The 72,089-nt window shown below is 39.8% G+C and overlaps 2 protein-coding genes across 4 annotated transcripts; both read left to right on the forward strand.

Annotated features, from left to right (window-relative positions):
- Nucleotides 1-24,074: 24,074 nt before the first annotated feature.
- Nucleotides 24,075-29,944, forward strand: LOC126381480 (uncharacterized). Of its 3 annotated transcripts, none has more exons than XM_050030965.1 (3): nucleotides 24,075-24,735; nucleotides 25,198-25,338; nucleotides 25,971-29,944. In XM_050030965.1, exon 3 carries the CDS (start codon nucleotides 26,235-26,237, stop codon nucleotides 29,523-29,525), a length of 3,291 nt encoding a protein of 1,096 aa, XP_049886922.1. In that variant the 5' UTR covers nucleotides 24,075-24,735; nucleotides 25,198-25,338; nucleotides 25,971-26,234; the 3' UTR covers nucleotides 29,526-29,944. The 3 variants fall into 3 exon arrangements, with proteins under 3 accessions (XP_049886922.1, XP_049886924.1, XP_049886923.1); XM_050030967.1 differs by having other exon boundaries at nucleotides 25,971-28,705; XM_050030966.1 differs by having other exon boundaries at nucleotides 24,075-25,338; nucleotides 25,971-28,705.
- Nucleotides 29,945-44,282: 14,338 nt separating this feature from the next.
- Nucleotides 44,283-45,996, forward strand: LOC126381495 (uncharacterized). Its single transcript, XM_050030975.1, has 3 exons — nucleotides 44,283-44,721; nucleotides 45,088-45,669; nucleotides 45,971-45,996. The coding sequence occupies exons 1-3, from the start codon at nucleotides 44,283-44,285 to the stop codon at nucleotides 45,994-45,996; spliced, it is 1,047 nt and encodes a 348-aa protein (XP_049886932.1).
- Nucleotides 45,997-72,089: the final 26,093 nt, after the last annotated feature.

Genomic DNA, 72,089 nt, shown 5'->3' on the forward strand with positions numbered 1-72,089 from the left:
GGCTGATAAATGAAACCAACGTCAGGTGGGCAATCAACAGCTTCCTCCCGTACAAATCAGCAGGTCTGGACGGAATATTCCCAGGCCTGATGTTATGGTGCGACAAATCACTTACAGACCACTTGGTGGTAATTTTCAGGGGATGCATAGCCTTTAGATATGTGCCCAAGAAATGGAGAGAAGTGAAAGTGGTCTTTATACCAAAACCCGGCAAAAGTGACTACACGCAGGCCAAGTCCTTCAGACCCATCAGTCTCACATCTTTCCTACTAAAGACCTTGGAGAGGCTGTGTGATAGGGAGATAAGGACAAATGCCCTCACACGTAGACCATTACACCATCAACAACATGCATACAGTAAAGGCAAATCTACCGAATCCGCACTACACACGGTAGTGTCACGCATCGAAAATACACTGTCAACAAAAGGCTCAACCCTTGGTTGTTTCATCGACATTGAGGGGGCATTTGATAAAACAACCTTTACCAGCATTAGCCGAGCTCTTGAAAAACATAACGTCGACTCCACGGTTGCCGGGTGGATAGACAACATGCTTAGACACAGAGCCATACAATTCACTGTGAACAACACCACTAGAGGCATAGTAGCGAAAGGATGCCCACAGGGCGGAGTCCTATCGCCTCTCTTATGGAACATAGTGGTTAACGAATTGATAGATTCGTTAAATAAACACAAATTCTTCACAGTGGGCTATGCTGACGATTTATCTATTCTCATCAGTGGGAGATTTGAAAACACACTATGCGATCTCATGGGATCCGCTTTGAGGATAGTCGAAGACTGGTGCACTAGGCACAACCTATCGGTAAATCCGTCCAAGACGGAACTTATACTTTTCACAAATAAACGGAAATTGGATAACTTAAAATTACCCAAACTTTTCGGCACAAATCTCAAATTAAGTAGCGAAGTCAAATACCTGGGCGTTATTCTACACAATAAGCTGCTATGGAACAAACACCTAGAAAATAAACTGGAGAGAGCCTGCATAGCGTTCTGGCAATGCAAACGGCTCATGGGGAAAACATGGGGACTCTCACCTAAGATCACGCTTTGGCTATACAATACCGTGATAAAACCATTACTAACATATGGAGCAGTCGTTTGGTGGCCCAGGACCGAGCTCAGCACAACCATTACAAAGCTACAGCAGTTCCAGAGATTGGCCTGCTCTGCTATTACCGGCTGCATGAGAACTGCACCTACTGCAGCACTAGAAGTAATTCTGAGCTTGCCACCCCTGGACCTGATCGTTAAACAGGAAGCCACGATGGCAGCGATGAGACTTCGCAACACCGGGATATGGGATACAAATGGCATAGGCCCACATACCAAAATTCTAGACAGGGCAATACAACATCAGAAACTTTTACTCGCCCCATGCGACAGAATCCCACAAACACAGATTACAGAAAGAAATTATGTGATAAGTCTGCAGGAAACAGAGCGAGATCAATCCGGCATCAGGGAACTCCGCATCTACACAGATGGTTCCAAAATGTCCTCAGGGACGGGTGCCGGAGTCTTCTCTCTCGACTTAAACATTCAAAAATCAGTGGCTTTAGGAAAATACAGCTCCATTTTTCAATGCGAATGTGTAGCCATAATACACTTATGATACCTCTTGATTTGTAAAGACGATGTACTTAGTTTTACTTAATTACTGTAGCCTAGTTAAATAATAATGTAAATCTAGTTAGAGAAGAGCGGAGTTTCCTATCACAAGCAAATCGTTGCTTAAATGGAGCCTCCGTGCACCTGATAATGTAAAATAACTATGATAAAGAAATAAACATTTTTTTTTTTTTTTTATTTTTTTTTATTTAATTCAGGCCGCCAGCACAGTGAGGAAGAGAAATGTCAAGGGTTATGACATCAGAATCCTCTCAGACAGCGCAACTGTCTTACAAGCCCTAAATAGTGACAACATAACCTCGGGGCTAATATACGAGTGCCACAGAGAACTGCAGAAGATGGCCTTAACTAACAAGGTTACCCTGCAGTGGATTAAAGGGCACAGTGGATCGCTGGGTAATGATGCCGCCGACGAACTGGCAAGGAGAGGATCAGACACAAGGATATATGGACCCGAACCAATCCTACCGATACCTTTCAGTCAGTTACGCTCGTGGGTACGGGACCATACCCTGCAACTACACAACGACAGATGGGCACAGCTGCCCACATGCAGACAGTCGAAGGATATCATGCCTATGATATCCAAGAGCTTCACTCGTCGACTGCTTCGCTTAAACCGCAATGACCTTCGAATAGTAGTGGGCAGTATTACGGGTCACTGCCCACTCAACAAGCACCTATTTAACTTAGGGATAACGGACAGCCCACTTTGCAGAGGCTGCCTAGACGCAGAAGAAACTGCCCCCCATGTAATCCTGGAATGCACGGGAGTGTCAGCACAACGGGTAAAAATCCTCAAAGAAATGGGGTCGCTCCGCGAAGCCTGTGAAAACCCCAGGAGGCTTCTGAGCTTCTGGAAGGAGATAGGTTGGCTTACGTAGTCAACAATCACACGCATAATGGGCCATCTTAGAGTCTAAATGCGGAAAACAGAGCCCACTAACATAACATAACATAACATCGACAGCCACCTGACATTCCGCGCTCATTATGATCACATAGTCACTAGGGCTAGTCAACTATTGGGCTTTATTTACAGAACAACTAAGGATTTCAAAAGGCCAAATAGTATTATTACCTTATATAACAGTCTGGTGCGCAGTATTTTAGAATATGGAGCCCCCATCTGGACTCCATTTTATAAGGTGCATATCGATAACATTGAGAGTATACAACGGAGATTTCTCAGGCTATTGGCATATCGATGTCACTTGCATAGGACACTATCCTCATACGAAGAGCGCATGGGGAAATTCAGGGTTGTTTCATTGCAAACTCGCAGAAAACATATTGATTTAATGTATCTTTTTAAAATTATGCACGCACGAATTGACTCTGGCAAACTCTTATCGTTACTTAATTGTTAGTACGAGGGGAGCGGGGAGTGAGAATGAAACGACGCGTATTACTCACAAGATGGTCTATTAGTGACTCCCGTAACCGGTCGTGTAGGGCGCAGCGTACACGCAAATCTTAATGTACCTTACATTACTAACATTAATATCAATACTTTTCATCGCACTCGGGCACATAGGGTGTTTGCTTTAAATGTTTTTAAAAACAATACGTCTTATTATAACCCACTTGTCCGAATGTGTCGGGATTATAATGAGCTGGTGGCAGCACATCACAACTTAGACATATTTTCTGATAATTTTAATACCTATTCGAACTCAATTAAGGATATCCTATTCGCTTATAATATTAACATTAGACAGTAGTATTGTGTTTGTTTCTCTTTATTATTATTATTGTTATTATTGCTTTGTCTTTAAGAATCCTATGTTTTGAAATATACCTCATGTTCATATGTTTTATTGATGCATTGTTTGTGTAATGCAACAGGTAATGCACCTGGTACATTTACGTTTTATGTATTTTGTAAAACTAGATGCCGCAACAAACATTCCGTACAAGCTTCGTAACATTTGGCTACGCTGAGCACACATGTCTTGGGCTGGGATCTAGTTCAAAACATTCTTTTTTTGTACCTATTTTTAGTGTTGTAATCCCAACCTGTTTTGTGAGCCAAATAAATTAATAAATAAACCTACCACCTATATCTGAGACAATCACCAAACGAACTATTTTGGCAGACATACAGCGACTGTTCGATCCTCTCGGATGGTTGGCGCCTGCAATATTGCCAGCAAAACTCTTAGTTCAGAAACTATGGTTACAAGGCGTTACATGGGATGAAGAAGTTGACCAAGTAACACAGAACGAATGGATTGAGCTAAGAAATAATCTACACAACATAGATGGTATTGAGATAAAGAGATGGTTACAAACTACCGAACAAGACATGGATAACATTACAGTCCACGGATTCTGTGACGCATCAATCAAAGGATATGCAGCAGTTGCCTACATGAGAACTGTTAAGGCAGATGGTATTGTAATGACGAATATAATAGCAGCCAAAACAAGAGTCGCGCCGATTAAACCGGTGTCACTGCCTCGACTGGACCTGTGCGGCGCTGTTCTGCTTTCCAGGCTCCTGAAACAGATTAAGAAAGCTACAAAACTAAATCGAAATTCGAGTTGTCGAAATCCTTGACAATGTTGATAAAAATTGGTATCACGTACAAACCCATGACAATCCTGCGGATCGAGCCTCGCGTGGAAGCTCCGTTAAAGATCTGAAAGAAAATGAATTATGGTGGAAAGGGCCACAATGGCTGTCATTGGAGGATATTAACTACACAAAACCTAATAATCTAACTACTGACGAAGAGAAGAAGAAGAAAGCCATGCAAGTTAACCTGAAAACAAAAGAAGCTAATCTAAGTACACAATTTGAAGATTTCGATAATCTAACAGAATTACTACGAGTGATTACTTACTGTAAAAGATTTTTAAAGGGAAAGAAATTAGAAGACAAACATACAATAATAACTACAAAAGAACTAGATGAGTCTCTAAAAGCATGCATAAAAATAATACAAAACCAAAAATTTGAAGAAGAGATATCTAATCTACGAGAAACGAAGAACGTTAAAAGAGAAAGTAAATTAAAAACATTACAACCTTACCTGGACCACGACGATATACTCAGGGTGGGCGGAAGACTGAGACATTCCGACTTAAAAGACTACAGCAAGCACCCTATAATACTTGACAGCGACAACATTATCACTGCTCTCATAGTAGCTGAAGCCCACACGAAGACCTTACACGGCGGAGTACAGTTGATGCTTGGATACTTACGAAGTAAATTTTGGATATTGAAGGCTAAGAAATTAGTGAAGGCTAAAATTAGTAAATGCTAGAAATGTGCTAAGCTGAGAGCTACAGCTCAAACACAATTGATGGGAGATTTACCACGAGTGCGAGTAACACCAGCCAGACCCTTTTTAAATAGTGGTGTTGACTTTGCAGGCCCTTATCAGGTACTGATGTCAAGGGGAAGGGGGGTAAAAACCAATAAAGCCTATGTTGCAGTATTCGTATGCATGAGTATCAAGGCTATATACTTGGAATTGGTTGGAGACCTTTCAACAGAGTCATTTATTGGGGCGTTTCGCAGATTTGTGGCCAGACGTGATAAATGTGCACATCTGTGGAGTGACCAGGGCAGAAACTTCGTTGGTGCTAACAAAGAACTTGCCGCTGCTATGACGGAGGCCAAATTACAATTTGAAGGGAAAATAGCTGAGACTCTTGCATTAGATGGCACGCAATGGCACTTTATACCGGCTTACAGTCCCCACATGGGTGGTCTATGGGAAGCGGGCGTCAAGTCTATGAAGTACCATATGAAAAGGATATTGACCTCACATCTTCCATATGAAGAAATGGCTACCATCTTATGCCAAATTGAGGCGTGCCTCAATTCACGACCACTGAGCCCCATAGACGATTCAGACCCCGATAACGTAGTAGCCCTGACTCCAGGACATTTTTTAATTGGAGAATCCCCGATCACCATTCCAAGCCCTGACTTTACTGATCTTCCCACCAGTCATCTGTCGCGCTGGCAACATATACAAAAATTACTTTTCGATTTTTGGAAAAGATGGCAACAAGAGTATTTGTCTAGACTTCAGCAGAGACCTAAGTGGCTAAAGCAAAAACTGGATATAGAAATTGGGCACATAGTGCTTATCAAGCAAGATAACATGCCACCAGGGAAATGGGCCTTAGGGCGTGTAGTAGAAAAACATCCAGGCACAGACGGAATAACCAGAGTTTATAGTGTCAAAAGTGGTAATAATATTGTTCAGAGGTCAGTTAATAAACTGTGTGTCTTGCCTATATACAGGGTGTCCCGTAAAGAGCACGACAGACTGAAATGTAAGGAAGATTGAGGTGTGCCCTACTCGATAAAAAAAAAATGACCTCAGTAAAAGTGTCACCGTTTTCGAGATATTCCCGACTTTTTATTTTTTTCGACAAATTCCGCTTTTGGTCAGTTTTTTTGTTGCTGTGTGTACAAGAAAGCAGATAACTCTGTAATTTATTTTTGTAAATATTCTAGAATAGTAGATCTACCATATTTAAATACTATTTTGCTAAATATCATTAAGTATCTTTGAAAAAAAAATATTATTCTTATTATTTTTTTGTACAAAAATTATTTACCTCAACTTTGGCATTCGGTGGTGAAAAAAAAATGTACTGGACTGTCACTGCACATTTTACAGATAAATTACTTATTTAATAAGGATTTCAGAAAGGTATAATACTGGTCATATTTTTGTAGAAAAAGAAAAGAAATTGCCAGTATTGTGCAAAAGGGGCTAATTCATATTAAATTTGAATAATAAATAAAATACACATGTTTGAGTAAAAAAATCATTTTTTAATATTTAGTCAATGAATACATCTAGTATGTGCTCGAATTGCCGGCCTTCTTGTGCGATACACGCGCGGCACCTCTTAATGAAAGCCCTTTTTAACCGTCTTAAGCTTAATTCTGATATTTCTTGGGCTGCTGTATTAATTTGTTCTCGCAGGTGTTCTTCACTCTGAATAGCTTCTTTATACATCTTGTCCTTCATGCAGCCCCAATAAAAGAAATCCAATGGATTTAGATCGGGGGATCGAGCAGGCCAATTGATTGTGCCTCCTCGTCCGATCCATCGACGAGGGAATGTAGAGTTTAAATGGTCTTTTAATTATCTTAGGAGGTGGAATAATTTGTAACAAATTTTCATACATCACGTCTGACACATCAGTCTCTACCAATTTAAACAATTTCCCAGTATCATCAACAGATTTATAAAACATCACTCGAACATCACCATCTTCATCCACTCCACTTTTTGCTACTCCTAAGTGTACTCAATTTTTCTTTCACTTAGTACTTTGACTAAAAGATGTGTTCCATTTTTTATTAATAATGGATGGATCTTATCCACTAGTAGATCGTGTGATGTACCTGGTTTTGTATCTACAGATTTTCTCAAATTAAGAAGAGGCTGGTCATCTTCGTCTTCTGAAGTAGAGGTATACACAGTCTTATAAAATCCCTTAGTAGAGCCAATTAAAGACGTTGTGGTCTTCAAGTATACTTTTAATATAGCGTTTTATTTTGTGGTCTTTTGTGTGCTTGTAATGTTTCTTAATTGTATTTGATAAGATAGTATATTTTCTGTATTCTTCTTTGCCATGTTCATTTTCTCTTTTACTATGAATTGTTGTAGTAAGCACTTTATTTTGTTTCTTTTTCTGTCGCTGAAGTCTTTTCTTGTATTTCTGTACTTTTCTTAGTAATTCTTGTGTTTGGTTTTGAAGTTGAATATTTTGTCAATAAAGGCGTGATCTATCTCGTCGCATTTGTTTTCTTCCCCTGCTTGTGGCAACAGACGAGCCTGGAGTCAGTGAACGAGATCTGGGACTTAATGGAAGTAGTCTGGGACTTGAAGAAGGCGGTGTAGAAGCCGGGGTGTTAATGATAAATCAATGAGTAATATGTAATAATATTACCCTTGGTATATCGGTGTTTTTGCCTATTGACAATGTTTATCTTTTTGTAATTGACTTGTAACGACATGTTATTAATAAAGTTCTGTATTCTGTATTCTAATCAAAATGTTCTGCAAAGTTTTCTGTCTTTCTCTTCTCTTTTTATTTCTAATCTGCCATTGTCTTTTTATTTATTTTTTTATGTTCTTTTGGTGTCATATCCTTAACTAACTTTTTGCGAGCATGATATCTTTGTAAATCTTTACGTTTTACTTCTGCAACAAGTTCAGGCTTAAGCTTTCTTTTTTCACGACAACGTCGCTGCCTTTCAGCTGCAGATAATGCCATTTTTTCATTTACTTGATGGTAATACCTTAAATTAACAAAATAGATGACGATAGAATAACCAACATAAAAAAACTAGCAATCATCTATTATGGATATAAACTAAGGCTCTAAGTTCCATACAAAAATGACCACTCCGTCACGAGTTATACCACTCCGTCACACATTTCGTGACAGAGGTGCTACGTGACAGAGGTGTAAAATAGTAGTGTTCAAGATATTCAGCATTTTCCTAATTATAATTTACGCATAAAACTGGGTATATATGAAATATTTACCATAAACTAATCAAATAATATTAAAACACCGAATTTAGAATAACATTTGGAAGTCGTAACTTACGTGACAGAGTGATCGCTAAATTTACACACGCACCTCATTTTACTGTTTGCGAGCGACTGACTGGTATTGCCGGGGCGTGGGGACCTATAGCGCGATTGCGGGGTGGAGGAGGACTATTCTCCAACGTAATGACCAAGGTCAAAGTTTCTAACGCACACTATTTTGTACCATAAAATGAGTGACAGAAGATAGCAACTAAAATCATATACATCGGGAGACAACCAATAAAATATTATTTTATTTAATAACTAGCTTTTGCCCGCGACTTCGTCCGCGTGGCGTGTTATATAAGAGAGAGATCTTTGTGTGTGTGGGAGTGCATACTTATGCAGTTTAGATTTTTTCATAAGTACATTTTTTTTCCCAATAACTCCCATTTTTCAAAATACAGCCAAAAATAAACTTTATATTTGCATACGCATGCGTGCTAGATTGAATCAATTGATTGAATTGTTTTTTTTTTAATTGATTGTTCATTGAGTTTTAATTTTAATACACACTTCCTCTCTTCCCTTCAACGTTGCTGTGCCCTATAGGGTCCATGTTTTAGTTCCTATGCCTATGTAACACCCTATTGTACTACATGGAATGCAATAAATAATTTAATTGAATTGAATTGAAAATATCTATCTTACGCGGTTTCGATTTTTTCATACAAATGTTTTTTTCCCACTAACTCCCGTTTCCGTGGGAATTTTGCAATATCCTGTTGCAACTAAGCTTTAAGTTAACTAAGGTACCTGCATGCCAAATTTCAAGCGTCTAACTTAAGCGGTTTAGATTTTTCATACAAAAAGATTTTCCCGCTAATTTCCGTTGCCGTGGGAATTCCGGGAATTCCTTTCTTAGTGCACCTCTACGGTACCTAAGCTATGTCCCTTCCAAATTTCAAATGCCTACGTTTAGCCGTTCAGGCTATGCGTTGATATATGTCAGTCACTGAGTCAGTCAGTTTCTCTTTTTTATTTAGATTTGATTTTTTCATACAAATGTTTTTTCCCGCTAACTACCGTTCCCGTGGGAATTTTGTAATATCCTGTTGCAACTAAGCTTTAAGTTTACTAAAGTACCTGCATGCCAAATTTCAAACGTCTAACTTGAGTGGTTTAGATTTTTCATACAAAAGGATTTTCCCGTTAATTCGCGTTCCCGTGGGAATTTGGGAATTCCTTTCTTAGTGCACCTCCACGGTACCTAAGGTACCTGCATGACAAATTTCAAAGGTCTAACTTGAGTGGTTTAGATTTTTCATACAAAAGGATTTTCCCGCTAATTCCCGTTCTCGTGGAAATTTCGGGAATTCCTTTCTTAGTGCACCACTACGGTACTTAAGGTATCTGCATGCCAAATTTCAAACGTCTAACTTGAGTGGTTTAGATTTTTCATACAAAAGGATTTTCCCGCTAATTCCCGTTCCCGTGAGAATTTTGGGAATTCCTTTCTTAGTGCACCTCTACGGTACCTAAGCTATGTCCCTTCCAAATTTCAAATGCCTACGTTTAGCCGTTCAGGCTATGCGTTGATATATGTCAGTCACTGAGTCAGTCAGTTTCTCCTTTTATTTAGATTTGATTTTTTCATACAAATGTTTTTTCCCGCTAACTACCGTTCCCGTGGGAATTTTGTAATATCCAGTTGCAACTAAGCTTTAAGTTTACTAAAGTACCTGCATGCCAAATTTCAAACGTCTAACTTGAGTGGTTTAGATTTTTCATACAAAAGGATTTTCCCGCTAATTCCCGTTCTCGTGGGAATTTCGGGAATTCCTTTCTTAGTGCACCACTACGGTACTTAAGGTATCTGCATGCCAAATTTCAAACGTCTAACTTGAGTGGTTTAGATTTTTCATACAAAAGGATTTTCCCGCTAATTCCCGTTCCCGTGAGAATTTTGGGAATTCCTTTCTTAGTGCACCTCTACGGTACTTAAGGTACTTGCATGCCAAATTTCAATTGTCTAACTTGAGTGGTTTAGATTTTTCATACAAAAGGATTTTCCCGCTAACTACCGTTCCCGTGGGAATTTTGTAATATCCTGTTGCAACTAAGCTTTAAATTCACTAAAGTACCTGCAAGCCAAATTTCAAACGTCTAACTTGAGTGGTTTAGATTTTTCATACAAAAGGATTTTCCCGTTAATTCGCGTTCCCGTGGGAATTTCGGGAATTCCTTTCTTAGTGCACCTCCACGGTACCTAAGGTACCTGCATGACAAATTTCAAAGGTCTAACTTGAGTGGTTTAGATTTTTCATACAAAAGGATTTTCCCGCTAATTCCCGTTCTCGTGGGAATTTCGGAAATTCCTTTCTTAGTGCACCTCTACGGTACTTAAGGTATCTGCATGCCAAATTTCAAACGTCTAACTTGAGTGGTTTAGATTTTTCATACAAAAGGATTTTCCCGCTAATTCCCGTTCCCGTGAGAATTTTGGGAATTCATTTCTTATTGCACCTCTACGGTACTTAAGGTACCTGCATGTGTAATAAGACCACGGTAACGTGATCATTAACTAACATACGGATACCTGGATATACATAAAGCTGCCTCAGGTACATGCTCTATAAATAAAACAACCATTGAAATAATAAATAATAAGTATATTGGTTACTTACTCTAAATTTCCAAAACGCACGCGTGCTCAAACACAAGTGTACACGTGTTCAAAATGGTACGTCTGCCTTCGATGCGTGCTCGAATCAAAAGAACCCCAATGAAAGACAAACACGCCTTTTTATACCCTTTCTCCTAGTGTTGCCATATGAAGGCAACACAAATTCGCACAAAATTACAGAAAACCTAACATTCGACCATCCTGACGTCGTGCATGTCCTCATGCACGTAGACAAAACGTCTAATGTTCAAACCTAACATTCGGCGGGCCAAGTGATTCCACACTCATCGAGAACAGTTACAAAGCTTCACTTAAAATCTAAAAGTACAACGACATATAATCACATTTACGGGGTGAAACATCAGCTCTTCTTTCTAATCATAATATAAAGCTATTCAAGTTGTCAATAGTTCGCAAACCCTTCCTTCTCACGAACTATTGCAAAGCAATTGAGTGTGAACCTTCTTTCTCACACTTGTAATTATCGTATACAAACCTTCCTTCTTATATACGATAATTAAAATAATCATAATATAAAGCTACTCAAGTTGTCAATAGTTCGCAAACCCTTCCTTCTCACGAACCATTGCAAAGCAATTGAGTGTGAACCTTCTTTCTCACACTTGTAACTATCGTATACAAACCTTTCCTTCTTATATACGATAATTAAAATAATCATAATATTACAAAGCTATTCAAGTTGGCAATAGTTCGCAAACCTTTCTTTCTCACGAACTATTGCAAAGCAATTGAGTGTGAACCTTCTTTCTCACACTTGTAACTATCGTATACAAACCCTTCCTTCTTATATACGATAATTAAAATAATCATAATATTATAAAGCTATTCAAGTTGGCAATAGTTCGCAAACCCTTCTTTCTCACGAACTATTGCAAAGCAATTGAGTGTGAACCTTCTTTCTCACACTTGTAACTATCGTATACAAACCCTTCCTTCTTATATACGATAATTAAAATAGTCATAACATTATAAAGCTATTCAAGTTGGCAATAGTTCGCAAACCCTTCTTTCTCACGAACTATTGCAAAGCAATTGAGTGTGAACCTTCTTTCTCACACTTGTAACTATCGTATACAAACCCTTCCTTCTTATATACGATAATTAAAATAATTTTGAACCCTCCTCACAAAATTGAAAGTCACCTTAACTAAATAGCTATGAGCCCTCCTTCTCAAGCTATTACTAAATACACATCTTACAGTTTCATCCAACAAACAGTACCTCTACTTACTTTCTTTTGATTGTATATAATAATGACACAATCAGTCATCTTCATCACTACTTTCTTTATCATCATTAACGTGAATCCAGGGTGACATTCGATTTGTTAAATGAAGTAGTCATCAATCCCAACAAATTCAAACTCAAAAATATGTTTATTCAGTAGGTAACATTGTTACACTTTGAATCGTCAATTTTTACATCTTTAAGGGATTCCCGAACTGACAATAAAGTATAATTTTGCGTTTCGCATACTATTTCGTTCAACATAGGATTAATTTCCGCATCCATCTGAAGTCCAAACATTACCTCAGTCCGTCCCGTTGTCTTCCGACGGGTGTTGTTCATGCCCCATTGGACTCTACCTATCTTGTCATCCCAGACGTTCTTGTCAAAATTAAGATTTTGCGCAGTTAACGACCCTAACATCGTGCGATTACACTGCTCTACTTGTCCATTGGACCTAGGACTTGCAACTGCGTTCAACACGTGTCTAATACCTTTATCCGAGCAAAACGTTTGAACACGTACGATGTGAAGAAAGTACCGCGGTCGCTAATAATTCGATCTGGGTTTCTGAACGTATAGAAAATATCTTCTAATTCTCGCGTTGTTGTAACTGTTTTTGGTATTTCTGACTGGCCTGATAAATTTAAATTTCGTAAAGGCATCTACGACTACCAATAGGTAAGAGTTTTCCTCTCTTTGATCGCACAAAAAGGTCCAAGGTGATTGATGTACAGGGTGTGAAAAGGCACCTCGACTTTTCGTTTACGTGGAATAGGCCCTCATTTGAATTAGTTTTCTGTTATGTACTTTAACCCATCTGCATCAATATCAGTGGTAAGAAATTCCCGAATGCGACCCAGTTCACTATCACCTAATTGAAGAGTCTACAACCTGTCCCCCTCATTGATTGACATAACCGTCGGGTAAAGACCAGCGTCAATTTCCATTGAACTAAGATCCTCAATTGGGTTCCGAAATAGAAGGTCCACGTGCGTCATTTTCGTGCCAGCACGATATTCAAAAAGCAAAAACAGCCACCAGCGGGCAATACATCTAACCAAATCGCGTATGGAAAGCAAGGAGCGCAACGCAATACAATCGGTCATGATTTTGAAATTCTGACCCAGAAGATACACCCGAAACTTTTGAGCGAACTTACTATAGCAAGAGTCTCAAGTTTATAAACCTTTTCTCTTCTGGAGATGTCTGGCGACTATAGTACGCTACGGGATGGTAGGTGTCGTTTCCATTACGTCGCTGCATCAATATTCCACTGACGCCCACTTCACTGGCGTCAGTGTGCAACTGTGTTTCGGCGGTCGGGTCGTAAATGGCTAAGATTGGCCTATCTATCAGACTACTCTTGAGATCAACAAATGCGGCTTCTTGTTCCTCAGTCCAACACCATTCCACATCCTTCTTGAGCAACTTATTCAACGGATGTGATAAAGACGCGTAATTCCTTATAAATTTTCCGAAAATATCCTACTAGTCCCAGAAATTGGCGGACGGAATGTGGACTGGTGGGACGAGGAACATCAAACACCGACTGTGTCTTTTTGTCAGCCGGCCGCACCCCAGCAGCGCTAATATCATAACCCAAATAGTTAATAATTCTGCTGTAAGAAATTACATTTTGCCAAATTCAGAGTTAGGCTTGCCTTTTCTATCAACTGTAAAGCCCTTTCTTACCTATCCAAACACTCTTCTACATCCTTTTCGTAAGTTAATACGTCATCGATGTAAGCAGTAGCTTCTGAGAACCTAGCGGAAACCAATACCTTATTCATCAGCCTTTGAAATACAGCTGGTTCGTTAGCCAACCCAAACGGCATACGATTAAATTCATATTGGTCGTCTGGGGTGATAAAGGGAGTTAAGGGTTTCGATTCTTCTGCAATAGGCACCTGGTAGTATCCAGATGCCAGATCCAAAGTTATAAAGTAGGCCTGCCCCACTAATCGAGCAATCTCGTCTTCAATCACTGCCATCAGGTACCTTATCTTAACTGTCATTGAATTCAGAAACCTATAATCAACACAGAGCCTTTGTTTACCGTCCTTCTTACGAACCAACATAATTGGACTCGCATATTCCGATACAATTTCTCGTACAATCCCCGCATTCATTATCTCACCAACCATTTCTCTTACTTGTTGTCGTTCTTTGTGCGACAATATGTAAGGCCGGTAAACCACAGGACGCTCAATATTCAATTCAATTTTCATTTCAGTCATATTTGTACATCCCAACTCCTCTAATGATTGCGCGAAGCAATGCTTGTATTCGTTCAAAATGTTAAAATAGACGTCGTTTATGTGGCTCTTCAAGCGTTTTTGCTAAAGTTAACATCTTTAGGCTCTATACCTAAATGCTCGCCAACGAGGTCTGTGGGTGATGTACAAATATGATTGACAATCTGAACTCTATTTCATCCACCCATAATATCACCTTCATCAATATAACAAAAGCTGACAATGGGGTAATATGAACAAAGAGCTGACCTTCCTCTACTTTGTATAACCCGCCGGCTATCGTGAATTCTCGGTTTGGCTTCCCCACGACTCTTCCGCTAAGCCTAACATATCAATTAATCACAACATCAGTACGAGCTCTGATAATCGCCTCTCCACTCAATCTTGCGCATGAAGCGGAGACGACCTTTACACTCGCAGTATCACCACTACCACTGTTAGCAAAAGGGAATTCATCATCATAATAAAACCTCAATTCGTTGGCATTCTTGAATACCAGCACCTGATTCTGTTCGGTGAAGGACTGTCCTACTAATATCGGACAATTGAGCAGATTACTGTCAACCACGTGACACAAAACATCCGCACTAACACCGTCGATGCATAAATTAACCTGTGTCCTGCCCATGGACAAAATAAAATCACTACCAAAACTTTTAGTGGAGTCGGGGATTGATCACAAGTCTACCCCAAAATCAGTGTCGTTGTTTGTTTTATGAGCGAAACTTCGCTACCGAAATCTATAAACGATATCATAGAGGTGTCATTTACCCTAACTGTATTGAAATATTTTGAGCCCGACTTAGAGGTAAGTATGCGCATGATTTTAGGAATGTTACCTAGATTATCACGGTTTTCAAAAAAAAAAGGGACTCTGCAAGTTTCCATTTTATGACCGAACCTACGACATCCTGTACATTGGACCAGAGGTTTGGGACATTTAAGATACGGGTAACCTTTTTCCCTACAGTTAAAACAAAATAATTTGTAACTTGAATTTTTTTTGAAGTCTTAACTGATTTATCCCTATTGTCATTATTACTTCCCGCTGTGGATTCAGTCGACTACTTTGTTTTATTAAAATGAAAGCGATCGGGCGGCGGTTGGTTCTCCTTATTACTCATCAGAAAATGGAGTTGATCAGGCTGCGTACATCGTAACGCTTATCGCTGGATCTAATTGTCTTGTCACTTAATCCGTGGATAATGCAGTCCACGGCTCGTTTCCCTTCGATGTCACACCGGTTCACGATGGCTAATTCTTCATAATAATAAACCTCTAGCGGTTCACCAAACCTACTCTTTCGCCTAAGCGTATCCTCCAGGGATTGGCCATAAGCATGTTCAAAAGGAAATGCGTCTAACCACTTTTGCTGCCATTCTGCCTAGCTGTACAAAATAGAATTGAAGCTTTCATACCAAACTCTGGCCAACTCCTGCAGTTTCTGCATTGCGAAGTGGATAACGGTTGTTCTCATCCCATCCGTAAACAGTGGCACACTCATTAACTTTCTTTAACCAAGTATCAATATTTTGACTTTTCGATGAGGGTCCAAATTCGGGTAACATGGTTCATAATACTACTGGAAGGATGTGATGTGGCGACTGCTGTCGGATTAGGTTAAGATCTTAAGTTAACTAATGATTCAACAATATTAAGAACATCTTTAGATGAAAATGTAGGGCTATCTGACCTTTCTATTCCCTTAGCTGCCGACGAACGTCGCACCTCCTGCCCTTCGCCGCGACGTCGTTGGCTGTGTCGCTCGTTGTGCCGACGCGTGAAGCGACGTCTCTCTCCGGCTGCACTCCCGGCTCTCTCTCCGGCTGCGCTCCCGGCTTGTATCAGCTCGGCTCGGCTGCGCTCCCGGCTTGTATCGGCTCGGCTCGGCTGCGCTCCCGGCTTGTATCGGCTCGGCTCAGCTCGGCTCGGCTCGTCTCGGCTCGTTTCGGCTCGTCTCGGCTCGTCTCGGCTCGGCTCGGCTCGTCTCGGCTCGTCTCGGCTCATCTCGGCTCGTCTCGGCTCGTCTCGGCTCGGCTCGGCTCGTCTCGGCTCGTCTCGGCTCGTCTCGGCTCGTCTCGGCTCGGCTCGGCTCGGCTCGGCTGCGCTCCCGGCTTGTATCGGCTCGGCTCGGCTCGGCTCGGCTCGGCTCGTCTCGGCTCGTTTCGGCTCGTCTCGGCTCGTCTCGGCTCGGCTCGGCTCGTCTCGGCTCGTCTCGGCTCGTCTCGGCTCGGCTCGGCTCGTCTCGGCTCGTCTCGGCTCGTCTCGGCTCGTCTCGGCTCGGCTCGGCTCGGCTCGGCTCGGCTCGGCTCGTCTGTCGTCTTCGTGGAACGGTCTCGTCTTCAAGAGGCATAATCTGGAACTCGAAAACATTGGAACATGTAAATATTCTTCAGATAACCCTATAATATTTTGGAATGTGATGAATATATATATATGTATATATTTATACAGATATATTTCCAAAGTAAAATATCTCAAAAACGGTGTATCCTGATTAACACATATGGATACGATCCCACTTCTGAAATGTAATAAGACCACGGTAACGTGATCATTAACTAACATACGGATACCTGGATATACATAAAGCTGCCTCAGGTACATGCTCTATAAATAAAACAACCATTGAAATAATAAATAATAAGTATATTGGTTACTTACTCTAAATTTCCAAAACGCACGCGTGCTCAAGCACAAGTGTACACGTGTTCAAAATGGTACGTCTGCCTTCGATGCGTGCTCGAATCAAAAGAACCCCAATGCGTGTGGTTTCTTCTCGTCGCGGGCGAAGCCCGCGACGGGGAGACATTCACGGGGCGTAGCCCCTCTAATGTAGCAGCAGTCGCCGCCCGCAGAAACGGGCGTGGCACGGGGTTGGGTCACGGCGGGCGAGAACGCCCCTCCGTGAGCCCGATGATGTTTCGTCCGTGGTGCCGCCAGCGAGGTCGAGCCCACCGGGTGGTTCCCCATTGGGGGAGGCCCAGTGAGCGCCCGTCAGCCGGCGGTGGTGTCAGTCCGGTGAAGCTGCTCCGTCGCCGGGGCAGCTGGTGTCGAGTCGGCTGGAGGGGGGGAGAGGACTGCTTCCACTGCCACTGGAAGCGTCAACTCATCCCCCGGGGGGTGGCCACAATCCTGACTACTCGACGGGGAGTAGTGGATGTGGGCAGCCCCGGTCCAGTCCGATGTCCGAGGGGTCAGTGCCCACCAGTGAGTTGGCCCAGCAGTGATGCCAGGCCTCCCACGATGATGGGCACAGGGTCAATCCGTGAGCGGATGGCAGCGAGGACGTTGTGCAGCAGTTGGATCGTCTGCTCCAGCACTTCCAGTTTCTCACTGGATGGGGCCGATGGTTCCTCCACTTGGGGCTTCGCCTTCTTCCCCCCCCTGGGAGGGGCGGCGACCGCTTGGTTCGGCGTCGGTGTCGGCTGCGGCTCGACAGTGATGGAGGCTGCAGGGGCAGGCTTTGCCCTCGCGCGGATGCGCTTCGGCCTGCGCGGCTTGGGCCCGTCTGGGCCGTTCGCCGCGGCCATAAGCGAGCTCCGCGCGGTCGGCTCGCTGTTGGGGTCCACTGTTGAGGGTGGAGGTGGCAGTGGGGCTCTTCTTGCTGTGGTCATAGGCGCGGTTCCCGCCTTCGTGTTCCGCAGCTCGCGCAACTTGACCGGGCAAGAAGGGCTGTTGGCCGGGTGTCCCCCCCCGCAGTTACAGCAGGTGGCTGGAACCTCCCGGGGCCGCTGACAGTCCTTGGCCGCGTGACTTTCTCCACAGCGGACACAGGCCATTGGCCGGTGACAGTTGTGGCTGCAGAACCCCAATGAAAGACAAACACGCCTTTTTATACCCTTTCTCCTAGTGTTGCCATATGAAGGCAACACAAATTCGCACAAAATTACAGAAAACCTAACACATGCCAAATTTCAATTGTCTAACTTGAGTGGTTTAGATTTTTCATACAAAAGGATTTTCCCGCTAATTCCCGTTCCCGTGGGAATTTCGGGAATTCCTTTCTTAGTACACCTCTACGGTATCTAAGGTACCTGCATGCCAAATTTCAAACGTCTAACTTGAGTGGTTTAGATTTTTCATACAAAAGGATTTTCCCGCTAATTCCCGTTCCCGTAGGATTTTCGGGAATTCCTTTCTTAGTACACCTCTACGGTATCTAAGGTACCTGCATGCCAAATTTCAAACGTCTAACTTGAGTGGTTTAGATTTTTCATACAAAAGAATTTCCCTTCACTACTCTGCTCCTATTGATTGTAGCGTGATGAAAAGTATACTATAACCTGTCCAGGAGTGTGAAGAATAATTGTACCAAGTTTCATTAAAATCCGTCCAGTAGGTTTTGTTTCTATAAGGAACATACAGACAGACAGACAGACAGACAGACAGACAAAAATTTTACTGATTGCATTTTTGGCATCAGTATCGACCACTTATCACCCCCTGATAGTTATTTTGAAAAAATATTTAATGTACAGAATTGACCTCTCTACAGATTTATTATAAGTATAGATATAAACATTAAAAATTATTTCTTCTTATCTATACTTATAATAAATCTGTAGAGAGGTCAATTCTGTACATTAAATATTTTTTCAAAATAACTATCAGGGGGTGATAAGTGGTCGATACTGATGCCAAAAATGCAATCAGTAAAATTTTTGTCTGTCTGTCTGTCTGTATGTTCCTTATAGAAACAAAAACTACTGGACGGATTTTTATGAAACTTGGTACAATTATTCTTCACACTCCTGGACAGGTTATAGTATACTTTTCATCACGCTACAATCAATAATAATCCTTCCTGACCGTATTCGGCCACAGCGACTCGACAACTAATGAGAGCGTCGTTCGTGTGCTCTCATGTGACTGACATATCCGATCTTAGCATTAAATGTACGACCGCATTCAATGCACGTCAGCACTCCTCCTAAATAATTATAATTTATGGCAGCAGGTGGTCGCGCCTTGAGCTCGTCTCGTTTCGTATCGAGCTTCTGAAGTCTCTCCTTCTCGAAGTCAAACACCTTGGTGTTCACTGTACGCCTCCATAACAACCGTTCAGCTGCCTCCGCCTCCCATTGCAACGGGTCTACGTCACATTGTTTCATGTGACGCTTAAGCACATCTTTGTACCGCAGAATTTGGCCGCCTTGTTTCCGCTTGCCACTCTGAAGTTCCGAATAGAAGATGCACTTCGTCACTCTGTCATCAGACATCCGGGAGACATGGCCGCACCACCGCAACTGCCGCCGCATTAGATAGGCCTCTATTCCACCGACATTAGCTCTTCGCAGAACTTCCGTGTTTCGCACACGCTGCGACCAATGGATGCTCATAATGTCGCGTAGGCATTTCAGATGATATTTGTCTAATGTGCGGATATGTTTACGGTAAAGGACCCACGTTTCAGAGGCGTACAGGAGATTTGGCAGAACGATCGCCATGTACACAGCTACTTTTGTAGAGAGCTTTATGTCATGAGAGCGGAACACCTTGGGACGAAGTCTGCCATAGGCTGCAGCAGCTGCTCCAATTCTGCTGTTAATTTCATCGTCAAGGAGACACTTGGATGTTAAAGTGCTGCCCAGATATTTAAATTTGTCTACCAGCTTCAGAGAGTCTTCACTAAGTTTGATGTCGATCGGGGCACTGTTAAGCGTATCAGAAGCCATGACTTCGGTCTTCTTAACACTTATCTTGAGGCCAAATAAGCGACACGACTCATCAAGACTCGACATAAGCCTTTGTAGACCATCTGGGGATTCCGCCACAAAACATAAATCGTCTGCGTACATCATCTCAGTTATAGTCGCGTGAGACACTTTTGTGTGAGCCTTCAGTCTAGCCAGGTTGAAGAGTCCACCACCATCAGTACGGAAACGAATACGAATGCCTTCAGACACAGTTTGCAGGGCCTCCCGAACTACAACTGCAAAGTACAAGGCAAAAAGAGTTGGTGCGAGCACGCAGCCTTGTTTCACGCCGCAGGTCACAGAAAAGAACTCTGAATCATCGCCTTGTACATTGACACAACATTTCATGTCATCATGCAGGAGTCGGACCAACCTAACAAATTTATCCGTGCATCCCAGTTTCGTCAATACAACCCACAGAGCTTCTCGAGGCACGCTATCGAAAGCTTTTTCAAGGTCAACAAAACATAGGTACAGTGGTTGACACTGCTCTCTGCTTTTCTCTTGGAGTTGTCGAATAGAGAAAATAGCTTCACACGTGCCTCGATTTGGACGGAAGCCAAACTGGGTTTCAGGCAGTATATCTTCAGACAAGGGCATCAAGCGGTTGAGTAATATTCGAGAGAAGATCTTTCCGGGAGTAGTCAGCAGAGATATACCTCTATAAGAGTCGCAATTGGCTTTGTCACCTTTGTTTTTATACAAAGAGCAAATGCGCGAGATTTTAAAATCATCAGGTACCCGCTCCTCATCCCACATACGGACGAACAGCTCCCAGATGGCCTGATGCAACTCTGAACCTCCGTACTTCAAGAGTTCCCCCGGAATATTATCGACGCCGACCGCCTTTATATTCTGTTGTTGATGAATAGCAACAACAACCTCACGCAGAGACAATGAATCGTCCAGCTTATTAAAAATGGGTAAAGATGGCAAAGAGCGTATGTATGGAAGGTCCGCAGCTCTGTCGACATTGAGCAAATTATCGAAGTGTTCTCTCCATCGGTCGAGAACTCCTTGCTTGTTAGTGTGCAATTTAGTGCCATCCAGGGACCTCAGGGGCACTCTAGTACGAATTGCACAGCCAACAAGTTTGCGAACCTCATCATAAAACGCACCCAGCTGGTTGGTATCTGCGAGCCTCTGCATACGTTCGGCCTTGTCCTTCCACCACTTGTCTTTAATTTCCCGTACATATCGACGTAGCTCAGCACCACTTTGCCTGACATGTTCCGCTTGTTGGTCATCACGATGCCGACGCAAAAGATGTCGATGCTTTTGAATTGCTCTGGTCAAGATTTCGTCGTTGTCATCAAACCAATCCTCGTTCCTGCTGGCCCTAGCACCGAGCGTCTCCGAGGCGGCGATAACCAAATTAGACGAGAGAGTTTGCCAGTGCGCAATAGCATCACCACTCTTAAACTCCATCGCCCGAACCGAACAATCAACTGCCTGTGTGTAGGCCTCACGCGTCTCTAGATCCTGTAATCTGCCTATGCTTAGACGCTTAGGCTTGTCTCCTTGAGATCTGCGAGGAGGGTGCAGGCGAAGATGTAATTTTGTGACGACAAGCCTGTGGTCAGTTGAGCAAACGGCGTTAGCATCGCGCATAACGCGAGTGATATGCACTTGGGAAATATCTCGCTGCCGGACAATCACATAATCTATCAAGTGCCAATGTTTCGACCTCGGATGCATCCATGTGGTTTTATATTTTGCCGGGAGTCTGAACATGGTATTGGTAATTGCCAGTTGGAATTCGGCGCATAATGACAAAAGAAGTTGTCCATTAGCATTCATGTTGCCTATACCATGTCTACCCAAGACCTTAGGCCAAGCTTCAAAGTCACGCCCGACTCTTGCATTAAAGTCGCCCATCAAAAGAACCTTTTCTCTAGGGGAAATTCTAGAGAGAGTTTGCGAGACTTCTTCATAAAACTTGGCCTTGATGTCATCATCCTTGTCCAGCGTTGGCGCATATACACTGATGACGTTTAGGTGATTGCCATTGTCCAGGTGTAAACGCAGGGTAGTGACGCGGTCCGAGATGTGAATAGGACATTCCTCCAATTTAAATGCGATACGATTTTTGACCGCGAAACCAACACCAGACCTCCTAGGCTCTGAAGACGGAGTACCCTTCCAAAAGAAAGTGTACCCGCCCAGGCGTTCCACCCTCTCCCCCTCATCAGCTAAATGGGTCTCACTGAGAGCAGCAATATCCACATTGTAGCGACGAAGTTCTCGGGAAACAAGGGCAGTTTTACGAGGAAGAGCCAAGTTGGCATCGCGATCAAGGAGGGTGCGTACATTCCACGCTGCAAAGGTCATATTCCGGAATTTAACTGCAGTATTTCTATTCTTTTGTTTCTTTCGACCACGTGAGAGTTGATGCAGAGACAGCCGTGGTTACTATCTCCGAATATGCTGGGCTAAGCCTTTTTTAGGACACCTTTTCTAGTCCCCTCCCCGGATTGGGGAGAGCAGGGCCCCCCTGAAAAGCGCTGCTCTGTCATCTAGAGTGCTGCCGAATCGCACTGTTAGCCCATTGCAGCGCTGAAGCGACCACTCTCTCTGAACCGCCCGCGTGCAGACATCAGACAAAGCCTGGTTGCATCAAACCAGACCTCTCTACCTCTGTCCATCGCCGCGGAACTTTTAATAATCGGAGTCCATTATCAGAAGCCGAGCCATTTGCGCAGGAAATATTATAGTGCACGGAACAAAGGTTTGACAGTGTGCGCGCGAACACAGGTGCACTCTTGCCCCTACCGCCCTATATCCAATGGAACGGGGAGCCGCTACGATCGGAGAGCGGTAGGAACGGCATCAGCATTAGCAAGGCCTCTAACGCTGCGGACCGAAAGCTAGCAAGCTAGGTTTTGTGACCGATCGGGATCATCGGTCGATCTTAACGGGAGACATCCGTAATAGGAGTGGTGAGGAAGGGGGAAAAGGATACTACTGCCACAGGAGGAAGAGGGAGGTGACAGTAGTAGCTAGAGCAGTTCGGGGTCGCATACCCGTAGCGATTCTCTATCGACCAGTACCGGACAGATATCTGGCAGAACCTACAATCAATAGGAGCAGAGTAGTGAAGGGAAATTCTTTTGTATGAAAAATCTAAACCACTCAAGTTAGACGTTTGAAATTTGGCATGCAGGTACCTTAGATACCGTAGAGGTGCACTAAGAAAGGAATTCCCGAAAATCCTACGGGAACGGGAATTAGCGGGAAAATCCTTTTGTATGAAAAATCTAAACCACTCAAGTTAGACGTTTGAAATTTGGCATGCAGATACCTTAAGTACCGTAGAGGTGCATGTTGGCATCCCCAACATTTTAGTTTTAATTATTATTTTAGTATGGCAATACTGTACTCTCTCCTTTTTCTAATGGTGAACATTACACGCGATTCTCTAAACTTCGGGCTTTTGTCTTTTTTACCAGCACCCTATCGAAAGTTAAACATGGTCCTTCGCAACACAAGGGCCCGCGAGTGAATTTGTGCCGAGCAGACATTTGTTGTTCAGAAAGAACTGTGATTTCGTGAGGTTTGAACTTTCTCGCCCGCGAACTACTTCGTCGTCAGCAATATCGCCGGACACAACAACAGGTTTCGTCGTGATCTACACTTCGCCATCATACACATAGAAGAAGCATTCGAGAGGAGATTGCCCAAAATCAAGTATCGTATTTATTTAGGCATCCCACATCAAAAGTGCTAGTCATTCCATACCTAGCATACGTGTTTCCGGTTTCGATGGTGCGTTTCGGCGTGACGTCATTACAAGGCAAGATTCAGCTACTCGCCACTAGCCACAGCGGCGCTGATTGCTGCTACGTCACAGCTACGTCACACCAACGCGTCGCTTTCGCGCCTTCCCATTGGCGCGCTCCACGACACGTGACAACAGGGCGGTAACCAACGAGGTCTCGCTACTCACCACTGTGGCGCTGATGTACTACGTCTGTCACTTGCAGTCGCTCCTATTGACCGATTTGAAAATCGGCGGGCAACTGTGTCTGTGATACAGATCGATTTATTGGTTCGTTTGAAGACTCGCGCGTATAATACTGTTACTCGCGATCGTCACCAGGGGACTCTGCAGAGCTTCAAATATTTCCGGAAACGCCCATTTTTTCGTCGACGACGCCATATTTTTTTTTCTCGATAACACGTATAGCGTAACTAGCCTGTTACAAATATTTTATTTTGTAATTGTAGCGTATTTAGCAAGTGTACTTAGTTTCTAAGTCATCATAAAGTGTTTGTTTTATCATTATGTCTGATTCGGATTGTGATAACAGCCCTAAGGCTCTAGAAGGTCTTTTACGCAAACGTGCCTCTCAGAAGGGCGTTTTGACGAAACATTTTAATTATTTTCGTGACACTGATGGTGCGGAACTCGATCGCCAGTGCCTTTCCATAAAGGAGGAGAGGTTGAGGGCTACGTTTGACAGATTTGAAAAACTTAACTTAGAGATATGCGCGCTTAATCCAGACGCGGACGACTGTGACGCTGTTGAAACAAAATACTTGGAAACGCTAACTCTGATAAAACGCTTAATGCAAAAGTTAGATGATAACCAGGTGGTTAGCCCTCCCCCACTGCAGACCATGGCAACGAAGCTGCCTGAAATAAATGTTCCGATCTTTGTAGGTAAGTACTCCGAGTACAAACCCTTCATAGAATTATTTAACGCATTAGTAGATCGAAATTCCAGCCTACAAGACGTACAAAAACTATTTTATTTACGCAGTTTTTTGAAGGATGAGCCTTTTGATCTTATCAAAAATTTACCTTTACAATCTGAAAGTTATACAGAGGCCAAAACGTTGCTAAAGGATCGTTACGACAATGAGTACAAAATAACAAACGAACACATAAACATATTGCTAGATTTGAATCCAATTACTAAATCAACAGCAGGTAACATTAGGGTGTTTGTCTCGTGTGTCAAGCAACAACTTGCTTCACTAAAAAACTTAAAGCACGACATAAAGTCCTGGGATTCTATACTCCTATGCATTCTCACTAGGAAACTAGATGCTTATTGTAATAGGGAATTTCAGCTCATTAAGGATAATAAACCCTCAGTAAGCACATTGATTGATTTTCTAGAACGTCGAGCCCTTGCACTTGAAAATGCTGAGAGAACTCAGGTGCAATTCCCCGTTTCAAAGGCTGCTCACACAGTGACAGTGAAGGACGTTGCAGGAGCCACTGTTAAGTCAGCACCGCCGCCACTTGCCTGCACACTATGTAAGTTGCCACACAAATTGTTTATTTGTCCAAAGTTTAAATTGATGTCAGCTGAACAGAGATTACAATTCGTCACTGACAATAATTTATGTCAAATATGCTTGCGAAATCATAATAAGAAGTGTAGGTACTTCTTTAAGTGTGAAGTATGCAAACAAAAGCACAACACATTGCTTCACAAAGATGCAGTTCAGTCGCCAGTAACGTTATTTATGAAATCCTGTGCGACCCAAGTTCTATTGCCTACAGCTAGAGTGAAACTCATGGCGAGCAATGGAACAGAAGTTCATGTGAAGGCGCTACTTGATAGCGGGTCTCAAGCATCCTTCATTACAAGTGAATTGGTTGATTTATTACAATTACAACCCAAAACTTTAAATACTCCAGTGGTGGGTATAGGCAACAAAATAAACAATGTAAATAAGTATGTCAATATACAATTACATTCAATTACAAAGAAATTTGAAATAGATGTCACATGTCATGTCCTTGAGAACATAACCTCAAAGCTACCACAGGTCAAGATACCATTGGAAAACTTGGTGTTACCTCCCAATGTAACATTGGCTGATAATGACTTCAATGAGCCAAGTGTGATACATATTTTATTGGGTGCTGATATATTTTTCCAGGTGCTGTTGCCGTCTGAGCATTCCACAACTGTAAGCAGCCTGTCAGAGAATGGAGCCAGCCAGCAACTGCCGGTTCTACACACACAATTTGGATATGTGATTGCAGGGTCCATCCCAACTAATCAGCATTCAAGCCAAGTAACATCATTATTTTGCAATACATGTGACACGTCGCTTAATGACACGCTCTCCTCGTTCTGGGAGTCTGAAAGGGTTCCTGAATTTTTTCCAGAAAAACTCCCGGAGCATGAGACCTGTGAGCAAATGTTTTGTAATTCTGTGAATCTAGATACACAAAATAACAAGTTTGAAGTTGCATTACCTCTTAAATTACCACTAGAGTCAATAAATGAAACACTTGGCCAAACTTTCAACTTAGCTCTCAAAAGGTATCTAAATTTAGAAACTAGATTTCAAAGGGATCCAGAGCTACATAAGCTGTACTCTGAATTTATTCACGAGTATGTACAACAAGGCCATGGTACATTCATAGATATCAGTCAATATAATCTTGATTCTGATCCAGTTTATTTTCTATCACATCACGCAATTCTTAGACCAGACAAAAAAACAACTAAGTGTCGTGTAGTTTTTGATGCTTCAATGAAAAGCAACAAAAAAGTATCACTTAATGATTTATTGTTAAATGGCCCTGTGGTGCAGAAAGATTTTATAGACATTTTATTGTTGTTTAGAACTGGGGAATTTATTTTTGTAACTGATATTAAAGCAATGTTTAGAAATATATCACTCGCCCAAAAATATAGATCATTGCAAAACATCCTTTGGAGGGATACCCCCAAGGAAAATATTCAATGTATACAGCTAAATACAGTCACTTATGGACTCAAGTCTTCCTCTTACTTAGCTACACGGTGCTTGAAGGAGTTGGCTGTCCGACATAGGGAACAGTTTCCACTGGCTGCTCATATTATTGAACACTCTACATATGTAGATGATGCCTTAGTGTCACATGATTCATCGGAACTGTTAATTGAATCAAAAAGGCAGCTATGCACTTTACTAGGAATTGGAGGCTTTCATTTGCACAAATGGTACTCAAATTGCGCTTCATTGTTAGATGACATACCAAAATCGCAACAACATTTTGATGATATAGAGTTAGGGAAAGATAATGATGCTTCTCTAAAAACTTTGGGTATAAGTTATAACATTAACACCGACTCTTTCATGCTTTCGTCACCCAGCACTAACGAAAACATGCCTACAACCAAGCGTGACATTTTAAGCTTTATTGGGAAGTTTTATGACCCCTTGGGTTATGCAGGGCCGATCCTGGTAACCTCGAAAGCAATCATGCAACAGCTTTGGCTAGCAAAAGTAGGTTGGGATGAAAGGCCGCCTGACGAGTTGCTAAAGGTATGGTGTGAATTTTTTGACAGCTTACAAGTCATGTCACCTATAACCATCGCACGGCATGTCGGTGTATGCAACGCACGCTCTGTTCAGATAATAGGTTTTGCAGACGCCTCGAGCACCACAGCCTACGGGTGCTGTATATACCTACGTGTCACCGACCAAACAGGTAAAGTAAAAATATCATTGTTATGTTCAAGGTCGCGTGTGAACCCGATAAGGCAAAGTCTAACTGTACCCAGACTTGAGCTCAATGCTGCAGTAATGCTTGCAAAACTGGTCGTCAGAGTGTATGACACGTTGCATCATAAATTAAACATAGGTGATGTTCACTTGTACTCGGATTCACAAATAGTCCTAGCATGGATTAAAACCAATATAACATCGCTTAATACATATGTGGGAAATCGAGTGAAGGTCATCACACAGCTTACTCACCAGTACCGCTGGTCTTACATCCGCTCAGAGGATAACCCCGCTGACTGTTTAAGCAGAGGAGTCCTACCCAGCGAGCTGCACAATCATCCTCTGTGGTGGGAAGGCCCAGAGTTTTTGCATAAAGGTGAGTATACATTAATGGATATGCCTCAATTACCGGTTCCCGGCGAACTACCTGAAATTAAGGCTTGTGCAGTATTTTCGGGCTCTTTGGTTTGTATGGTCTCTAGTACAAATGAACAACTTTTACAGCTAGATTTTCTAGACAAGTACTCTGATATAAACAAAATGCAACGCATTTTGGCTTACATACTACGTTTTATTCAAAATGTGAGGTCAAATAGCGCAAAAAATAATTTAAATTATATATCCAGTAAAGAATTAAATGACTCATTGTTGTTGATAATTAAATATGAACAGCAAAAATACTTGAAAGAAGACATTCATAATTTAAAGTGTAAGCAAAGTATTTTAAAGGGTAATTTAAAACCACTGTGTCCATTCCTTGATAACAAAGGTCTAGTTAGGGTAGGAGGTCGTTTGGAAAACTCATCGATGCCCTATTCACAAAAACATCCTGTTGTTTTGCCACGTGATTCCCGCGTGACACATTTAATTATCCACGCCGAGCATATTAAAAATCTACATGCTGGCCCTAGGATTGTTTTGTCAACTATTAATCAAAGGTTTTGGATAGTTCATGGAATGAGAGAGATTAAAAAAGTCTTACACAAATGTATAACTTGTTTCAAACTGAAAGCTAATTCAGCGAAACAATTAATGGGCACGCTTCCACATGATAGAGTCAACGCTTGTAGGCCATTCCAAAAGGTAGGTCTAGATTTTGCAGGTCCAATAATTATTAAACAATCTAGGATCAGAAGGTCGTTAGAAACAAAAGCGTATGTTTGTGTGTTCGTTTGTTTTGTAACTAAGGCTATTCATTTAGAGCTAGCTTCTGATTTAAAAACTGAAACCTTTTTGGCTTGTCTAAAACGATTTATTTCGCGTAGAGGTGTTCCTACTGACATCTATAGCGACAATGCGTCAACTTTTAGGAGCGCAAGCAGTCAATTAAATAATTTATATAAATTGCAAAGCTCAAATGAACATCAGGCGAAACTTCATGCTTTTTCATCTCAACGAGGTATAACTTTTCATTTTGTCCCTTGTTATTCTCCAACATTCGCAGGGTTAGCTGAAGCAGGTGTCAAAAGTATGAAGTTCCACTTGAAAAGGGTTGTACAAACGGCAATACTTACCTATGAAGAATTAAACACAGTTCTTTGTCAAATAGAATCTATTTTAAATAGCAGACCTCTAATGCCACTTTCAAGTGATATAAATGATTATTCTTGTCTCACACCTGGTCACTTCCTTATAGGTACAGCGTTAAACGCATACCCTGAATCTGGTGAGCCTGTTGTCATTGTTAATAGATTGAAGTTCTGGAAGCAGTGTAGTAATATCACTAACTCTTTTTGGAAAGTGTGGAGCAAACAATATCTTAACATTTTGCAGACGCGTTCCAAATGGAGAGATATCCAACCTAACGTTCAAGTAGGTACACTTGTGTTGCTTAAGGAGGACAGCACTGCCCCTATGCAGTGGCCACTTGCTAGAGTCATTCAAACGTTTCCCGGTAATGACAACAGAGTTAGAGTAGTAGAGGTAAAAACTGCTAATGGTAGAACTCATAAACGGTCAGTTGTAAAAATATGCCCACTTCCAATAGAATAACCAAGTAATTGTATTAGTTATAAGATGGCATAATATAGTTATAAGCTGTTTATATGTGTGTATTAAAAATATAATTTACTTAGTATTAAGTTACTATTTGCTACATAGTAAATTTAAAGAGTAAAATTACCTTAAGCTTACCTTTGTGTGTGGTTTTTATTCTATGATAAGAAAATATTATTTTAAATTAAGGCTAAATGTTCCTATTGTTGATTATTCTTGTGTTATAGGCTAACATGCAGCTTTTTGTTTTTCCCTTTAGGTGGGATATTGCTGTTCTCAGCAGCAAATAAGTAATCACAATAATATTGTGTCATCTCATTGCTTATCTGTAAGCTAACATTGCATTGTATAGATAGACACTAGGTTTGTAAAATTAAAACTCATAACGTTATCATTTCTTTTCATGATTTATTGCTATTATACATAGGTATAAAATAAACAGGTTTGGTAAAATAATACTATTTCAAAAGTTGTTTTATATTCATTTAAATTCATCTTTTGGTTTAATGTTGTATTAAAATTTTGCTTTCCTTGACTAAATATACCTACCTAGTATTTTTCAAAAATAGATTTACATTCAAAAGTTCAGATTACCTATAGTATTGTGTTCAAATATTTTCCTTTTTTTTGACATTATATTCTTAGGTTTTCATTGCTGCGGCTGGCAGTATGTTGGCATCCCCAACATTTTAGTTTTAATTATTATTTTAGTATGGCAATACTGTACTCTCTCCTTTTTCTAATGGTGAACATTACACGCGATTCTCTAAACTTCGGGCTTTTGTCTTTTTTACCAGCACCCTATCGAAAGTTAAACAGTGCACTAAGAAAGGAATTCCCGAAATTCCTACGAGAACGGGAATTAGCAAGAAAATCCTTTTGTATGAAAAATCTAAACCACTCAAGTTAGATGTTTGAAATTTGTCATGCAGGTACCTTAGATACCGTAGAGGTGTACTAAGAAAGGAATTCCCGAAATTCCCACGAGAACGTGAATTAGCGGGAAAATCCTTTTGTATGAAAAATCTAAACCATTCAAGTTAGATGTTTGAAATTTGTCATGCAGGTACCTTAGATACCGTAGAGGTGTACTAAGAAAGGAATTCCCGAAAATCCTACGGGAACGAGAATTAGCGGGAAAATCCTTTTGTATGAAAAATCTAAACCACTCAAGTTAGACGTTTGAAATTTGGCATGCAGGTACCTTAGATACCGTAGAGGTGTACTAAGAAAGGAATTTCCGAAATTCCTACGGGAACGGGAATTAACGGGAAAATCCTTTTGTATGAAAAATCTAAACCACTCAAGTTAGACGTTTGAAATTTGGCATGCAGATACCTTAAGTACCGTAGAGGTGCACTAAGAAAGGAATTCCCGAAATTCCTACGAGAACGGGAATTAGCAAGAAAATCCTTTTGTATGAAAAATCTAAACCACTCAAGTTAGACGTTTGAAATTTGTCATGCAGGTACCTTAGGTACCGTAGAGGTGCATTAAGAAAGGAATTCCCGAAATTCCCACGAGAACGGGAATTAGCGGGAAAATCCTTTTGTATGAAAAATCTAAACCATTCAAGTTAGATGTTTGAAATTTGTCATGCAGGTACCTTAGATACCGTAGAGGTGTACTAAGAAAGGAATTCCCGAAATTCCCACGGGAACGGGAATTAGCGGGAAAATCCTTTTGTATGAAAAATCTAAACCACTCAAGTTAGACGTTTGAAATTTGGCATGCAGGTACCTTAGATACCGTAGAAGTGTACTAAGAAAGGAATTTCCGAAATTCTTACGGGAACGGGAATTAGCGGGAAAATCCTTTTGTATGAAAAATCTAAACCACTCAAGTTAGACGTTTGAAATTTGGCATGCAGATACCTTAAGTACCGTAGAGGTGCACTAAGAAAGGAATTCCCGAAATTCCTACGAGAACGGGAATTAGCAAGAAAATCCTTTTGTATGAAAAATCTAAACCACTCAAGTTAGACGTTTGAAATTTGGCATGCAGGTACCATAGGTACCGTAGAGGTGCACTAAGAAAGGAATTCCCAAAATTCTCACGGGAACGGGAATTAGCGGGAAAATCCTTTTGTATGAAAAATCTAAACCATTCAAGTTAGATGTTTGAAATTTGTCATGCAGGTACCTTAGATACCGTAGAGGTGTACTAAGAAAGGAATTCCCGAAATTCCCACGGGAACGGGAATTAGCGGGAAAATCCTTTTGTATGAAAAATCTAAACCACTCAAGTTAGACAATTGAAATTTGGCATGCAGGTACCTTAGATACCGTAGAGGTGCACTAAGAAAGGAATTCCCGAAAATCCTTTTGTATGAAAAATCTAAACCACTCAAGTTAGACGTTTGAAATTTGGCATGCAGGTACTTTAGTAAACTTAAAGCTTAGTTGCAACAGGATATTACAAAATTCCCACGGGAACGGTAGTTAGCGGGAAAAAACATTTGTATGAAAAAATCAAATCTAAATAAAAGGAGAAACTGACTGACTCAGTGACTGACATATCAACGCATAGCCTGAACGGCTAAACGTAGGCATTTGAAATTTGGAAGGGACATAGCTTAGGTACCGTAGAGGTGCACTAAGAAAGGAATTCCCGGAATTCCCACGGGAACGGAAATTAGCGGGAAAATTTTTTTGTATGAAAAATCTTAACCGCTTAAGTTAGACGCTTGAAATTTGGCATGCATGTACCTTAGTTAACTTAAAGCTTAGTTGCAACAGGATATTGCAAAATTCCCACGGAAACGGGAGTTAGTGGAAAAAAACATTTGTATGAAAAAATCGAAACCGCGTAAGATAGATATTTTCAATTCAATTCAATTAAATTATTTATTGCATTCTGTGATATCCAAAAAACAGGGAGTAACAATTAAAACACCCGTTCGGTACTTGGCAATTTATTTACTGACTCTGTCTGACAAAACTTACAACTACCTACATAACACTGTAGGTAGATATACAACATTCCTCCACAATAACTTAAAAATAAGCATAAACCAAAAGAACTTGTAAACGATTAGAAGTTAAAAAAACAATCTGTGGCTTGATGTAACAATCTAGCACACTTACTACGTACTATATTTCCCTCCACAATAATGATAATAACAAGGAAAAAAAAAAAAAACTTAAATATAATAAAAAAAAAAATATAAATGGTTAATACTCAAAAAAACTAATTGGGTTTCCATTAATGTCTAACAAAAAAAAGATATTATAATGCATTATCTACTTATGAATAATATTTAGGAGGTATTACTGCCCGACCCGAGCGAGTGCGAATGAATGGGTTAACCGGAGACCTATCGTCGTCTGATGGAGTCAAAGAACGCGAGTCATTTGTTGGCGTACCAAACTCATCACCCGTGGTCGGGACATACGCCGAGCTGTCGTCGTCGCTCTGCAGCGGCGGTGACGAGGCGTGCGCCCGCGCCGCCGGTGGTGGGGTCGGTGGAGTCGCTCTCGCGGCCGACGGACCGGGCGCCGGCATACTATTGTCGTCGTCGTAATACCAACCGCCACTATGCAATGAATTATCAACAGAACTGCGATACCTATTCGCAGACAACAATTGGTTCGTGTGTCTCCTCCAAACGATGTCTGTATCCTTTACTCTTACTTCATAAAGTACTTTACCGACACGGCCGACGATTGATCCCAGGACCCAAGACGGTTTCTTTGGATTACCACGGTAATCTCTTATCCAAACTTTGTCTAATAGCGTAAATTGTCTAGTAGTACCACCATAATTTTCTTTTTGTCGTTTTTGTTTCATTAGCACTCGCTCTTGCACCCGTGAGTGTTGAGGGACTGTGACTCGTGACTGCCCGCTAATAAGGTCCAGTTTACAACGCAAATCGCGACCAAACATCAGTCGAGCAGGCGGTACCCCTGTCGTGCAGTGTGGCGTATTTCTATAGCTAAACAGATATTCGTTTAGTTTTGTTACGTAACTAGTTTTGTTTGTATCTTTTAACGCATTGATTAGAAAACGTTTAGTCGTTCCAACAGCGTTCTCTGCAAGCCCATTGCTCTGTGGCGAGTACACGGGTGTATGGACGAGTTGGATACCATTATCTGAGCAGTACTTTACTAACTCTGATGACGTATACGTTTTATAGTTATCAGTCACCAGAGTGCCCGGTAATCCAAAACGTGTAAAAATGGATTGTAGTTGAACAATAAGTTGTTCAACGGTTAAACTACTCATGGGCAAACACTCTAGCCATTTGCTATGCGCGTCGACTAAAACTAAAAACATTTTCCCGTGGAAAGGTCCCAGGAAATCTAAATGTACCCTTTCGAAAACTGAACCCGGCCATACCCACGTTTCGATCGGTGTTCTAGGCGGGGCGGGCCGCAACATAACACATCTTTCGCAGTTAGCCGCTAGATCTTCGATATCCTTGTCGATACTAGGGTACCAGAAGCGCTCACGGGCCATAGATTTCATCTTCACTACTCCTAGATGGGCCGCGTGCAACTCTTGCAAGGCCGCCGCGACAAACGTTCGTGGCAGCACAACCCTGTGACCCCGCATCAAAACTCCATTATCAACATATAATTCATGTTGGCAGCGTCTGTATGGCAGCAACACTGGTTGTACTCGGTCTGGCCAGCCTTTAGCTAGGTAGTGTACGACCCGGCGCAGCACGGGGTCGGCGGCGGCGGCGGCGGCCAGGTCGCGCAGTGAGCCCGGCAGCGGCGCGCCACACGCAGCCAGCGCGTGCACGTAGCTGGCGCGCAGCGAGCCCGCGCCCGCCGCCCCCGACTCGTCCCCCTCGCCGTCGTCACCTTCCACGGGGGACCGGCTCAAGTAATCGGCTATGTTATTTTCTCCACTGACAAATTCAATTTTATAATTATAGGCCGCCAGGAACAGAGCATACCGTTGCAACCTGGCCTCGGTCATTTGTGGTATACCCTTATCGGGCGAAAAAATAGAGAGCAACGGCTTGTGATCAGTTCTGAGTACAAAAGGTTGCTGACGGCCGTACAAATAATCATGAAATTTTTTAATTCCAAAAATGATGGCCGTCGCTTCCTTTTGTATTTGGCTGTACCCGCGCTCGCTCTTCGTTAGCGCCCGTGAAGCATACCCGAGCGGGCGCTCGTCTCCATTGTGATACCGCAGTGCCAGCACGGCGCCCAGCCCGCCCGGCGCCGCGTCCACCGTCAGCACAGGCTGTGCCCGCGGGTCCCAGTGCGCGAGCGTCCGCTCTGATGCCAGTTCCTCTTTAACAGCATCGAACGATTTTTGATGCTGCTCTGACCACTCCCACTTCTGTTCTTTGCGTAGTAGGCTATGAAGAGGTGCTAGGAGCACAGACGCATTAGGAATAAAATTCCTATAAAAATTTATTACTCCCAAAAAGGACTTTAGCTCCTTCACATTTGTAGGCGCTTTTAGGTTCGTAATAGCGTCGACTTTATCTGGGCTTTTGTGCATACCATTGCGGTCTATCACAAACCCGAGATATTCCACTTTAGTCTGACAAAAAGAACATTTATTTTTTTGTAACATTAATCCTGCATCAAGTAATCGAGTGAGAACTTGGTCTACTCGGTCCCAGTGCTGGTGGTGCGTGGGGGCCGCGATGAGCACGTCGTCGAGAAAACACTCGACGCCCTCGATACCCTGCAGCAGCTGAGCCATCGCGCGCTGGAACAAAGCCGGCGCGTTGGCCAGCCCGAACACAAGCCGTGTATACACAAACAACCCCTTATGTGTATTGATGCATGTGTACTGCTGCGAATCGTCGTCTAATACGAACTGGTTATAACTGTTTGACAAATCTAGTTTCGTATAGTAACGACAACCATATCGTCACTGGAAAGGCAAAATTACGTAAGCGCCAAAATAGGTATTTTGGGTTTTTTATATATTCGGAATCAGCGTTTCATTCTGCGTCGATCTGTCTGGGTAGCATTGCGATACGAGCACTTTTTTGGCGCTTACGTAAATTTGAAAATAGTTGACTTTTTTCAATTCCAGTTTCTTAAACGACAAGATTTTGGTGTTTTTTTCGTGACTGGTGTATAAGTAATATTGTGGTCCTATATAATAACTACATATTAACTTTAAGTAAATTTGGCATTCTATAGTTTGAAAAGTATCATTTTATTAGTAATTTTGGACTACTGAAAATAAAAAATAGACTATGTATAAGTCATTTTTATTTACAGCTTTTAAAATAAGTAAGGCGTATAAGAAAAAAATGTCTTAGCATGTTTATGCAGTGAATGGCGAATAAGTAATTTTGACTTACAGTATTTAGAATAAGTAAGGCGTGTACGTAAATTTGCCTTCGCATTTTTATGCTGTTATTAAGCAAGTTTGTGGGCTAGCAGTAAGTTTCCCAGGAAGTTATTTTTTAACAATAGATCTAAAAGTAAAACTATTTTAGAATTGATTTTATAATTTATTAGCGACCCGGCTTCGCTCGGATGCAATGCTGAGGAAAAATGAAATTATTTACGACATCACATTAAAATCCTCAAAAATAACAGTATTTCTACACTATTTATTGGATGTTATTATACATACCTATAAACTTTCCTCTTGAATCACTCTATCTACTAAAGAAAATTGCATCAAAATCCGTTGCGCAATTTTAAAGATTTAAGCGTACATAGGGATATAGGGACAGAAAAAGCGACTTTGTTATACTTTTTAAGTTCTGTCGTTTGCATATTTAGCGCCAATTTTGAATTGAGAACTCAAAATTCAAATTTGTTGGAATTTCGAATATCAAAACAATTGAAAGCATTAGGATTAATGCAATTGTTTAGTCACAGCGTTGGTTTGAATCTGTCAGATCATGTCCGAAAATGAATCTTACAAAGAAAAATTTTCTATAACTTTCGAAGAGGCCTACTGCGACTTCAGTGTTTCAAACAGTTAAAATTTCTATTCCACGATGAAGTGCCATGTCTGCGAGCCATCGAACGCTGGTATTTAGAATTCGAGCGTGGATATCCGCCTTCACTGAAGATAATATCGTTGCTGTGAGACAACTAATCCTCAAAAATCGTCATGTGACATACCGAGAATAGAGGCGTTATTAGGCATTTCAGGGACAACCATTTAAACGATATTGAATGAGGCACTTGGTGTGAGAAAACTAGTTTGCCGTTGCATCCCGCATTTTCTGACGATCATAAGGTAGCCCGCGTCAGATGGTGTAAGAAAACTCTTCAGAGGTTCAACCGAGGAGAGTCAAATCACGTGTATGACATCATCAGTGGTGACGAATCTTGGATTTATGCTATTATCCTGATTCCAAACAACAATCCACAGTTTGGGTCTTCCAAAACGAGTCAAAGCCGACTAAAGTTGTTCGCTCTCGAAGCACTTCAAAGATGGTGGCTACCTTCGTGGAGAAAATCGGTCATGTTGCGACAATTGCACTTGAAGATCGTAGGACGGTTAATGCAGATTGGTATACCACAATTTGTTTACCACAAGTCATCGCCGAACTTCGAAAATCTAACCCAAAGCGACGCATGATGATGCGCAGGAATGCAGGATGCTGCACCATGACAACGCAAGCTCACACACCGCTCGTCAAACGATTATTTGAAGCAGGAAAACGTAGAAATTCTTGACCATCCTCCATACAGTCCTGACCTAAGCTCCAATGATTTCTTTACATTTCCTAAAATTAAAAAAGAAACTCTTCGCGGTCAAAGGTTCCAGTGCGGTGAAGAAGCGGCCAACGCTTTCAAGTCAGCCATTTTGAACACTTCTACTTTGGAGTGGAATAAATGTTAAATAATACCTGGTTCGAGCGAATGGAAAAGTGTATTAAACTTCGTAGTAAATACTCTTAAAAACAATAAGGGGAATTATTGAGGAATTAAAAAGACTTGACCCTTCCAGAGACTTGACTCGACTTAGAGCCACGTATGCTTGTCCTAATTCAAACAATTTTGAGCCCAAATATACTACTGCATGGTCGACTGTGCTGCCCTGCATATGTTATGTTATGTTAGTGGGCTCTGTTTTCCGCATTTAGACTCTAAGGTGGCCCATTATGCGTGTAATTGTTGACTACGTAAGCCAACCTATCTCCTTCCAGAAGCTCAGAAGCCTCCTGGGGATTTCACAGGCTTCGCGGAGCGACCCCACCCAGCGATCCACTGTGCTGCCCTGCATATTATGGACGGTGGATGACAATGACAAAATTAAGGGCAACATCCTTCTTTCAGTCATTTTGTAATATCGTCCATCTTGGATTTGAAATTTTGACATAATGATAGTATTCTACTAGTGTAGTCCTATCTTTGATACCCATATTGAGGGGGTTGTGGAAAAATATGTAATCCCCCATTATGTACCGGCTGCCATCTTAGATTTATAATGTTATTGATTTTATTATATTGTATTGACATCGGAATTAAAGGTGCGTACCAAATTTCAGATCAATCTGACAACAGGAAGGTACTTAAATTGCAATATCTAATTTTGATACAAATATACCGTACGGGTTTAGCTAAATAAAACCGTTTAACCCTTTCACGGACAGAGACCATGGGTCATTGGTGGTTCATAATAGGTAGTATGGCACCTTGGAATCGGAACGTCCGTATACGTTCTGTCTTTGAAAGTGTTAAAAAGAAACTTTTACAAACAGATAACGGGTTGTACGCTATAATTTATATTTTATGAAACTTTATTTCTGGCACTTCAGTATTTTAATAGCCATTTTTATAAATCAATTGAAGTAATAAGTAGTTTAAAGAGGTATTAAGAATAATTATTTGTCTCTTACGTCTTTTTACCCATGTAAGATATTACAAAAACTTACTTTAAAGAATTTTTGGTGAACTGACATAATCAATCGATCACTTTGTAGGCAATTTTTACATAATGAGAGCAGATGTGTAAAAGTCGTTACAGTAACTTTTACTCCGCTAACATTACAGTATTATTATATTTAAAGAAATATTGTCGTTCTCGTATGCATTGTCGTAAGAGCTGTAAGTAATTTTGCTTACAAATAATATTTTAACCAGATGGCGGTTAAGTAAATTTGCTTTACTGTAAACTGAAGTCATTTTTACGTAAGCGCCACTATATCCTGAAATAGCAATCCAACAGTTATAATATGTATTGCTGGACATAGAAAATTAAAAAACAATGTAACCTTACTTTGACATCATCTAAATTGGATAATTGGGTAAAAAGTTATGATAAAAAAACGAAAAAATGAAACTTTAAACGGCTTTTTCTCGAAATGGCCTTTTGGCGCTTACGTAATTTTGCCTTTCCAGTGACGATATAGTGCTGAGCATAACTCGTTTACTTTAGGCAATGGATATGAATCGATTTTTAAATCCTTATTTATTGTACCGGAATAATCGCCACAGATGCGAACTTCATTGTTTTTCTTAAGTACCGCTACGATCGGTGACGCATACTTGGAATATGTAACTGGTTTTAATATCCCCGCGCTGACTAATCGATCTAGCTCGGCGCTCACCTTATCTCTTATCGCAAAGGGCACGGACCGCGCTCTGCGGAACTTAGGCACAGAACCTTCTTTTAATTGCAATGTCAACTTATATTTATTGAACTCGCCCAGATTCCCTGAAAACAATGTTTCGTAATTGTTTAAAACAGATTCGTCTTTAAGTTGTGAACAATGGTTTAACGAAACGATAGCCAAATTAAATGTTGTCATGAAATCTCTTCCGAGCAGAGCTACCGGCCCGTTCGATACGATATAAAATGAGATACGGTGTGTGACGTCATTGTATGTGACGTCTAAGTTACATACCCCCATTGGTTTAAGCAGAGCACCGCTGTATGTACGTAATATTTTATCTGACTCACCGAGCGCTGCACGAGAGAAATACCTACGCCACACGGCCTCCGGGAGCGCGGACACGGCGCTGCCCGAGTCCACCTCCATGTCCAGCGTCACGTCCCCGACACGTACCTCAACAGTCATCGGTGCACCATCCAAGCATTTTATGTTATTCACTAACAAAAAATCACGATCACCCCCGTCTTCACCGTTGTCACTGCCGCCGTTACTAATAAAATTATTTTGACGCACATTTTTACTGTCACTTTTCCAATTTTTATTTTTGCAAACACGTTTTAAATGGCCTTTCTGCCCGCAATTATCACAATTTAAATGTCGATAGCCGCAATCGGATGTTGAATGAGACTTCCCTCCGCACACGAGGCACCTGTCGGCGGCGGGTGCGGCGGATGCGGCGGCGGCGCGGCGCTGGCGGCGCGGCGCGGCGCCGGCGTACAGCACCGGCGGCGCCAGCTCGCGGCCCGTGCCGCGCGCTACGCGTTGCGCTCCCTCCACCGCGATGGCTATCTCCAACGCTTTTGACAGCTTAAGTTCGGTCGGGTCCTCGCGAAACAATTTTTCACGAATGACTGCAGAATCCAATCCTAGCACGAATCTATCGCTCAGACACATATCTAAAGAAGTACCAAAACTGCACCCAGACGCCAACCCTCGAAGACGTGCTGCGAAGTCCGATAATGTTTCATGTGATTGTTTGTTTGCCGAATAAAATTTTTCTCTTTCCGCGAATAGGCACCTTTTAGGTTGGAAGTGGGACTTGAGAGTATCCAGAATGGCGCTGTAAGTCGTAGCTTCCGGTGTTAGCGGGTGGAGCAAATCTCTCACCAGCCGGTACGAGTCTTGTGACATACAATTTAACAAGATAGCCCGTCTCCTGCTACCATCAACATCGGTACTCGCGTTAATCCCGTTAGCAACAAAGAAATTGTTGAGCAACGCCACGTGCACTTGCCACTCATCACTTTTATAGTCGAACGTCGGCACACTCCCGAAAATGGACATCTTGTACACGCACTATTTGCTTGTAGGAATAATAATAATTGATCTATTATCAAAATAAGTCCTCGTCGCCACTGTGATATCCAAAAAACAGGGAGTAACAATTAAAACACCCGTTCGGTACTTGGCAATTTATTTACTGACTCTGTCTGACAAAACTTACAACTACCTACATAACACTGTAGGTAGATATACAACACATTCCATGTAGAACAATGGGGTGTTACATAGGCATAGGAACTAAAACATGGACCCTGTAGGGCACAGCAACGTTGAAGGGAAGAGAGGAAGTGTGTATTAAAATTAAAACTCAATGAACAATCAATTAAAAAAAAACAATTCAATCAATTGATTCAATCTAGCATGCATGCATGCATACCTTAGTAAATATAAAGTTTATTTTTGGCTGTATTTTGAAAAATGGGAGTTATTGGGAAAAAAAATGTACTTATGAAAAAATCTAAACTGCATAAGTATGCACTCCCACACACACAAAGATCTCTCTCTTATATAACACGCCACGCGGACGAAGTCGCGGGCAAAAGCTAGTTAATGTAATAAAAAAGGTTAAGTAGTTCAGTAAACGTTCTTGGATAGAAACTTTCGATGTGATTTTTTTTAGGAGAGCTGTTTGTTTACATTACTAGTCATAGAGGGACACACTTTATTTGTATGTATAACACCTTCGTCACGCTTTTTGTATACTATGTCACACTGATTTTGTAAAAAATAATTATGAATAAAATCTAGTTTTGAGGATATTAAAATTATTGCATTGTCAAGTGTATTTTTATATAAAAAAAAATTAAGTAATTTAGTATTTATGAGCTAAATATTATTTTTTTGCGGAGAAGACAAGTCATTGTCGATAAAAAAGAAGAACGACCCACATAAGGATTCCTATGATGAAGTGTTAACGCAGACAGAAGCACTTATCGCAAATATTTCAAAAAAGTTGTGTAATTATAATTTCTAGTGCAATAAATATTTTATATTTATACTATTTTTTCATTCATCTATACTTATAATAAATCTGTAGAGAGGTCAATTCTGTACATTAAATATTTTTTCAAAATAACTATCAGGGGGTGATAAGTGGTCGATACTGATGCCAAAAATGCAATCAGTAAAATTTTTGTCTGTCTGTCTGTCTGTCTGTCTGTCTGTCTGTCTGTCTGTATGTTCCTTATAGAAACAAAAACTACTGGACGGATTTTAATGAAACTTGGTACAATTATTCTTCACACTCCTGGACAGGTTATAGTATACTTTTCATCACGCTACAATCAATAGGAGCAGAGTAGTGAAGGGAAATCCTTTTGTATGAAAAATCTAAACCGCTCAAGTTAGACGTTTGAAATTTGGCATGCAGGTACCTTAGATACCGTAGAGGTGCACTAAGAAAGGAATTCCCGAAATTCCTACGGGAACGGGAATTAGCGGGAAAATCCTTTTGTATGAAAAATCTAAACCACTCAAGTTAGACGTTTGAAATTTGGCATGCAGGTACCTTAGATACCGTAGAGGTACACTAAGAAAGGAATTCCCGAAATTCCCACGGGAACGGGAATTAGCCGGAAAATCCTTTTGTATGAAAAATCTAAACCATTCAAGTTAGACGTTTGAAATTTGGCATGCAGATACCTTAGATACCGTAGAGGTGCACTAAGAAAGGAATTCCCGAAATTCCCACGAGAACGGGAATTAGCGGGAAAATCCTTTTGTATGAAAAATCTAAACCACTCAAGTTAGACGTTTGAAATTTGTCATGCAGGTACCTTAGATACCGTAGAGGTGTACTAAGAAAGCAATTCCCGAAATTCCCACGTGAACGGCAATTAGCGGGAAAATCCTTTTGTATGAAAAATCTAAACCACTCAAGTTAGACGTTTGAAATTTGGCATGCAGGTACTTTAGTAAACTTAAAGCTTAGTTGCAACAGGATATTACAAAATTCCCACGGGAACGGTAGTTAGCGGGAAAAACATTTGTATGAAAAAATCAAATCTAAATAAAAGGAGAAACTGACTGACTCAGTGACTGACATATCAACGCATAGCCTGAACGGCTAAACGTAGGCATTTGAAATTTGGAAGGGACATAGCTTAGGTACCGTAGAGGTGCACTAAGAAAGGAATTCCCGGAATTCCCACGGAAACGGAAATTTGCGGGAAAATCCTTTTGTATGAAAAATCTAAACCGCTTAAGTTAGACGCTTGAAATTTGGCATGCAGGTACCTTAGTTAACTTAAAGCTTAGTTGCAACAGGATATTGCAAAATTCCCACGGAAACGGGAGTAAGCGGGAAAAAAACATTTGTATGAAAAAATCGAAACCGCGTAAGATAGATGTTTTCAATTCAATTCAATTAAATTATTTATTGCATTCCATGTAGTACAATGGGGTGTTACATAGGCATAGGAACTAAAACATGGACCCTGTAGGGCACAGCAACGTTGAAGGGAAGAGAGGAAGTGTGTATTAAAATTAAAACTCAATGAACAATCAATTAAAAAAAAAATCAATTCAATCAATTGATTCAATCTAGCATGCATGCATACCTTAGTAAATATAAAGTTTATTTTTGGCTGTATTTTGAAAAATGGGAGTTATTGGGAAAAAAAATTTATGAAAAAATCTAAACTGCATAAGTATGCACTCCCACACACACAAAGATCTCTCTCTTATATAACACGCCACGCGGACGAAGTCGCGGGCAAAAGCTAGTTACACAATAAATTTATTATTTTCTATACACCATTTTTTAATACACAATACATTTTTCAAAGCACATGATTTAGAATGGTTTATACAGTTATGGGCATTTCTACGGGAGGGGCCGATTGAGTGATTCCAGTGAAAAAAGTACCTGTAGCATCTAATTACGTACTTGGAAAAAATACTCACGTATTTATAGGACTCTTGGCTTGGTGGAGAGTAGTTTAGAAGACCGTAAAGTTTTATAAAAGCGTCAAAAAAAATCCCGAAGTTTGAAAACGGGCAGAATTTGGCTTAAAATGGCGTGAAGCCATTCCAGAATTGACTCGTTATTGCTTCATAACTTTTAAAATACTAGTTTCCAAAACATAATTCCAACGTTCCCAGAACAAGGGATAGTTAATAAAGCTAAATACGTTATTGTGTTTATTGTGAACCCTTTAGTTTTAGTACAATAATATATTTTAATTTTGAAGCCAGCATGTGTCTTAATTCGATGAAATTAAGTTTTGTCAACCTTCATCACTAACTACGCGCATTACGAACATCACTACTCGGTTCCCGTGAAGCGCCAGTTGCGCCCGAGTGGCCGAGGTGTGCAGATGGGCGGACTGCTGCATAGAGGAGCGTTTTTCGAAGGTACGAAATCGTTCGCTGTTTTTGGGGTAGTGTCAATTCTAAAATCGGTGGAAGGTATTAATTTTGTTTATGAAGTATTTAATAATATATGTGCTAAATTAATTAAGTATTTAGGTGATATCTGACTGTACATTTCATATTAATTGATTTAATTTATAACTTTACTAGATAATTGATGAAATGTGATATTTTTTCAATTCGATGGGTCTCAATTCCCTGGAATTTGGGGCATCGAATTGAGAATTACTTGCACCGAATTGAGATTTGATATTGTTAACACAATCTGTTATGTATCACGCCTGTATCCCCGAAGGAGTGGGTTAGGGAGACGGGTAAGTTATTATTATTCTGAGAACATTATTAGTTAGATGTAATAATTCAATCAAAATTTGTTGTTTTGACATCTTAGGTAAAAGTTCGTAGCAGACTGCAAACGGCAGCAGCAGACGACTACAAACTTGTACCTTTATCGTGATTTTAGAATTGTTATCTTTTGAGATATATAGTGAGAGCCGTCTGGGCGGTTTGCTTAAAAGTTTTTTTTTTTTCAGATGGGAAAACTGAGTGAAGCCGAAAAAAAAGAAAAGAAAAGGATTGCGGAGAGAAGGAGAAGGGAGAGAATAAAAAATGATCCTATATTATATGAGAGACATAAACAAAGAGACCGGGAAAGATATGCCAAAAGAAAGGCTGAGGGTAAAGTAAAGAAAATGAGTGAAAGAACACGTCGTGAACAAAAAGCTTTGAGAAAGTATTTTAGAGAACATTCGAAGAAAAGTTACGAGAAGAAGAAACAAAAAAATAAAGTACTGGAAGAAAAACCCATATCATTGCCTTTTGATTCTGGAGCTTTGAACGATCACGATCCTTTAAGTACATCTCAGACTCTTGGTATGAAGTCTCCAATAAATATAATAAGTGTTACAGAGCCTCAGTCTCCGATAAATACCTTTGCTGACTCTTCAGTTCCTGTTTCTCCCGCTACTTCAGGTACAGAATCGATTGGTGCCCTACGCAATGTTACGCCAACTTCTTCACTTTCATCGAACTGCTCAAGTCCAGTAACAGTAAATCCACCAAACTCTTCAACAAGTCGCATATTACGTTCGAAAGTTCATGAGGACTTGCTGGCTGCATCCAGCAACAGTACGAGTATTACAGAAACACCTACGAAACGACCATTTTCACGACTTCCATCATTTAAGAATTATAAATACAGGATAGATAAAGAGTTTAAATTATTGCATCACAGGATAGCTGAATTACGAAATAAGAATAAGGTATGCCGACAAACAATACAAAGATTAAAAAGAAAAAAAAATAAAGTCTTGACTATATTATCAAAAAATACATCAGAAAGTTCAAGTAAAGAAGAATCTGCTGGATTGATGAAGAGTTCTACAAAGTTGCCAGTGGATATTAAAGAAGCGGTAGTAAAATTTTACGAAGACGATGAAAATAGCCGTATGTGTCCCGGAAAAAGAGACTACAGGGTTCGAAATAAAATACGAAAACAAAAAAGATATGCCACAGAATCATTGCGTGATCTACATAAGAAATTCCAAGCTCAACATCCAGAAATAAAAATCAGCTACTCATTGTTTTGCAGATTGCGACCTTTTTGGGTGATAATTCCGAATGTGCTGGCTCGAGAGACTTGCTCATGTCAAACTCATGAAAACTTCAATTTTGTTGTCTCAGCTCTCTACAAACACAAAATTATCTCCGAGAGTTCTCCAAATCAAATTCTTGAAAAAAATTGTTGTGATCCCAGATATGTATCTTGTCTAACTCGGGTGTGCTTAGAGTGCAACAATAAAAGGGTGACGTACTTAGAATTTGACAACAGTGCAGAAATTGACTACAAGGCTTGGGAAAAACAAAAAAAGGCCTACTTTAAAAATGGCGAAGGAAGAATAACATTGCAAACAATCAAAGGTAAGAAGTCTATTTTACCTAAAGACTTGATAATGCATTTTGAAAATATACTTTACCCATATATGAGTCATACTGCTAACATTATATCACAATGCAGATACATAAAAAAAATCAAAAGTGACCTTTCTTATGACCAATGCATAATTCACTGTGATTTTAGTCAGAATTATTGCACAAAGTACGCCAACGAGGTACAAAGCTTTCATTTCGGAAGTAGCAGACAGCAGATATCATTGCACACTTCAGTACTTTATTATATGAAACATGGAAAATTGGTTACTCAATCTTTCTGTACTGTCAGCGAATGTCTTAGGCACGACGCTGTAGCCATCTGGGAGCATCTTGTTCCTATTCTGAGATACTTAGAAGGTGAAGTTCCTGAAGTGGAATCTCTTATTTTTATATCCGACTCACCATCAGCTCAATACCGCAACCGAAAGATGTTTTTCATAATGTCTTGTCTCCACTGGAATTTCCCGAGTCTCAGTTGCGTTGAATGGAATTACACAGAGCATGGCCATGGTAAAGGAGCGCCTGATGGTGTTGGAGGATGTCTGAAAAGTACAGCTGACAAAATAGTTGCTCGTGGCCATGACATACCCGATATGAAAACTTTCGTTAATCTTTTGAAAAGACACGTTGATAACATTAGAATTGAAGTGGTCGATGAATCGGGCATTTTTGAAAAAGAATTGTTGATTCCTGTTAACTTAAGTGAATTTCGTGGAACGTTAAGTATCCACCAAGTAATTTGGAATGCAAAAGATAAAAAAATGCTAGCTATGAGAAAACTAAGCTGCTCCCATGAAGAGTGCTTGCATAAGTCTATAGAATGTCATCATGGGCTGCATGCAGGCTTCTTTGAACTAGGATCTGCAGATTACACAAAATATAGACCATTACGAAATCATTCCAAGAATAAATTAAACGTCAACAAAAAGTCTACACAAAAACATAACGCGAGTAACAAACCACAAATTTTGTCATGCGAGATAATTAAATCGGCACCAGCACGCAGTTTTTTGGACAAGTTTGCAACATTACGTGAGCCTATGGTGCTAAATTATCAAACTGGAGAACTGGAACCGGAAAATATCTCAAAGAAAAACTTGGATATAGATCTATCAGAAAACGATAGTTTATTTAAAACCAATATAAACATTGAGACTTTGATTACCCCAACACTGGCGAACACAATTTTTTCTGAGTTGAACTTAGATGATGATTCTGATGACGTTATATTTTAAAATACACACACTACACTATTATTTTTGAGATTTTATAGAAAAGTAAGGATTAAAGCGATCTCTTGTCTGTGATTGAAATTGTAGTGATATCTGGTTTGTCATTTGTTATAATAGTTCACTTCAATAAGGTAAGAATAATCGGTGATTATATCTGAATCTCTAGTCGGTGATTAAGTATTTAATTTTCGGTATTTAACTTGAAGTCATTAGCTGTGTTCTTTATATACAGTTTTTACTATATCGTTGTTGTCTAGAGTGTAACTTTTATACTTACTAGTTCATTTAGGTAAAGTAAGAATAAGAATAATTAATATAAGCGATCTCTTGGCTGTGATTAAAACTGGTGTTTCGTTATTAAGATTTAACTTAAAGTAAATATCTGTGGCCTCAATCCACAGTTTTTACGATGTCATTGATATCTAGTTTTCCATTTGTTATACTAACTAGTTCAGTTGAGTAAATTAAGAATAATTAAGATAAGTAATCTCTTGGCTGTGATTAGAACAAGTATTTTTGTTATAAAGCTTGATTACATATTTTTTACGATATTCATTTGTTTGTCTTTCGTCATCTTAATACACCTTTCATACAGATATCCATCCTCACATAATCCAATCCACACCTTTTTGGGGTCACACCACTTACCATGTAATATGACTTCCATTCATCTTCATCTGATGCCCATACCACATCATTATTGGTAATTCATTGCATTATTTCTATATTAACTGACAGCATTTCTAAATTCGCTGACTTATTTCTCAATTCCGTGATTCATTTTCTCAATTCGCTGAGCCGCTTCTCAATTCGGTGTTTAATTTTCTCAATTCGGTGGTTGCTCAATTCGATGATTAACTTTTCTCATAAACCATTTCACCAAATCTGGTCCCAATTGCTTCATTAGATTTAAGATAGAATATACTTCAATATTTGTTGTTAAAATATTCATAAAAGCCAAATTTCAATTTCGGCACCGAATTGAGAAAAAATAGACCCTTCCGTAGAAATGCCCTTATATTTTTTTTCATTTTTCGTATATTTATCACACAATTTAGAAAGGTTAGAACATTCTTTTTCACTCAAATCGGTCACTTCGCAATTAGAGCCTAATTCTTTTATCCACTTTACTTTTTCTAATCCTTTAGTAAGAATGTTTTTATTTGCTAAACTAGCTTTTGCCCGCGACTCCGTCCGCGGTTAAAACCGCGGGAGAAAGGTTAAAAAATGCTTAATTTTATTATTTTTAAATGAGGTTACAGTATAAGTAGCTCAGTTAAATAATGAATTGTTATTAATTTCTAGATTATTAGTTTATGATTTGGTTTGATATTTTAGGAAAATACGATCAGTTTCGAAAATTTTAACAAAATTTAAAAATTACAACAGAAATACGCCGTGAAACGTCCGCCTGGAAAATTCAACAGAAAACTACCTACGAAAGATTTGAACCATCCAAGAATAGTGAAAAGTTCGCCCGCAAAATTCAATATTTGACACGACCATCAACGACGTCTACCCTCACGCGTCTGCCGCGTTCCGGTTGCTCACTCGGGTATCTGCCCCCCCTCCGCGCCTCGCCACCGCTGTCGTCGCCCCACAAACGCCGCCGCGGCCGCGACGTTTCTTGGTTGCCACTACTGCGAGCTATAAATTTCAAGCCTCTAACTCGCTTCCCGTTCCCAGGGAAATTTTTAACTTTGCATTCACTAAGGTATATAATATATGCATGTCAAATTTCAAGCATCTAACTTATGCAGTTTAGATTTTTTCAAACAAAAGGGTTTTCCCGCTAATTCCTGTTCCCGTGGGAATTTCGAGAATTCCTTTCTTAGTGCACCTCTACGGTACCTAAGCTACGTCCCTTCCTAATTTCAATTGCATACGTTTAGCCGTTTAGGCTGTGCGTCAGTCATTCAGTCAGTCAGTTTCTCCTTTTATATATTTAGATATTTCCGTCATACATGATTTCTATGTAACTTTAACCATTAAGGCTGCTCACGCGACGGAAGCTTAAAAAATGGAGTAACTTCTCCCGTTTTCCCAAAATTTCCCTTCACTACTCTGCTCCTGTTGATTGTAGCGTGATGAAAAGTACACTATAACCTGCCCAGGAGTATGAAGAATAATTGTACCAAGTTTCATTTAAATCCGTCTAGTAGTTTTTGATTCTATAAGGAACATACAGACAGACAGACAGACAGACAGACAAAAATTTTACTGATTGCATTTTTGGCATCAGTATCGATCACTAATCACCCCCTGATAGTTATTTTGAAAATATACTGGGTGTTAGTGACATCGTAACGAATACTGAGAGGGATGATTCAGACCATGATTCTGAGTTAATATCTAGTGGAATTTTCCGTCGCAAAATTCATGAAATTTTGAGTTTTGTTTTTAATTATTTTCAATTCCATATTGTGCTTTTAGCTGCATAGAACCCAAATTTCAATAAAAAAAACAATAATGACAAATTATCGAAAATTTTCGATGTAATGGAGACAACAGCTGCTCGAACGGGTCAACGTCCACACGCACCGCGCCGCGCGCCCCGCTCCGCACGCCCCGCTCCGCGCGCCCCGCGCCGCACGCCGGCGGCGCGGCGGCGGCGCGGCGGCGGCGCGGCCTACAAAGTAGGCACTACGAACCGATCCTATTTCTTTCTCTGTCTATCGTAAATTATAAATTTATTTTATTCTTATTCTTAAATGGACGGATAATCAACAGGCATAAAATTTATGGAATACACGTCAATTTTAAGCAGAAATCTAAAACAACCGACAGAATTAAGTTGACAGCACACGTCAAACGGTTTGCATACCAGCGAGATACCTTTTTGATTCGACCGGGTTATTCATTCATTTACTCATAGGAATCGGGGCCATTATCTACCTAAAACAGTTGAAACAGTAAATAATTGTATTCTTTGTTGTCATTAGAATAACTAACAACCAACTAACACAACCACCACAGATTAGATAATTAGTTACCTACTATGTCAACCATCCACCAACTTAGTGTGTAAGTACCTACGCAAAACCTCGCTACACAAAAATCGAGCGAGATCGCGTCTAGAATTGAGCGGACACTCCGCCAGAGTGTTGCCTATCGATATTCTATCGATACCTAGTTAAAAAAAAACAATAGTAGGTACCTATCGATAGATCTTTTAGATCAATACCCATTATTGTTACAAAGCAAGACCTATCGGTGCTATCGCTAGTATCGATCTAAATGTACTATCACTACTTTCGATAGTTTAGACAATTTTCAAGTTCAACAATTGATAATCTACCTATCGATAGTTCGGCAACTCCGCCGCGTAGGCAATGTCGGCATGTTCAAAGAAAAAAAATGTCCGAGAGGAGTGATCTTATTTTTCTTGTTACATGTTGGTACCGAGGTACTAAGTACATACTAAGTTATTCGTGTTTTAAATCTCATTGTTAAATCATCAGTAAAGAACTAATTAAACCTATCCTGTTCTGTGTACAATATTCATGTAACGGCTACGTGCTTACATAAGTACCTAGTAGACGGGAGCAACGACTTAACATACCTTCCGAAGCACGGATCATTTTACTTTCGGACAATCAGGTGATCAGCATGTAACGTCCCAACCAAAGGCCTTATAAACAGATTTTTGTGATATGTCCCCACCGGAATACGAACCCGGACCCTCCGCATCCCATCGCTCAACCACTGGACCACATAGGCCAAGAAGGTTCTAAGACATAATTAAAGGATCCTGGGACGCAAGACCTCCGAGTTAGGGCTTGTTTGATCTGTCTTGATGGATACTCGGACGTGAATAGCCTCACGGATCAAGGGCAACGCGCGCCAATAAAGTAGGCATTACAAACAGATACTAGGTATTTCTTTGAGTTGATAGGTATCAAGTGAAGTTTCCTGTCGCAAAATTCATAAAAAAATTAGATTTTTTTCAGTCCCATATTGTGTTTTAAGCTGCATAGAACGCACATTTAAAATAAACAAATAAAAATTACTAATTATTAAATTTTATCAATGTCATCAATAATAATAATAACGTATCTACAACTTCAGCTATGCGCAGGTGAATAGCCGGCGCACGGGTGAAGGGCAACGCTCGCCAATAAAGTAGGCATACGAACAGATACTATTTCTTTCTCTGTCACTTGCACCATAAACATACTTCTCTCTCTCTGTCTAGTCGTCGGCTCGACTCGGCCGCGGCCGGCGCGTCGTCGGCGCGCCTTTGATGCTTTGCGCTAACGCCGCCGCGCGCTTCCGCTCAGTCGAATACTAAGCTTGACTTGACCCGAATCGCGTGATGTTTTTCGAGGATATTTTTTTCGTGTTTGTGAGTGTTTTGTGTTTATTTTATTCTGTAAATGAGTAGTGTCGACTATGATGATAGATCATAGACCATTTATTGCACAAAAGTATGGAAGATTGTTGATGTTTATTAAAGAGCAAGGTGTTGTGTTTGTGAGTGCGTGTGATACCTACCTACCGCGGAGGAAACGCGATGTTGCATACCTACGTGACGTGACATGTTCTAGGGTACCTACCTAGGTACTTCATCCGAAGGAATAACAATTAAGGTAAGGCAAGAGTAGGGTTTTTATTGTTAATAAGTTAGGAACGTTTTAATAACTGGTAGGTAGGTACCGTGCGTGAAAAATCGTGGCAGTAGGTGTTCTACTTCAACAAACTCAACATTTTTAAACGTTGCACCACTAAGCATCTAAATACAAGAGAATGAAAACTCCTACCTAGATACAACATCGTATCACGCACGCACGCGTAACGTAGCCGTGCGTAGGTTTAACGTCTGTGTGCCGCGTTGTTCGACTTACATTGCGGCACAGTAAAAATTCAAAATCTTAATTAAACATTTGCGACAAGAAAAACACCCACCATCGTTTTTAGTACAATCAAATAGGCGTTCCATTTTTTTTTTCGTTACGATGTCCCTAACACCCTGTATTTAATGTACAGAATTGACCTCTCTACAGATCCAAACTAATATTATAAATGCGAAGGTAACTCTGTCTGTCTGTCTGTCTCTCTGTCTGTCTGTCTGTTACTCTTTCACGCCTAAACGGCTCAACGGATTTTGATGAAATTTGGTATGGTGATAGATGATAACCTAGAAATGGTCATAGGCTATAAATAATCACGCCATCGTTCTTAGGGGGTAGGCAGTTGGCAGATAACTAAATTGATTTAGTGATTTGTAGTCGTTTTTGTTGGGACTTTTGCTCTTTCATGTCTAAACGGCTGAACGGATTTTAATGAAATTTAGTAGGTAATAGTTGGTTATCTAAAAACGGTTGTACGATCAAATTGATCACGTCATCGTACTTAGGGGGTAGGAAGTAGGCAGAAAACTGAATTGAGTTAGTGATTTTTTTATGGTTTTTGCTGGGAGTTTTGCTCTATCATGCCTAAACGGCTGAACGGATTTTGATGAAATTTAGTAAGGTGATAGATAGTAACCTAGAAAAGGATGTAAGCTATTAATATTCATGCTATCGTACTTAAGGCGTAGGCAGTAGACAGAAAACTAATTAAGTTAGTGATTTTTAATCGTTTGTTTTAAAAGTTTGCCTCATTCACGCCTTAACGTCTGAACGGAATTTTATAAGACTTGGTTAATTTAAAGATAGGATCTTAGGCACGGACACAGGCTACTTTTTATGGCGGGAAAATACCTCATTCCCGCGGAAATCTAGATTTCGTGATCGTGTCAAAAAGCGCATGACGTCATAGCTACTGGAATGATTTCGATGTTTTTTTTTAAACTGAGTGACCTCAAGTTAGTATTTGATCACTTTTCTAACTTAGAGGGTAGGTAGGCGAGTAGAGGGAATTTATGATAAAATTTTGATGCAACTGTCTTTATTAAACAGTTATATCTCATTCCTACAGGAACCTACACATAGCTATAGCTAGCTATCTATTAAAATTAAAACTCTTTCTAGAATCACATTACGCCAATTAATTGATCTGATTTGTATACGTTTTTTTATTCAACTGACTGTTACATTACAAACAGACAAAATCTAATTACTTACACCACATAATTTATATAGTACTACATGACTAGCTACGCTTTAAACTTGAGGAGGTAATTAGATAGACATTTATACGAACTTTGTTTTAATTTTCGAAACTGATCGTATTTTCCTAAAATATCAAACCAAATCATAAACTAATAATCTAGAAATTAATAACAATTCATTATTTAACTGAGCTACTTATACTATAACCTCATTTAAAAAGAATGAAATTAAGCATTTTTTAACCTTTCTCCCACACACACAAAGATCTTTCTTTTATAACACGCCACGCGGACGGAGTCGCGGGCAAAAGCTAGTATATTCTAAAACAACGTTTCAAACTAAATATTCAACCTATTCTTGTAAACCTATTCATGTTCACAGATGATAGGGATGTAATTGCCCCTGAAAATGCGTTAAATGATTCCGTTATTATTTTCGATGATGTTACATGTTTTAAATTCAGAAGATAAACACTTTTAGGATTAGATATAAGTTTTTAATATATTTTCTTCACGTTCGTCCGTTGGCGCCCGTTCGAAATCTGACGTACCGAGTTGCCATCCGACAACATAATATTTAATCACAGGTACGTATTTGTAACTGATAAATATAACAGTTACACAACTTAATACTTAGCGATACGTCAGAAAACGCACCGGTTCAACGTTATCTATACTTATAATAAATCTGTAGAGAGGTCAAATTCTGTACATTAAATATTTTTTCAAAATAACTATCAGGGGGTGATAAGTGATCGATACTGATGCCAAAAATGCAATCAGTAAAATTTTTGTCTGTCTGTCTGTCTGTCTGTCTGTCTGTCTGTCTGTCTGTCTGTATGTTCCTTATAGAAACAAAAACTACTGGACGGATTTTAATGAAACTTGGTACAATTATTCTTCACACTCCTGGACAGGTCATAGTATACTTTTCATCACGCTACAATCAATAGGAGCAGAGTAGTGAAGGGAAATCCTTTTGTATGAAAAATCTAAACCACTCAAGTTAGACGTTTAAAATTTGGCATGCAGGTACCTTAGATACCGTAGAGGTGCACTAAGAAAGGATTTCCCGAAATTCCCACGGGAACGGGAATTAGCGGGAAAATCCTTTTGTATGAAAAATCTAAACCACTCAAGTTAGACTTTTGAAATTTGGCATGCAGGTACCTTAGATAACGTAGAGGTGCACTAAGAAAGGAATTCCCGAAATTCCCACGGGAACGGGAATTAGCGGAAAAATATTTTTGTATGAAAAATCTAAACCATTCAAGTTAGATGTTTGAAATTTGTCATGCAGGTACCTTAGATACCGTAGAGGTGTACTAAGAGAGGAATTCCCGAAATTCCCACGGGAACGGGAATTAGCGGGAAAATCCTTTTGTATGAAAAATCTAAACCACTCAAGTTAGACGTTTGAAATTTGGCATGCAGGTACCATAGGTACCGTAGAGGTGCACTAAGAAAGGAATTCCCAAAATTCTCACGGGAACGGGAATTAGCGGGAAATACCTTTTGTATGAAAAATCTAAACCACTCAAGTTAGACATTTGAAATTTAGCATGCAGATACCTTAGGTACCGTGGAGGTGCACTAAGAAAGGAATTCCCGAAATTCTCACGAGAACGGGAATTAGCGGGAAAATCCTTTTGTATGAAAAATCTAAACCATTCAAGTTAGACGTTTGAAATTTGTCATGCAGGTACCTTAGGTACCGTGGAGGTGCACTAAGAAAGGAATTCCCGAAATTCCCACGGGAACGGGAATTAACGGGAAAATCCTTTTGTATGAAAAATCTAAACCATTCAAGTAAGATGTTTAAAATTTGGCACGCAGGTACCGTGGAGGTGCACTAAGAAAGGAATTTCCGAAATTCCCACGGGAACGGGAATTAACGGGAAAATCCTTTTGTATGAAAAATCTAAACCACTCAAGTTAGACGTTTGAAATTTGGCATGCAGGTACTTTAGTAAACTTAAAGCTTAGTTGCAACAGGATATTACAAAATTCCCACGGGAACGGTAGTTAGCGGGAAAAAACATTTGTATGAAAAAATCAAATCTAAATAAAAGGAGAAACTGACTGACTCAGTGACTGACATATCAACGCATAGCCTGAACGGCTAAATGTAGGCATTTGAAATTTGGAAGGGACATAGCTTAGGTACCGTAGAGGTGCACTAAGAAAGGAATTCCCGGAATTCCCACGGGAACGGAAATTAGCGGGAAAATCCTTTTGTATGAAAAATCTAAACCGCTTAAGTTAGACGCTTGAAATTTGGCATGCAGGTACCTTAGTTAACTTAAACTTTAGTTGCAACAGGATATTGCAAAATTCCCACGGAAACGGGAGTTAGCGGGAAAAAAACATTTGTATGAAAAAATCGAAACCGCGTAAGATAGATGTTTTCAATTCAATTCAATTAAATTATTTATTGCATTCCATGTAGTACAATGGGGTGTTACATAGGCATAGGAACTAAAACATGGACCCTGTAGGGCACAGCAACGTTGAAGGGAAGAGAGGAAGTGTGTATTAAAATTAAAACTCAATGAACAATCAATTAAAAAAAAAATCAATTCAATCAATTGATTCAATCTAGCATGCATGCATACCTTAGTAAATATAAAGTTTATTTTTGGCTGTATTTTGAAAAATGGGAGTTATTGGGAAAAAAATTGTATGAAAAAATCTAAACTGCATAAGTTAGATGCTTGAAATTTGATATGCACTCCCACACACACAAAGATCTCTCTCTTATATAACACGCCACGCGGACGAAGTCGCGGGCAAAAGCTAGTTATGAATAAATACAGATTAAAAATATATAATTCTTAACAGTCGGCCATCCTGTACATGTGTCTGGCCCAGACACAGTAGAAATTTTACCTATTTCAAAAATGTTTAACAAGATAACAATGTTTTATTCACAGTATTACACGTTCATTTTGACCATTAAAATAACTATTAACAACTGTAATATATATGAGAGTCAAACCAAAAATAACATTCTAAATATTAAAAACACCTCGTGTCACTGAAAGTAACTAAAATATAAAAACAATTGACCTTATTACAGTTCTCAATCCAATCAAACAATTTACTTTAAACAACAACGTAAATCTCATAAATAACAATTTAAAAATAATAACAAATCTCTTATTTTCATTAGTAACATTAATATAACACAAAAAAAAATAACAGTAAAGTAAAAAAAATAAAAAAATAAAAGAAAATAATTGCGAATCAATCCTGGTCACTCTCGGCCATCCAGTAAATGCGAATGTCCCCATTCGAAAAGAAAATTATTAACTTATAAGTAAGTTAAGCAAACATAAAATATTGTTTCTATACTAAACACATCCATACACATACACCCATATTTGTTATACTCTTCATAAACTCGACGGACACCATAGGGAAGGCGAGTGCTACGCTATTTGCCACCATCTGCAGATTCACTTTGGTTCTCTTTCAGGGTGTGCGGTTTATCGAACTAACAGGGCACTGCTTGCACTCAGTATGCTACAGCCTCACTCCTGCGATTGATAATATAAGGAGTCTGGGCGTCGCTTACACGCACTAGGTGTTTCGACCTCACTCCAGATCATTATAAGCAAATCTGGGCACCGCTTACACGCGATAGGTGTGTCGGCCTCACTCCAGAGTGTTCGCTATGATGAATTCTCCGGGCACCGCTTGCACACGCTAGGTGCTACGGCCTCACTCCAGAGTTATTACAAACGAATTGGGCACCGCTTGCATGCACTAGATGCTTCGGTCGCAATCATGTTCCCTCTTGTCCATATGCTTCCGGGCTACACTAGTGCGATGCTGGTACTGTAGGTGCCTCCGGAGCGTCGCAGTTCATAGGGTTGGATCAAAGGGATTCAAAGGATTTTCGTTAAGCTAATAATTACATCATGGAATAGAGATAATAAATAGAGTCAGCTACTGGAGAGATAGTAAATAAGTACTACAACTTTACACATATTATTAAATTTCAATTAGTCACTATCGCCATAATCGCTTTCCGAATCTGATTCTACAAATCTTACCCATGGTTTCATTTTATCTACCAAAAATACATTTTTATATTTCTTTTTGGAGTAACCCTCTACGCTACTAACTTCGTAACGATCATGATCAAATGCAGCCGTAACACGATATGGACCACTAAAAGCAGGAGTTAACTTGCTGCTTTCGCCGGGCGTCTTGAAGTTTTTCTGAACCATAACCAAATCGCCAACCTTATTAATTCTAGCTTTGCACCTTTTGCCATCGTATCTAGATTTCATTTTCTCTTGTTGAGTATTGATATTATCTACGACCTCTTCACGTATACGTTCTACATTATCTAGTGGTACCTCTTGATATTCATTAGTTTCGTGTAAATGACCCTCAGAAATATTTATCGTGGATTTTCCAAAGATTATTTCAGTGGGGGTTTTCCCCGTACTCTGATTTATCGTGTTATTCAGACTCCATTGAACCTGATTGAGTTTCACGTCCCACTCGCGATCGTCATCCCCATGACATAGAGCTGTTAATGATGAAAGTATTGAGCGGTTGTACCTCTCAATTTGACCGTTAGCTCGGGGAGTGGCTACGGCATTCAGTGTGTGCTTTACCTCCGCTGTCTCCATGAATGATTTGAATTCAATCGAGGTAAAACTTGTTCCACGATCTGATATTAAGTTTTGTGGAGTACCAAATAACGCAAAAACATCCCTCAGAACGCCAATTGACGTCTTACTCTTGGTATTCTCGACAGCTTTTAGGATAACAAATTTCGTGAAACTATCGATAATCCCAAGAACATAAACGTTTCCACGTTTACTTTTCACGAAAGGGCCTAAATGATCTATATGAAGACACTGGAATGGCACACTTGGTTTAGGGATGGGGTGAAGCAAACCTTGCTTTCTACCACTGGGACCCTTGGCATGGGCGCATGGTATACAAGCTCGCACATACTTTTTTACGAATTGCGTCATCCTTGGGAACCAATAATCTCTTTTCGCCTTTTCGAGTGTCTTAACATAGGAAAAGTGTCCTGCCTGGTCGTGACACTGCTGCATTATCTTCCATCGCGCATCTCTTGGCACCGCCCACCGCAACTCTCCTTCCACTTTTCTATAAATCTTACCATCTTTTAACGTGTAATTTTGTTGTATATCCTTTGCTTCTTCACATTTAGTATCAAGTACTGCTTTAATATGGCACAGTCTTGGATCACTCAGTTGCACCGATTGCAACCAGTGTACCTCGCCTACTTGCATCACGATTTCAATATTTTCTTCGCTTACTTGAACCGGGTTGCGGCTAAGGGCATCGGCGTGCGCTAATTGGGCTCCTGGTCTGTATTCGATAGTAAAAGAGAACTCCTGGACTAGAAGCCACCATCGAGCAATCCTTGGTATTAAATCTCTCTTAGTCAACGTCGTTCGCAAGGCGTTACAGTCTGTAACTACCTTAAAGTCCAGGCCAAGGAGATACACTCGGAACCGATTTAGGGAGGCGACGACGGCTAATGTTTCCAATTCGTAAGAATGGTAATGCTGTTCTTCGGCCGTCGTCTGCCTACTAAAATAAGCCACCGCCCTAAATGGTGAGTCCTTGTTAGGTCTCTGCAATAATATACCGCCAAGTCCTACAGAACTTGCGTCAGTGTGTGTGAGTTCGGTTTCATATTTATGGTTATAAATTGCCAATACTGGACGAGTGATCAGCGTTTCTTTCAACTGAGAAAAGGCACGAGCTTGTTCTTCACCCCAGGTCCACGCAACGTTATTTTTAGTGAGGGAAGTCAAAGGTCTTGCTATGGAAGCAAAGCCCGGGACAAAGCGTCTGAAAAAGCTTGCAAGTCCCACGAATTGTCTCACTTCGTGGACGTTTTGTGGAGTCTTGAATGCAGCTACCGCGTCAGTTTTCTTTATTCCAGGCTTCACTCCGTCGTTAGAGATTTCGAATCCGAGGTATTCGATTCTACTTTTGAAGAAATTACATTTTGACAAATTTAATGTCAAATTAGCATCTTTTAGAAGGTTAAGAACGGCTGTCAACTTCTCCATCCCTTCATCGATAGTCTTTGAAGGTATAATGATGTCATCCATGTAGGCTAACACTCCGGGAATTGGCTGTCGTCTGAGTAATGTCAGAACAAGTCTTTGAAACACTGCTGGGGCGTTAGTAAGACCGAAGGGCATTCGATTGTATTCAAAATGCCCATCGGGCGTTACGAACGCAGTAACATGCCTTGATTCCTCTGCCACCGGAACTTGGTGATAACCGGAAGCAAGGTCGAGTGTAGTAAAGTAGACTTGTTCTGACAAGCTGTCGATCTGATCATCAACAAGCGGCATGGGGAATTTCTCCTTAACCGTTTTACGGTTTAGAGCCCGATAGTCTACGCACAATCTCTTTTCGCCGTTCTTTTTCGCTACTAAAATTATCGGGCTTGCATATTCAGATTGTGACTCCCGTATAATCCCATTCGCTAACATATTATTTACGATGTCATTCACTTTAGCACGTTCAGATATAGAAAGCCTATACGGTCTATAGATAACGGGGGTATCGTCCTTCAGTTCTATGTGCATTTGAGTAAGAGAAGTCTTTCCTAATTCTTCGAGAGTAAATGCAAAACAATCGCGCCTGCTATTTAAAACATCACATAATTTTTCTTTGGTATCCGAATCTAAATCCTCATCCACATTTATCTGATCCATTCGTATAACATTCGTGGTAACTTCTTTTGATATCATATTCACTGTCACGTCATCCGACTTTCGAAACACCGCAGAAGGTGGTAATGGTGACGACGGTGCAGTCGAAATCAACGCTACCCTGGCTATCAAAGTACCGCGAGGTAAGGTAAAAGGTTCAGTAGATAAGTTCATCACCAGTATGGATCCGAAACCTTCTTTCATAGAGTATACTCCTGGAAGTATCATGTACTCTTTACCCTTCCTCATGCAAACCTCTGTATCTATATATATGTGACCGGTGACTTTGGAGGAGAGACTTACTATCACAGGCCTATTGTCAGAAATCAACTCATCATTTAAATTGGAAAGAGACAACTTTTTAGTTTCTGTTATTACGTCCTTGTAAAATATTAGTCTATCATCCGTTTTGTGGATTCTTATTTGTGGTAACTCTGTGAATGATTGTCCTATAAGGATATCAGCGGGAAGAATCTCTGGTTCCACTAAATAAGCTTCAATGTTCTCGTTAATGCCATCTAAAGCCACGTAGATCTTTACACGGCCAATTGGAACCACTGTTCCGCTACCAAACCCCATAAGCGTAGGAAGATGACTATTATCAATAGGTAATTTCAACTGTGAGCCAAAATCCGCCCTCAGAAGCGTACACTGACTACCCAGGTCGATAAACGATCTCATTGGTTGGTCGTTAACGCTTACTTCTTTAAAATATTTGTCATTACTACTCGCCGAAGTCGTAATATTTAAAACGTTTTTTGTGACATTACTTGACTTTGATTGTTCTTTATCCAAATTCTTTATTCCCGTACAATCTTTATCTGAATGCCCAAATCGGCGACACATTTTACATTTAATAATATCTTTTGGACAGTTATTGACTATATGTCCTGTTTCGCCGCAATTGTAACAGGTCACACTGGTCGCTGTTTTCTTTGTGCTAAAATCGTTTTGCCTACGATGAAAGTTTTGAGACTCGGCTTCACGGTTTGTCGAGAAAACTCGCCTCGGTACATCAGTGCTCTTACTAGTAATATTCCGGAAATATTTCAACACGCCTGCTGGTTCTTGCAAGTTTGCGCCCTGAACGTTCATTTTTATATTCGGGTCGACGATTCCGTTTGTAAGACAATGTACTGCCTTTTTGCCTCGTAGTTCGCATCTATTGATTAGAAGCATTTTGTCGTAATAATATTGTTCAAGCGTTTCGTTACGCCGAGTTTTCCTAGACAACATCTCGTATAACATGTCACCGTAATTCTCTTCAATTGAAAATTCTTCTAATAATTGTTCTTGCAGCTCGGCCCATGTGAATTTAACGCTAGTCAAGCCGTCGTACCATTGTTTAGCCAGGCCCTTTAATCTTGGCAATGCACAATATATAGTTTGCCTTTCGGTCCAACCATAAACGTGCGCAGACTCATTGATCTTTGATAACCAGTCCTTCATGGTTTGCGTTTTAGCGTGAGGGTCGAAATCTGGTATGACGTTTTGTGCGGCCTGTAGTCCAGCTCCAGGAGACACGGTGTTATTACGTTCATTTAAAGCAGTAACTAATTTTTCTAATATTGTATTTTCTTTGGTTGGTTCTGAACGATAAGATGGATTCGGGTGCCGTTGCCTTCCAATAGATACCGAAGTGGAATAATGTTTTCTCCTACTCACGCGCTGACTTTTGTGTACCATACTCACAGTGGAGGATAAGCTACTCTCTGAAGAACTAGACCTGTATGAACGCTTATGCGTCTTCTTATGTCCGCGTTTGTAATGAACGTGATATCTATCTGTCGAATGTGATGATCTAGTTGTGCTGCGGTATCTTCGATTGGTCTGTATCGGAGACCTCGACCTACTCGACGGGTTTCGGTGAGACCGACTGGGTAAGCGATATCTACTGTCATCACGGTGACGGGAGCTTTTGTACGACATCCGCCTACGAGACCTACTCCTCGAACGTCTACCAGGTGTTCCGCTTTTAAAGCGACGCGGCGTCGGTGAGCGTTTTCGGCATGATTTACGGCTGTTAATGTCGCGCAGTCGCGGCGGAGTACGAGACCTACTTCTAGTATTGTCACATCGGTTACGTTTATAATGTTTACTATGGCTTAACGGAGGGGTTCCAATCGGTGTCATACCCCTTGACCTATCGCTTTCCATGTTGCAATGCCTATAAGATTGTAGGAAATAAAGGGAATGAACTGTTTGCTGAAATATTTATCACTTTTTAAAAAAAACAATCGTAAATAACTACTTAACCTCAACTTTACTGTCAAGCATGGTTATCACCTGAAACTGTAATGAATAATGGTAGGACTTAGGTAATATAAATAATCATCTTGAAATTGAACAAAAATAATAATGTGGCTATGCAACTTGTATGGTTATCAAATAACGTTATCTTATACTATTATTTCGTCTAGAATTTCTTTGGCTGATAATGTTGGTTAACAGACACTTTATAGTATACTAGCTGGTACCCGCGACTTCGTCTGCGTACTTTTAATTTGAATATTAAGGATTATATAAAAGGAACGGTATAGCATGTGATTAAAAGAGAGTAAGTAGGTATATTTAAAAAAAATAAAAAATATCTGTTTACAGTCGTTATAAAGTACCTATGTATTCCATTGAGTGGCAGAAATTACCTAGGAATATTTATCGGTCCCTTATGTCCAAGACACTTACAGGGGTCAGCGTCACGTTGTGTACAAAAATATTTTAAAATGACCTAATTTAAAACTTTTTTGTACACAACGTTTGCTATTTTGTTATTATTTGTTAAAATGTAGAAATTGTTTGGACTCGACACTCGCGAGCAGGCCACGTATACACCACGTGCGCTCCCCCACCACAAGACAGCGCCGTTGACTGCCGCCACACTTCGGCGAATGTGCGCGACGACGAACGACGACCGACGGCAGTGGCGGCGATGCAGAGTATTCGTTAAAAGGAACTTTATCTACAAAAGCCAAATTTTTTTAACTTGATACACCCAAAACTACTAAATATCATGTTCCTAGGTTCAGTGGTTAATATTTTGTATACAAAAAGTTTGGCTTCGTAGTTCCCGTTCCGAATCCGTTCCGTTCCGTTCGAATTTCGGAAAATCCGTTTGTTGAAAAACTCTGCACATCCTAAGAGACCTACGTACCAAGTTTCATGGTTTTATCTTCAAAAATGACGAATACCCATACAAACATTCAACCCGTATTTCACCCCCATACTGGTAAAAATTTCAAAATGCTTGAACAAACGATTTTTTGTTTGTTATTTAGTGCCTAAACACAAAATTTAATATTTTTATCTTGAAAAATGACGAACCTCATAAAAAATTTCAACACCTATTTCATCCCCTCAAAGATCGAATTTTCAAAAACGCTTTAACAAATTGTTTTTTTATTTCTTATCAAGTTCCTAAATATAAAGTTTCGTGGTTTTATCCCCAAAAATGACGAACTCCCATACAAACTTTCAACCCTCATTTCACCCCCTCACTGGTCGAAATTTCAGCAACGCTAGAACAAATGTTTAATTATTTTTTATCAAGTGCTTAAATATAAAGTTTCATGGATTTATATTTTAAAATTAAAATATCCCATACAAACTTTCAACCCCTATTTCAATCTCTTCGTCCCTTCTTTTCGCAATAAAAGGTATCCTATTTTCTTTCTCAGGGTCTAAAGATTGTCTGTGCCAAATTTAATCAAAATCGGTTGAGAGGTTTTAGCGGGAAAGCGTAACAGACAGATAGACAGACAGAGTTACTTTCGCATTTATAATATTAGTAAGGATTATTTTCCCTCGTTAAATAGTAAACAAACTAAGTGTAGGTGTTATAATTTCGTTGAAGAACTGATTACCTATCCGTTTCTTTGTCTAAAATGAGTATTACCTTATTACTATGATTGATTACTGGGCTTAAAGTTCGTATAAATGTCTATCGAATTACCTCCTCAAGTTTAAAGCGTAGCTAGTCATGTAGTACTATATTAATTATGTGGTGTAAGTAATTAGATTTTATCTGTATGTAATGTAATAGTTAGTTGAATAAAAAAACTTATACAAATCAGATCAATTAATTGGCGTAATGTGATTCTAGAAAGAGTTTTAATGTTAATAGATAGCTAGCTATAGCTATGTGTAGGTTCCTGTAGGAATGAGATATAACTGTTTAATAAAGACAGTTGCATCAAAATTTTATCATAAATTCCCTAAATTATGGCGCCTACCTACCCTCTAAGTTAGAAAAGTGATCAAATACTAACTTGAGGTCACTCAGTTTAAAAAAAAACATCGAAATCATTCCAGTAGCTATGGCGTCATGCGCTTCTTGACACGATCACGAAATCTAGATTTCCGCGGGAATGAGGTATTTTCCCGCCATAAAAAGTAGCCTGTGTCCGTGCCTAAGATCCTATCTTTAAATTAACCAAGTCTTATAAAATTCCGTTCAGACGTTAAGGCGTGAATGAGGCAAACTTTTAAAACAAACAATTAAAAATCACTAACCTAGTTTTCTGTCTACTGCCTACGCCTTAAGTACGATAGCATAAATATTAATAGGCCATATCCTTTTCTAGATTACTATCTATCAGCTAACTAAATTTCATCAAAATCCGTTGAGCCGTTTAGGCATGATAGACAAAACTCCCAGCAAAAACCATAAAAAAATCACTAACTCAATTCAGTTTTCTGCCTACTTCCTACCCCCTAAGTACGATGACGTGATCAATTTGATCGTACAACCGTTTTTAGATAACCAACTATTACCTTACTAAATTTCATTAAAATCCGTTCAGCCGTTTAGACGTGAAAGAGCAAAAGTCCCAACAAAAACGACTACAAATCACTAAATCAATTTAGTTATCTGCCAACTGCCTACCCCCTAAGAACGATGGCGTGATTATTTATAGCCTATGACCATTTCTAGGTTATCATCTATCACCATACCAAATTTCATCAAAATCCGTTGAGCCGTTTAGGCGTGAAAGAGTAACAGACAGACAGACAGACAGACAGACAGACAGACAGACAGACAGACAGACAGACAGAGTTACTTTCGCATTTATAATATTAGTATGGATTACATAGTTAATTATAGTGTCGGTGATTATACACCAATGAACAATCATTTTAGACTGTTAACGAAAGAATTCAAAACACTATGGATCACATAAAACTTCAACTAATACATTATGCAATACTCACCGATTTTATTCAGTTATTGCTTACCACTTACACTTATTTCGCATCCACTAGTGGGGTATCTTATCAGATCCCACTTCTGAACTTTTAAATTCAGAAGATAAACACTTTTAGGATTAGATATAAGTTTTTAATATATTTTCTTCACGTTCGTCCGTTGGCGCCCGTTCGAAATCTGACGTACCGAGTTGCCATCCGACAACATAATATTTAATCACAGGTACGTATTTGTAACTGATAAATATAACAGTTACACAACTTAATACTTAGCGATACGTCAGAAAACGCGCCGGTTCAACGTTATTATGAATAAATACAGATTAAAAATATATAATTCTTAACACATGCGAAAACCAAGTTAACATACGAAATTATTTCTGCATGAGTAGGCATAAACAAATAGATTGTTTTTATTTATCTCAAACTTATTCGAGAATACCTAAGCAGTTAATCCGAGATAATTCTAATTTCCTTATAGTTTTCAAACAAGATGATATCAATCTAAAGCATATTTACGATGAACATGTAAACTCTGATTTAACTTGGTTGCAGTTTAAGAACATGTGTTCCAAAATATAGAAAGACAAGTTTGCATGCTTAATAATTAACAAAGACTGTGAACTGAACAATGGCAGATATAGAAAGTTATTTGATGAATTTATTAAATTCGAATAATACTTTCATAATATTATATATTACATCTAATTGTGAAAAAATATTATTTTCTTTGTATCTTGTTAGTCGAGCGGTTGGATACAGCAACATTAGAATGGACACCAATATTAAAAAAGAGTTAATAAAATCAATTCAAGCTATTCAGTCCAAAGTAAAAAAAAATAATAATGAAGAAGACGAATTACATTTAGCAAGAAAAAAAATGTTCAAATGTTGATCCCCTAAATAATTTAGTATCGATAAAAAAATAAGCGTTTTAAAATTGATGCGACATGAATAACACTAATCATTCAACTGACTCCAAATCATCATATTTGAGCACAAATGATTCTAATCTTAATATAGAAACCAATGTAAAACTACCAAAGGTGGAACTTTCTAAAGATTTCAAATCGCCTGTTGACTTTCAACTTCCTATTGCTAAAGTATCCACTCCTGCCCACGGCATATCAAAAGACAATATTTTATTCCGTTTTTAAAGATATACAAATCCCATTTGGAGTACGGTCAAAGGATGACAAATTGTTGATAGGTGACACTCCTATTGTTTTTCAAAAATCACCTAGTAGACAAGATATTGCCAAAATAGGTCAACACACATATGAAATGACTCCTGGATTAAAAGAACTATTGTTTGAGACAAAACCTAATCTAGCCGCGGTGACTGAAAGTGATAAGATGATGTATAAAGATATTTTATGTAACACAAATGTACATAGACGGGACAAACCATCTGGACAAATAAGAGGTGTTGCGTGTAACCAAACGCACCAGGCGACGACGGGCGGCGAGGGCGGCGCGGGGGGCGCTAATGTCAAAAACTCACTTCACCACGGCGGCCACCACGACGCCACTTAATGTTATATTTTAAACTAGCTTTTGCCCGCGACTTCGTCCGCGTGGCGTGTTATATAAGAGAGAGATCTTTGTGTGTGTGGGAGTGCATACTTATGCAGTTTAGATTTTTTCATAAGTACATTTTTTTTTTTCCCAATAACTCCCATTTTTCAAAATACAGCCAAAAATAAACTTTATATTTACTAAGGTATGCATGCATGCTAGATTGAATCAATTGATTGAATTGTTTTTTTTTAATTGATTGTTCATTGAGTTTTAATTTTAATACACACTTCCTCTCTTCCCTTCAACGTTGCTGTGCCCTACAGGGTCCATGTTTTAGTTCCTATGCCTATGTAACACCCCATTGTACTACATGGAATGCAATAAATAATTTAATTGAATTGAAAATATCTATCTTACGCGGTTTCGATTTTTTCATACAAATGTTTTTTTCCCACTAACTCCCGTTTCCGTGGGAATTTTGCAATATCCTGTTGCAACTAAGCTTTAAGTTAACTAAGGTACCTGCATGCCAAATTTCAAGCGTCTAACTTGAGTGGTTTAGATTTTTCATACATACATACATACATAAACTCACGCCTATTTCCCACCGGGGTAAGCAGAGACTATAGAATTCCATTTGCTTCGATCCTGACACACTTCTCTTGCTTCCTCCACATTCATCAATCGCTTCATACACGCACGCCGGTTCAGAGTAGATCGTATTGAACCTTTTCTAAGGACATCTCCAATTTGGTCATCATAAGTCCTAGATTTTTCATACAAAAGGATTTTCCCGCTAATTCCCGTTCCCGTGGGAATTTCGGGAATTCCTTTCTTAGTACACCTCTACGGTATCTAAGGTACCTGCATGACAAATTTCAAACATCTAACTTGAATGGTTTAGATTTTTCATACAAAAGGATTTTCCCGCTAACTACCGTTCCCGTGAGAATTTTGGGAATTCCTTTCTTAATGCACCTCTACGGTACCTAAGGTACCTGCATGACAAATTTCAAACGTCTAACTTGAGTGGTTTAGATTTTTCATACAAAAGGATTTTCCCGCTAATTCCCGTTCCCGTAGGAATTTCGGAAATTCCTTTCTTAGTACACCTCTACGGTATCTAAGGTACCAGCATGCCAAATTTCAAACGTCTAACTTGAGTGGTTTAGATTTTTCATACAAAAGGATTTTCTTGCTAATTCCCGTTCTCGTGGGAATTTCGGGAATTCCTTTCTTAATGCACCTCTAAGGTACCTAAGGTACCTGCATGACAAATTTCAAACGTCTAACTTGAGTGGTTTAGATTTTTCATACAAAAGGATTTTCTTGCTAATTCCCGTTCTCGTGGGAATTTCGGGAAATCCTTTCTTAGTGCACCTCTACGGTACCTAAGGTACCTGCATGACAAATTTCAAACGTCTAACTTGAGTGGTTTAGATTTTTCATACAAAAGGATTTTCTTGCTAATTCCCGTTCTCGTGGGAATTTCGGGAAATCCTTTCTTAGTGCACCTCTACGGTACTTAAGGTATCTGCATGCCAAATTTCAAACGTCTAACTTGAGTGGTTTAGATTTTTCATACAAAAGGATTTTCCCGCTAATTCCCGTTCCCGTAGGAATTTCGGAAATTCCTTTCTTAGTACACCTCTACGGTATCTAAGGTACCTGCATGCCAAATTTCAAACGTCTAACTTGAGTGGTTTAGATTTTTCATACAAAAGGATTTTCCCGCTAATTCCCGTTCTCGTGGGAATTTCGGGAATTCCTTTCTTAATGCACCTCTAAGGTACCTAAGGTACCTGCATGACAAATTTCAAACGTCTAACTTGAGTGGTTTAGATTTTTCATACAAAAGGATTTTCTTGCTAATTCCCGTTCTCGTGGGAATTTCGGGAAATCCTTTCTTAGTGCACCTCTACGGTACTTAAGGTATCTGCATGCCAAATTTCAAACGTCTAACTTGAGTGGTTTAGATTTTTCATACAAAAGGATTTTCCCGCTAATTCCCGTTCCCGTAGGAATTTCGGAAATTCCTTTCTTAGTACACCTCTACGGTATCTAAGGTATCTGCATGCCAAATTTCAAACGTCTAACTTGAGTGGTTTAGATTTTTCATACAAAAGGATTTTCCCGCTAATTCCCGTTCCCGTAGGATTTTCGGGAATTCCTTTCTTAGTACACCTCTACGGTATCTAAGGTACCTGCATGACAAATTTCAAACATCTAACTTGAATGGTTTAGATTTTTCATACAAAAGGATTTTCCCGCTAATTCCCGTTCTCGTGGGAATTTCGGGAATTCCTTTCTTAATGCACCTCTACGGTACCTAAGGTACCTGCATGACAAATTTCAAACGTCTAACTTGAGTGGTTTAGATTTTTCATACAAAAGGATTTTCTTGCTAATTCCCGTTCTCGTGGGAATTTCGGGAATTCCTTTCTTAGTGCACCTCTACGGTACTTAAGGTATCTGCATGCCAAATTTCAAACGTCTAACTTGAGTGGTTTAGATTTTTCATACAAAAGGATTTTCCGCCTAATTCCCGTTCCCGTGGGAATTTCGGGAATTCCTCTCTTAGTACACCTCTACGGTATCTAAGGTACCTGCATGCCAAATTTCAAACGTCTAACTTGAGTGGTTTAGATTTTTCATACAAAAGGATTTTCCCGCTAATTCCCGTTCCCGTGGGAATTTCGGGAATTCCTTTCTTAGTACACCTCTATGGTATCTAAGGTACCTGCATGACAAATTTCAAACATCTAACTTGAATGGTTTAGATTTTTCATACAAAAGGATTTTCCCGCTAATTCCCGTTCTCGTGGGAATTTCGGGAATTCCTTTCTTAATGCACCTCTACGGTACCTAAGGTACCTGCATGACAAATTTCAAACGTCTAACTTGAGTGGTTTAGATTTTTCATACAAAAGGATTTTCTTGCTAATTCCCGTTCTCGTAGGAATTTCGGGAATTCCTTTCTTAGTGCACCTCTACGGTACTTAAGGTATCTGCATGCCAAATTTCAAACGTCTAACTTGAGTGGTTTAGATTTTTCATACAAAAGGATTTTCCCGCTAATTCCCGTTCCCGTAGGAATTTCGGAAATTCCTTTCTTAGTACACCTCTACGGTATCTAAGGTACCTGCTTGCCAAATTTCAAACGTCTAACTTGAGTGGTTTAGATTTTTCATACAAAAGGATTTTCCCGCTAATTCCCGTTCCCGTAGGATTTTCGGGAATTCCTTTCTTAGTGCACCCCTACGGTATCTAAGGTACCTGCATGCCAAATTTCAAACGTCTAACTTGAGTGGTTTAGATTTTTCATACAAAAGAATTTCCCTTCACTACTCTGCTCCTATTGATTGTAGCGTGATGAAAAGTATACTATAACCTGTCCAGGAGTGTGAAGAATAATTGTACCAAGTTTCATTAAAATCCGTCCAGTAGTTTTTGTTTCTATAAGGAACATACAGACAGACAGACAGACAGACAGACAGACAGACAGACAAAAATTTTACTGATTGCATTTTTGGCATCAGTATCGACCACTTATCACCCCCTGATAGTTATTTTGAAAAAATATTTAATGTACAGAATTGACCTCTCTACAGATTTATTATAAGTATAGATAATATAGTGCCTAAAACTACAGTCCGCGTTTTATTTATCTTCTTACAAGTCAAGCAAAGACCCTAAACAATGGTCCTTCGAGCCTGAAAAGTAAAAAGTTGCGATTATTCAAGATTATAGAAAATACCTTGTTGAAGGCGGTAAACCATTACAACTACAAGATACGTCATCTTGATCCTGATCATCGGCGAGTTGGCGAAATATCGCAAAGAATACCAGCGATACAACGACGAACCTTTCTACTGCATCTTCGTGTCGTCACTCGACCGCCAAACACCGCCGGCAGGACAGAGAACTGCGAGAATTTTCTAGAAATCAAATCGTGACGTCATCAACAGTCGACGTCATCATTTAGGACGTGTGGAATGTGGAAGTCACCTTAGTGGAAGGACATTCATCTTGTGAGTTTGTTCTAATACATTTCCTTCAATTTCAATCAATCAATCAATCAAACAAATATACTTTATTGCACAGAACTACATTTAAACAATCAGACATTAACACATGAATACAGTACAATTTGGGCGGCCTTATTGCTCTACAGCAATTTCTTCCAGGCATCCACCAAAAGGAAATAAACATTTACAAACTTGGATGCGGGATGGTGCAACATAAAAAAAAAACTAAAAGTAAAACTAAAGTTAACATAATAAATACTTAATACTATACGTATAATTCCTGTGAATACCAACTAATTTTATTTTAAGTTATATCTGTCATTTTCTTATCCGCCGAAAAGGAAAGGGACGGGTAATCGACAAGCATAAAATTTATGGAACACACGTCAATTTTAAGCCCAAATCTAAACCAACCGTCTAAAAATTTTACATCCGTCAATAACCCGACACAGTTAAGTAGACAGCACGTTAAACGGATTGCATACCAGGGACGTACCTTTTGATTCGCCCGGGTTATTTATTCATTTACTCATTCTTCCTAAAATTAAGAGCTGTGAATCATCCGTCCCTTTCCTTTTCGACGGATATGAAAATGACGGATATAACTTAAAATAAAATTAAGCGGTGTCTGCAGGAATCGGGGCCATTATATTAATAAATACTCAATATAATATAATCCATATATACTAAAAATATACCTAACCATAATCTAAGAAAACTATAATAATAAATAATAGACTGTACACACACACATACAAAACAAGTATTGAAATAAATAAAATACATCTATACTTATAATAAATCTGTACATAGGTCAATTCTGTACATTAAATATATTTTCAAAATAACTATCAGGGGGTGATTAGTGATCGATACTGATGCCAAAAATGCAATCAGTAAAATTTTTGTCTGTCTGTCTGTCTGTCTGTCTGTATGTTCCTTATAGAAACAAAAACTACTGGACGGATTTTAATGAAACTTGGTACAATTATTTTTCATACTCCTGGGCAGGTTATAGTATACTTTTCATCACGCTACAATCAATAGGAGTAGAGTAGTGAAGGGAAATTTTGGGAAAACGGGAGAAGTTACTCCATTTTTTAAGCTTCCGTCGCGTGAGCAGCCTTAATGGTTAAAGTTACATAGAAATCATGTATGATGGAAATATCTAAATATATAAAAGGAGAAACTGACTGACTGAATGACTGACATATCGACGCACAGCCTAAACGGCTAAACGTAGACACTTGAAATTAGGAAGGGACGTAGCTTAGGTACCGTAGAGGTGCACTAAGAAAGGAATTCTCGAAATTCCCACGGGAACACGAATTAGCGGGAAAACCCTTTTGTATAAAAATTCTAAACCGCTTAAGTTAGACGCTTGAAATTTGGCATGCAGGTACCATAGTTAACTTAAAGCTTAGTTGCAATATTATATACCTTAGTGAATGCAAAGTTAAAAATTTAACTGGGAACGGGAAGCGAGTTAGAGGCTTGAAATTTATAGCTCGCTGTAGTGGCAACCAAGAAACGTCGCGGCCGCGGCGGCGTTTGTGGGGCGGCGACAGCGGTGGCGAGGCGCGGAGGGGGGGCAGATACCCGAGTGAGCAACCGGAACGCGGTAGACGCGTGAGGGCAGACGTCG

The sequence above is a fragment of the Pectinophora gossypiella genome, unplaced genomic scaffold (assembly GCF_024362695.1).
Source record: "Pectinophora gossypiella unplaced genomic scaffold, ilPecGoss1.1 Pgos_57, whole genome shotgun sequence".
Lineage (NCBI taxonomy): Eukaryota > Metazoa > Arthropoda > Insecta > Lepidoptera > Gelechiidae > Pectinophora > Pectinophora gossypiella.

Coding starts and splice junctions, on each gene's coding strand:
- LOC126381495 (XM_050030975.1), top strand. CDS start 44,283: ATGGGAAAACTGAGTGAAGCCGAAAAAAAAGAAAAGAAAAGGATTGCG. Junction 44,722..45,087: donor TGTTTCTCCCGCTACTTCAG/GTACAGAATCGA, acceptor AAAATACATCAG/AAAGTTCAAGTAAAGAAGAA. Junction 45,670..45,970: donor AACATTGCAAACAATCAAAG/GTAAGAAGTCTA, acceptor CTGTACTGTCAG/CGAATGTCTTAGGCACGACG.
- LOC126381480 (XM_050030965.1), top strand. CDS start 26,235: ATGTTTTGTAATTCTGTGAATCTAGATACACAAAATAACAAGTTTGAA.